General features: G+C 48.0%; 2 protein-coding genes across 6 annotated transcripts; one reads left to right on the top strand and one right to left on the bottom strand.

The window, feature by feature from the left end:
* The first annotated feature begins 42,977 nt into the window (after positions 1-42,977).
* LOC119322758 (transcription factor TGAL9-like) lies at positions 42,978-52,584 on the top strand. 4 transcript variants are annotated; one of them, XM_037596263.1, is made up of 10 exons: positions 42,979-43,170; positions 43,259-43,357; positions 44,066-44,166; positions 44,977-45,146; positions 45,228-45,365; positions 45,635-45,712; positions 48,082-48,127; positions 48,413-48,711; positions 51,695-51,937; positions 52,042-52,584. In XM_037596263.1, the coding sequence occupies exons 2-10, from the start codon at positions 43,308-43,310 to the stop codon at positions 52,231-52,233; spliced, it is 1,317 nt and encodes a 438-aa protein (XP_037452160.1). In that variant the 5' UTR covers positions 42,979-43,170; positions 43,259-43,307; the 3' UTR covers positions 52,234-52,584. The 4 variants fall into 4 exon arrangements, with proteins under 4 accessions (XP_037452159.1, XP_037452160.1, XP_037452158.1 ...); XM_037596262.1 differs by having other exon boundaries at positions 42,978-43,357; positions 44,069-44,166; XM_037596261.1 differs by having other exon boundaries at positions 42,979-43,357.
* Positions 52,585-52,621: 37 nt separating this feature from the next.
* On the bottom strand, positions 52,622-56,191 carry LOC119322759 (protein ABHD18-like). 2 transcript variants are annotated; one of them, XM_037596265.1, is made up of 6 exons: positions 56,045-56,191; positions 54,842-55,290; positions 54,221-54,305; positions 53,966-54,135; positions 53,463-53,770; positions 52,622-53,064 (listed from the first exon to the last, which is right to left on the bottom strand). In XM_037596265.1, the coding sequence occupies exons 2-6, from the start codon at positions 55,215-55,217 to the stop codon at positions 52,909-52,911; spliced, it is 1,095 nt and encodes a 364-aa protein (XP_037452162.1). In that variant the 5' UTR covers positions 55,218-55,290; positions 56,045-56,191; the 3' UTR covers positions 52,622-52,908. The 2 variants fall into 2 exon arrangements, with proteins under 2 accessions (XP_037452162.1, XP_037452163.1); XM_037596266.1 differs by lacking the exon at positions 56,045-56,191 and adding an exon at positions 55,595-55,956.
* Between the last annotated feature and the right edge of the window lie 15,399 nt (positions 56,192-71,590).

The following is a 71,590-nucleotide window of genomic DNA, read 5'->3' as shown; positions in this document are numbered from 1 at the left end:
GCATGGCATAATAGATGAATTGCGCAAATCATGTAAAGGAAGCATGGCAATATCATCACATGAAAAACAAAAGCCAATGACCATCATCTCGTCATCTATGCCATAATTGCAAATGGGATTTATTTTAATGGGGCATGCATAGGTACTATGTTGAGATTGTAATGATGCAATATGGGAGATCTCACTCATAGCATATGACAAGTTCAAAGGATTATCAAACATAATGTGACCAATAGAATTTTCACAAGATATCCTATGGAGCATAGCATCACAACTAGGCAACTCAACATGCTCATCATCATATTCATCATAAATAGGTAAGTCAAGGAATGAAGAAGTTTCACTAGCATGAAGCATGGTAATAGGTGGGTCAACATCATGGGAGCAATCGATGTCAAGAGAGTCCACTAGTGGGATAAGAGAAGCACCATCACCTATGTTACCTTTGTTGCGTCGCTCATGTGTTGTAGGTGAGGTGTTTAAGATCCACTCGTTGTCATCTTCATCTTGATGGCACCATGTGGGGGGTGTATCATCGTCCACCATGGCCATCGGTGTTTCCATTGGAGGGATGGACTCGTCGAGGATAGGCATGTCGTCATGTAGGAGACCTGGCACCAAAGAAGAGAACACACTAGGAGTAGAGGTTAAGTCATTAGAAATCATAGTGGCCTCACATGCCGTGTCAACAACCTCACTCACTACGTGTTGTGGCTCACTCACTCTCTCAAGGATGCTCTCACTCATATGGTTGGTGGAGTCACTCAAATGGCGCTCAACCTCACATAGGATGTGTGGCATGCTCTCATGTGTGGGGCTAGTGGTGGTCACACTCATTGAGGGAGTCCTGGACTAGGAGGTGTCCGGATAGCCGGACTATCATCATCGGCCGGACTCCAAGACTATGAAGATACAAGATTGAAGACTTCGTCCCGTGTCCGGATGGGGCTTTCCTTGGTGTGGAAGGCAAGCTTGGCAATACGGATATGTAGATCTCCTACAATTGTAACCGACTCTATGTAACCCTAGCCCTCTCCGGTGTCTATATAAACCGGAGGGTTTTAGTCCGTAGGACGAACAACCATTACAACAATCATACCATAGGCTAGCTTCTACGGTTTAGCCTCCTTGATCTCGTGGTAGATCCACTCTTGTACTACCCATATCATCAATATTAATCAAGCAGGAGTAGGGTTTTACCTCCATCGAGAGGGCCCGAACCTGGGTAAAAACATCGTGTCCCTTGTCTCCTGTTACCATCCGCCTAGACGCACAGTTCAGGACCCCCTACCCGAGATCCGCCGGTTTTGACACCGACATTGGTGCTTTAATTGAGAGTTCCTCTGTGTCGTCGCGATAAGGAAGGATGCCTCTTCCCGTCTTTACAGACGGTATCATCATCAAAGGAGCCCTGGCCGCCGGCCAAACTATCCGGCTAGGTGGTTTTCTCATGACCGCCTGTTCGGCCACCGCCTCGACGATGACCTCTCGGGTCATCAAAAGCAATCTTCACGTCAACTCGGAATTCGCCGAGCAGCTGGATCCAATAGAGCTCTTGTCCGTAACGAGCTCTTGGATCGCATCGCCGCCCTGGGAGTCGCGACAGACTACAATCAGATTGGGCTTAAAACCGATCTGAGAGAGATTAACTCTCCCCAGGTTACCCACCACGTTGCGGTGGTAGAGGAGCAAAGCGGCAGCTCCTCTTCTGTATTAAAAACTAGTTATGTCCGGACTCCCGAACCCTCCATGCCAGATTTCCGCGGAGGGACGGACATCGATCAAGCACTGAACCTAAAGTCAGACATCGGACCAGACTCATTGGACAACATCCAACAATCCAAGCTTCCAAATTCGGAAACTTTCCGGCCCTTGAGCCTCGAGATGGGTAGGGTTCTGGACTCAATTCCACCCACCCACCCAAACATATGCGATCTATCTCAAATCCCGCAAGAGCCCGCTGAAACAGTACATCATTACTGGGCCAGATTCCTCCTGGTTATGGACATGATAAAAGAATGCCGTGAGGAAAACACAATTTCAATTTTCTGCAATAATTGCACGGACAAGGGAATCTTGAACGTCGTAAGTCGTCGTGAAATTACACGATTCGCCGACTTGGCGTCCATAGTACGCAAGTACTGTGCGACGGAGAGTTTCCGGAAAACCAAAACTAAGTTTTGGGACAATCCGGCTCCAAATACAACCCTAGTCCGAAACAAAAGGGTGCATCATACTCAGGCGCCAGGTACAAAAACCAAAAAGCAAAAACCCCATAAAGGGCACGGAACCGTACTGGAGGGGTGGCTCAGCGGACCCTGTAGAAGTCACAGTACAGAAGGCGCCACTCCAACACATAGCCTTCGAGCATGTTGGATACTGCGACAGGTGGCCAAAAGTGGCGAAGAGCTTCTAACTCCAGAGAACCACTCTAACAGTACCAGTACGGTGTCAACAGTCTTCGAGACTTTTGCATCAAATAATGTGCGGAAACGAACAATCCGCAGCCTCGCCGAAGTCTACCAAGTAGCAACAACAAATCCATGGAGCGACACGGCCATCACCTTCAATGCCAGCGACGAACCTAAATTCCGAACAGCCCGAGCACCAGCCGCATTGGTCCTCAGTCCAGTTGTTGACGACTTTCGTCTTACCAAGGTACTCATGGATGGCGGCAGCGGATTAAACCTCATCTATGAGGAGACTCTTCAAAAAATGGAAATAGACTGGAACCGCATTGAGCGAAGCAGCACAACCTTTAGAGGAATAATCCCTAGCCGGGAAACACGCTGCACAGGAAAAATCACACCTGATGTGGTGTTCGGCTCACCGGACAATTACAGGTCCGAGGAGGTCACGTTCCAAGTGGCCCCATTCAGCAGCGGATATCACGCTATATTAGGACGAGAGGCATTCACAATTTTTCAAGCCATACCCCATTACGGGTACATGAAGATGTGACACTCCAAAATTTTTACTTTGGTTTTCAGCAAAAACTTTGTGGTTTTTGAAAAGAGGCCATTTAAAATTTTCCAGAAAACCTTCCTCTTAAGAGACTTTCTTTTCTTTGGCAAGGTTTTTATTCTGGCTTCAAACTTTGGTGTTTGACCTTTTGAAACTTCTTCTCTGTTGGTTCTCTCTCAAAATTATTTTTGGGAGTTTAATCTTTTTCTTTTAAAAAGAAACTCCATGGAATTTGGGATTTTCATATCTTGGAACCACCATGACTTGGCATTCTTGCCCATGTGGTAAAACTCCTCCAAAACCTCCCCTACAACTTGTGATCAACCTAAATTCTCTGTCCCAACTAATCCAAACTGGTTTTGGATTTTTATTCCAATTATTTTTCCCTCAATTCAATTCTGAAAATTATTTGGAGCCTGAGAGATTTTCAAAGCAAGTGCCCTATTGCATTTGAGTTTTGACCTCAAACCAATTCTCCTGGATTGTCCTTTGAACCCACAACCTAGAACCATCTTGATCCACTCCTCCTCTTTTCAAATTTTTCAAAATTCAGTCTCTGCAAGTTTGGACCAGATTTGCCAAATTTGGTGAAATTCATATCTACACTCCTCCAAAAATTCCACCAAAATTCAGGCAGCCTATTTGAGCAAGGAGAAGCCACTCCACCAAAAATCAGCTCAAGGAAAAATCACCAGAGGCCAATTTCATTCGGTCGAACACCTGGTGGGCACTGTTACTGTTCATAGTTCAGAAAATTCAGTTTTCAGTGTCATCTTCAGTCCGTCAGTTTCAGTCACGCGGCCACAGTGCCCTTGGCACGTTCCTCGCCGCCTCTTCCTCTTGTCCGAAGCTGCACACGCGTGCGTGGAGCCTTCCTGGCGTCGGTAGCGCGCTGGCTCGCCCTCGCCGGCGTCTTCTGCGGCGTCGGGACCTCCCGTGGCGGCCGACAGGAGGCACACCACGGCAGAACGCCGTTCCGCGCCGCCCATCGCTCCCTGGCTCTCCGCGTGGCCTCATGCACGCCAGCGCACGCCCGTAGCACAGCCACCGTGGCCGGCAAGCACGGAACGCGCTCTCCGCCACCGACGGGCCCGCACCATCACCGTTCCGTCGAGCTCGCCCTTAACACCCAAACCCCGGCCAGTTCAACACCAAAACGGACCCGTTGGACCTCCGTGATGATGCTCGACCCCCTAACCACCCCGACCGAGCACTACGCCACCGTAATCGCTCGCCGGTGATCCTCGTTCACGGCAACCGCCTCGGACCGCCTATATAAAGGGGTCCCGAGCTCACTCTCGTGCACGCAGCACCTCCACTACTCACCAACACCCCGCCAGGCCACTAGGGGGACCTCGAGGAGGTCTCCTCCCCCAGCTCCGGCCGCCTCGCCCCGCCTCGGCCTCCAGCTCGATTCACTTCGGTGAGGCCACCTCCGGCGCCCAAACCTCGTCCGTAGCCCTCTCTTGCACCCAGTAGTCTAACCCCCACCTCAATTTAATCCTTGCAGCCCTCTCCGACGAGCTCCATCCACGCCCGAACCACCGTCCGCCGGAGTTGAGACCGCCGTCGACGTGCTGCTCACCGGCGACCAACACCACCACCCACCGTTGCGGAAGGACACGGTGAGCACATTGGTAACCTCTGATCCCCATGCCTCGCCGTGGATCGCCGCCGGCGACCACAGCAGCTCTCGGGCGCCGACGAGCCTCGTCCCTCCCATTTGAAGATTTAAACATGACAAGTGGGACCCGCTGTCAGCCTCTCTGTCCTTTCTAAACGAAGCGTTATCTGAAAACGCTTTCTGCCAAATACGTTTTCTCTTCGGGCTGGCGTAATCGCTATCGAAGCGTTTTCTGCTTTTATAAACTAGCCCCTGGAAATCTTCTGTTTCATTATAGATAAGTCCCTGGACAAAAACCCTTATAGCTTTTAATCAGAAAAGTATTTTTGATTGATTCTTTTTCTGTTCTCTTTAAAATTTTGTCTAGTTTTTTATCAGATTTATTTGAAAAATATTTGGTTTACCTTCTGTGCTCTCCTTGGTATTTACGTTAGCGCATATATCTTCTTTAAACGTAGATACCGAAGGAGGTGACGGAGCCGCGAATTTCACCGAGCTAGGCTCCGACTACTCTGAACCAGGCAAGCATGTTTGAACTTTTGATATGATGAGTGTCTTGGCATGTTTTGCATTTAGTTAGTTTCATGGCATGCCGGTGAGTATACCGATGAACGTTATTTTATGTGATAATGAGGTAAGTGAGTTCAAGGATCCATACGTGGATGAATGTGAATATGAATGGCCATGTGTTGGCATGAGGATGGGTACGACGGCAGTGTTGTAGCATGCCAGTCTTACGCCAGACTATGTGACTTCAGTGTCAAACCATATCGGTCCAGTACCTATCATTTCCTTCCTTGTACTACCACATGTTTTCCGCAAGGAATATGGTTTAGTAAGTTCCAAACCGCTTTCATGGTACACACCAAAGAGGAGAGGCCGTGATGATGGTTCCATGGCCCTGGATTAAAGCCAGTCATCCGGTCAGGGGGCATGGGTGTTTCCGGTTGGGACCGAGAGGGGGGCACCCCTTAGAGCGCGCGTATATAAATTTGATCCCATGCTATTCGAGATTGTGATCTCCCCGTCTCAAAAGTTTTTCTTGGACGATGACCAGGGTGATTCCTAGCATCGAGAGGTAGGATGGGTGTGTACCGGTTAGCTGTGTTTTCTTCTGAAATACCGTAAACGGAACTAGCTCTTCGTGACTACGGAAATCCGTTGACTGTGGGAAAAATTTTGTACAAACTCTGCAGAGTCATATATTCCTCCAAATCATCTCTTCCATGTCAAGTTTCGTTCCTTCTTATCCTAATCAATTGTCAGCTTTGATGACAGAGACTCCGGTGAATCGCATGAGTGCTAAGTCCGGTTAAATGATCACTCCTGTGGATGGACTAACCCGTTTGTTTTCATGAATTGAATGTTTATTATGAGTATTATTTACTTGTGAATAAAAGCCCTTTATGTGATGTCGCTCAGACGTCCGACTGTGGCATTTCTTTTAAAGCCCTTTATGTGATGTCGCTCAAACGTCCGACTGTGGCATTTCTTTTAAAGCCCTTTCTGCGATGTCGCTCAGACGTCCGACTGTGGCATTTCTTTTAAAGCCCTTTATGTGATGTCGCTCAGACGTCCGACTGTGGCATTTCTTTTAAAGCCCTTTATGTGATGTCGCTCAGACGTCCGACTGTGGCATTTCTTTTAAAGCCCTTTATGTGGTGTCGCTAAGATGCCCGACTGTGGCATCATTTTCCTTATTTTTATTTGTTCACCTTTCGAGGCGTCGCTTCAGACACCCGATCGGTCCTTATTTATGTTCTGTGGAATTTCAGGCGGACTACCGCCGTTTTCCCTTTTTACTTACCCGTTATGCCAGTTTTATTTATTGTGCATTAAGGAATTAATCATGTTGCATCCATGCATGCATTTGTTATATCTTACGTCCGAACTGTCTTGCGAGTACTTTCAAAGTACTCACTGGCTTGTTGATTTGGCCAGATGCTGACGAAGGCGATCTCATGGATGAAGAGTTCGATAGCGAGCCCGACACTTAGAGGAGTCCCAGTCAGTCTTGTGCGACACTGGATTTGGCCACTGTTTTATATCCGCTTCCGCTACCAAATAAATTCTTCGAGCCTCTCCTCGACGCTCGATGAAATGACAGACGTAGAGTCTTGTATTTCTCTCCCCACTGTGTTTTTCCACCACCAGCCTATCCTTGAGTCAGTGGTATGTCTCCACACCACTGTGTTCTGTCCGCCATTATGTATGATTATTGGCGTGCTTGTAATAATTTGGTTGAGCAACCGTAGTTCGACCCTGTAATATATCTTATGCTACTGGCTTATTGTATCAAGAATTTGTCTGCCAGTGTGGAGGATTTCTCTCATACTGGACTTAAAAGATTGGCTTTTCAATAAATATTTTTATTGGAAAACCGGTCGTGACAAGCTTGGTACCAGAGCCAGGCTGACTGTAGGAAGCCACTAGGTGCGATCACTAATTGGTTATTAGCCTGATAGAGCTAATTTATAGTTTTGCAATGGTAGTCATTTTCTGTCAGTCAGCATAAATTTATGATCTGACCCTGCAGAATTTTGCCTACTTTTGTAGATGGCCGACGTCAGCTGCGAGTCTCAGACCTTCGCCAACGTACCCGATGGGTTCGTCAAGCTTCTTTCTTCCATCGTTCAGGTCGCGATGGGGCCATCCGTGCGCCCAGTCTTCACACTCTACCAGCACCGAGTCAACGACAGTCTGACCATGCACCAGGCCGTGGTGCAGTTCAGGGGAGGGCGTGGTGAGTTACGCCGCTTCCGGTTCATGGGAAGAGCCATGCCTACGGAGAGGCATGCTATGCAGATGGCAGCCCGCGAGGCGATAGCTCATCTCAGGGATGTCCTTCCCGTGATGAAGACTCGTCGTTACCGTTATCTTCCGTGCCATGTGCCTTACACCTGTCACTACGCATACTCCTGCCCCAGAGGAGAACGAGACGAGGCTTTTGAGATGCTCATTGAGTATCTCCAGGCCCTGGAGGCAGCCTTCGACAACCTGGTGGACGACTTCGTAGCTACCCGCATGGACTCAGTCCATGGCTGTACTGCCAACAGGAGGGAGCTCCTACCCATTGCTCCGCCACCGACTTTTGTCTCGTCATCAGCATCTTTTACGCCTACTCGTCGCCTGCCTTCTACCGAAGAATTTAACCAAGTCATTGCACCCACTCCAGCACGCACTACACCAACCTTCGCGCCCACTCCTGTATGTGTTGCTCCGCCCCTGGCGACCGCTCCGCCCGCTCTGCGCAACACTACACGTATGGAGCCCATTAGCGAGGAGGAGGTCGAGTCCCCAACCTCGCTACGCCTCGCCCTCGGCAGGGCAAGGGAGGTCGTCAACATTTCTGCCTGAGTACGCTTAGCTGCCGTGTATTGTACCGCTTTGTAAGATATGTGCATAGGCTGGGAGTAGTAGCCTGTTTTCGCATCATGTAGGATCTGGAGAAATGCACTAGCCTTAATAACATGTCAGGATTAGGTACGCATATCCTGAGTGATGTACTGTATAATTACCGCCCGCGTGTAAGATGTGTAATCAGCAGTCCTTCTCCGTGCGCAAGTCGTTTTATTTTTCTTAAGTAAGCTGAGTTATTTAATTCTATTTGCCAGCTTTATGCATTTTATGGATTTGTTTTTGCGACTCTTTCTGCTTTTCTTATGGGTTTTACAAAATATATCCCCAGAGTGAAAAATGTCTCGTCCTTGGACTCGCTCCATGCCAATTCCATCAGAGGAAAATTATGATGCACAACCCAGCAACGAGTTCACTCAAGGACAGTCAAGCCAACCGGGAAATGAATCGGCACTTTCACAAATGTGCCGCCTTTATGAACAGAGTCAGCAACAACATCGTGAAATAATGAACCAAGTCATCAACATGGGAAATCACCATGGACAGTATCAACAACATTCCAAGTTATCTGAGCTACAGAAGACACGTCCTCAAACATTTTCTCACACTGACAAGCCTCTCGAAGCCGAGGACTGGCTTCGAGATATGGAGAGGAAATTAATTATTGCAAAGTGTTCAGATCTCGAGAAAGTACTATATGCTCCACACTATCTCACAGGAGCAGCCGCATCGTGGTGGGAGAATTTTCTGCACATGCATCCCAACGAAAATGACATAACCTGGGATGATTTCAAGGAAGGTTTCCGTGGTGCACATATTCCTAAGAGTATTATGAAAATCAAGAAGAGAGAATTTGATGACCTCAAACAAAGGAACATGACAGTGTCAGATTACAATAGTCAATTTTCCCTATTATCCCGCTACGCCAATGAGGAGCGTATGACTGAAATCAAGAAGATGGAGAAATTCCTTGACGGTCTGGCGCCCGCACTTAAATGCCAACTGGTCGTGCACACTTTTCCTGATTTTAAAACGCTGGTGGACAAGGCCATTACTCTGGAAAATGAGAGACGCAGTCTGGAAGATATCCGCAAGCGAAAAAGGGACCAGACTAACCACACTCGCAATCACCGAAGCAAGATAGATTTTAAAAAGGGTGGGACACCCAAATTCTCATCCAATGTCTCACGCCCAATCAAGAATTTTCATGCAAGGGACAAGGAATTCACCTATCGCCCCGGCGTTACTTGTTACGCTTGTGGAGAAGAAGGGCACTATGCCAAACAGTGCCCCAAGCCAAGGAATTCAACCCCAAAGCCGAACAACGACAGCAATAATTCAGCGCCCAAACGAAACAATTTCAATCCCAACAATAACCACAGGAAGGGTCATCTGAACCACGTAACCAAAGAGGAGGCACAAAATGCTTCGGATATCGTACTCGGTACGTTTCCTGTCAACACAATACCTGCAATGGTTTTGTTTGATTCTGGAGCTTCTCACTCTTTCATCTCGAAAAGTTTTGCTATGCAAAATAATTTTTCGATGCTTCCTTTGGAGAAATCCATAATAATCAAGTCCCCCGGGATTCAGCAAGTTTCTCAGAATTACTGTCAGAATGTGGTCATTGAGTTTGAAGGATTGGAGTTTTACGCAAATCTTATTGTATTGGAAAATAAAGGACTGGATGTCATCCTAGGGATGGATTGGCTAACCACCAATAAAGGTTTTATAGATTGTTTCAACAGGACCGTGATTCTCACACACCACCAAGGGAAGACAATAAGAGTATCAGCCAAGGAAGGAAAAAGACCCCGGCAACCGAGATTAAATAAGGTGGACGTTTCTGAGCTAAACAAGGTTCCAGTAGTGTGTGAATTTCCAGATGTATTCCCTGAAGAGCTGCCAGGCATGCCACCAGATCGAGAAATAGAATTCCGCATTGAGCTAGCACCAGGAACCACCCCCATATACAAGAAACCATACAGAATGGCACCATCCGAGTTGATCGAATTGAAGAAACAGATAAAGGAATTACTGGATAAAAGGTACATTCGGGCCAGCTCCTCACCTTGGGGATCACCAATTTTATTTGCCAAGAAGAAGGATGGAACGCTGAGATTGTGTATCGACTATCGAGCACTTAACATGGTTACAGTCAAAAACAAATACCCGATGCCAAGGATAAATGATTTGTTTGATCAACTTGCTCAGGCCAAGGTATTCTCAAAGATTGACTTAAGGTCAGGATACCATCGATTGAAGGTACGAACGGAAGATATCCCCAAAACAGCCTTCACCTCCAGATATGGACTGTACGAGTTCACAGTGATGCCATTTGGATTAACTAACGCCCCGGCGTATTTTGTTCACCTCATGAACAAAGTATTTATGAAGTTTATGGACAAATTCGTCGTAGTATTCATCGACGATATTCTGGTATACTCCAAAACACCAGAAGAGCACGCAGAACATCTCAGGATTGTACTAGGAGAGCTAAGGAAACACCAATTGTATGCCAAGTTCAGCAAGTGTGAATTTTGGCTAAGACAAGTAGGTTATCTAGGCCACGTGCTGACTCAAGACGGTATAGCAGTGGACCCAGAGAAAGTCAAGGCCGTACTTGACTGGAAGTCACCAGCCAGCGTAACAGACATACGAAGTTTCTTGGGAATGGCAGGGTATTACCGCAGATTTATTGAAGGATTTTCCACCATATCCAAGCCTATGACACAGTTACTCAAGAAAGATAAGAAGTTTGAATGGACAGAAGCCTGCGAGAAAAGTTTCCAAGAGCTAAAGCGGAAATTAACAACAGCACCAGTATTAATTGTACCCGATATACACAAGAATTTTGAAGTATTTTATGACGCATCCAGAAAGGGTCTCGGATGCGTGTTGATGCAAGAAGGCAAGGTTGTCGCCTACGCTTCAAGGCAACTTCGCAAACACGAGGAAAATTATCCCACTCATGATTTAGAAATGGCAGCAGTTATTCATGCACTCAAGGAATGGAGGCATTTTCTACTTGGGAATCGATGTGAGATATATACGGATCACAAAAGCCTCAAATACATTTTTACGCAGCCAGAACTAAATTTACGGCAACGCCGCTGGTTAGAATTGGTAAAGGATTATGATGTTGGTATCCATTACCATCCAGGGAAAGCAAACGTAGTGGCCGATGCCCTGAGTCGGAACCCCAGCTCCGACGGGAACTATCTGCACAGCTTGAGGCCCGAATTCCATCAAGAATTTGTCAAGCTCAACTTGATAATGGTAGCAGAAGGCACCATATCAAACTTGGAAATACAACCACACCTTGTGGAGAAAATTAAAGAGGCTCAGTCCGGTCACCCCAGCATTGAAGGAATTAAAAGGAAGTTGAGTATGGGCAAGGCCTCGGAATTCGTCATAGACAATGAAGGAATATTATGGTACGGAGAAAGGCTATGCGTGCCAATCATAGAAGACCTTAAACAGCAAGTTTTAACTGAAGCACACACCACTCCATATTCGATCCACCCCGGAGGAACCAAAATGTATAAGGATATTCAGGAAAGATTTTGGTGGCACGGTATGAAGAGGGACATAGCCGCTTTCATTGCATGCTGCGACTCGTGTCAACGCATAAAAGCTGAACATCAGAGACCAGCCGGACTACTGCAACCTAACAAAATACCTGAGTGGAATTGGGATGAAATAGGGATGGATTTTATTGTTGGATTACCTCGGTCACGACACGGGAATGATGCCATATGGGTCATCACTGACAGGTTGACCAAAGTAGCACACTTTATTCCAGTAAGGACAACCTACACCACTCAGAGGCTTGCCAGGATTTATCTTTCCCGCATAGTCTGTCTGCACGGTGTCTCGAAGACTATAATTTCCGACAGAGGCACTCAGTTCGTCTCAAGATTTTGGGAGCAATTACAACAGGCTCTGGGAACCCAACTAGCCTTCAGTACAGCATACCATCCTCAGACTGATGGACAAACATAACGCGTAAACCAAGTTTTAGAAGACATGCTGAGAGCATGTGTCCTCACCTATGGAACCAGTTGGGAGGACAGCCTGCCATATGCCGAGTTCGCATACAACAACAGTTACCAGGCCAGCCTGCAAATGGCTCCTTTCGAAGCCCTATACGGAAGGAGATGTCGTACCCCGTTAAATTGGTCAGAGACCGGAGACAGCCGCATCTTCGGACCAGATATGCTCAGAGAAGCCGAGGAAAAAGTCAAGCTAATCAGGGACCGACTTAAGACCGCTCAAAGTCGACAGAAAAGTTATTATGATCAGAAACATCGTAGGGTCAGCTTCGAACCCGGTGAATTCGTATACTTGAGAGTATCCCCGATGAGAGGATTGCAACGGTTTAAGATTAAAGGAAAATTAGCACCAAGATTCATTGGACCATTTTGCATAGTGGCACGAAGAGGCACTGTAGCCTACCAGCTAGACTTACCCGAAGACTTGTCCGACATTCACGACGTGTTCCACGTCTCTCAATTAAGGAAGTGCGCAAGCAACCCAGAGAAACAAGTATCTCATGAGAACATTGACATACAGCCAGACCTCACTTATCGAGAACGTCCCATAAGAATATTAGAGGAGTCTGAAAGGAGGACCCGACAGAAAACCATCAAGTTTTTCAAAGTCCAGTGGAGCAATCACACCGACAGTGAAGCAACCTGGGAAAGCGAGGATTTTCTTCGGATAGAGCATCCACACTTATTTAAGGATCAGCTGAAATCTCGGGCACGAGATTTTTCCTAAGGGGGTAGGTGTTGTGACACTCCAAAAATTTTACTTTGGTTTTCAGCAAAAACTTTGTGGTTTTTGAAAAGAGGCCATTTAAAATTTTCCAGAAAACCTTCCTCTTAAGAGACTTTCTTTTCTTTGGCAAGGTTTTTATTCTGGCTTCAAACTTTGGTGTTTGACCTTTTGAAACTTCTTCTCTGTTGGTTCTCTCTCAAAATTATTTTTGGGAGTTTAATCTTTTTCTTTTAAAAAGAAACTCCATGGAATTTGGGATTTTCATATCTTGGAACCACCATGACTTGGCATTCTTGCCCATGTGGTAAAACCCCTCCAAAACCTCCCCTACAACTTGTGATCAACCTAAATTCTCTGTCCCAACTAATCCAAACTGGTTTTGGATTTTTATTCCAATTATTTTTCCCTCAATTCAATTCTAAAAATTATTTGGAGCCTGAGAGATTTTCAAAGCAAGTGCCCTATTGCATTTGAGTTTTGACCTCAAACCAATTCTCCTGGATTGTCCTTTGAACCCACAACCCAGAACCATCTTGATCCACTCCTCCTCTTTTCAAATTTTTCAAAATTCAGTCTCTGCAAGTTTGGACCAGATTTGCCAAATTTGGTGAAATTCATATCTACACTCCTCCAAAAATTCCACCAAAATTCAGGCAGCCTATTTGAGCAAGGAGAAGCCACTCCACCAAAAATCAGCTCAAGGAAAAATCACCAGAGGCCAATTTCATTCGGTCGAACACCTGGTGGGCACTGTTACTGTTCATAGTTCAGAAAATTCAGTTTTCAGTGTCATCTTCAGTCCGTCAGTTTCAGTCACGCGGCCACAGTGCCCTTGGCACGTTCCTGGCCGCCTCTTCCTCTTGTCCGAAGCTGCACACGCGTGCGTGGAGCCTTCCTGGCGTCGGTAGCGCGCTGGCTCGCCCTCGCCGGCGTCTTCTGCGGCGTCGGGACCTCCCGTGGCGGCCGACAGGAGGCACACCACGGCAGAACGCCGTTCCGCGCCGCCCATCGCTCCCTGGCTCTCCGCGTGGCCTCATGCACGCCAGCGCACGCCCGTAGCACAGCCACCGTGGCCGGCAAGCACGGAACGCGCTCTCCGCCGCCGACGGGCCTGCACCATCACCGTTCCGTCGAGCTCGCCCTTAACACCCAAACCCCGGCCAGTTCAACACCAAAACGGACCCGTTGGACCTCCGTGATGATGCTCGACCCCCTAACCACCCCGACCGAGCACTACGCCACCGTAATCGCTCGCCGGTGATCCTCGTTCACGGCAACCGCCTCGGACCGCCTATATAAAGGGGTCCCGAGCTCACTCTCGTGCACGCAGCACCTCCACTACTCACCAACACCCCGCCAGGCCACTAGGGGGACCTCGAGGAGGTCTCCTCCCCCAGCTCCGGCCGCCTCGCCCCGCCTCGGCCTCCAGCTCGATTCACTTCGGTGAGGCCACCTCCGGCGCCCAAACCTCGTCCGTAGCCCTCTCTTGCACCCAGTAGTCTAACCCCCACCTCAATTTAATCCTTGCAGCCCTCTCCGACGAGCTCCATCCACGCCCGAACCACCGTCCGCCGGAGTTGAGACCGCCGTCGACGTGCTGCTCACCGGCGACCAACACCACCACCCACCGTTGCGGAAGGACACGGTGAGCACATTGGTAACCTCTGATCCCCATGCCTCGCCGTGGATCGCCGCCGGCGACCACAGCAGCTCTCGGGCGCCGACGAGCCCCGTCCCTCCCATTTGAAGATTTAAACATGACAAGTGGGACCCGCTGTCAGCCTCTCTGTCCTTTCTAAACGAAGCGTTATCTGAAAACGCTTTCTGCCAAATACGTTTTCTCTTCGGGCTGGCGTAATCGCTACCGAAGCGTTTTCTGCTTTTATAAACTAGCCCCTGGAAATCTTCTGTTTCATTACAGATAAGTCCCTGGACAAAAACCCTTATAGCTTTTAATCAGAAAAGTATTTTTGATTGATTATTTTTCTGTTCTCTTTAAAATTTTGTCTAGTTTTTTATCAGATTTATTTGAAAAATATTTGGTTTACCTTCTGTGCTCTCCTTGGTATTTACGTTAGCGCATATATCTTCTTTAAACGTAGATACCGAAGGAGGTGACGGAGCCGCGAACTTCACCGAGCTAGGCTCCGACTACTCTGAACCAGGCAAGCATGTTTGAACTTTTGATATGATGAGTGTCTTGGCATGTTTTGCATTTAGTTAGTTTCATGGCATGCCGGTGAGTATACCGATGAACGTTATTTTATGTGATAATGAGGTAAGTGAGTTCAAGGATCCATACGTGGATGAATGTGAATATGAATGGCCATGTGTGGGCATGAGGATGGGTACGACGGCAGTGTTGTAGCATGCCAGTCTTACGCCAGACTATGTGACTTCAGTGTCAAACCATATCGGTCCAGTACCTATCATTTCCTTCCTTGTACTACCACATGTTTTCTGCAAGGAATATGGTTTAGTAAGTTCCAAACCGCTTTCATGGTACACACCAAAGAGGAGAGGCCGTGATGATGGTTCCATGGCCCTGGATTAAAGCCAGTCATCCGGTCAGGGGGCATGGGTGTTTCCGGTTGGGACCGAGAGGGGGGCACCCCTTAGAGCGCGCGTATATAAATTTGATCCCATGCTATTCGAGATTGTGATCTCCCCGTCTCAAAAGTTTTTCTTGGACGATGACCAGGGTGATTCCTAGCATCGAGAGGTAGGATGGGTGTGTACCGGTTAGCTGTGTTTTCTTCTGAAATACCGTAAACGGAACTAGTTCTTCGTGACTACGGAAATCCGTTGACTGTGGGAAAAATTTTGTACAAACTCTGCAGAGTCATATATTCCTCCAAATCATCTCTTCCATGTCAAGTTTCGTTCCTTCTTATCCTAATCAATTGTCAGCTTTGATGACAGAGACTCCGGTGAATCGCATGAGTGCTAAGTCCGGTTAAATGATCACTCCTGTGGATGGACTAACCCGTTTGTTTTCATGAATTGAATGTTTATTATGAGTATTATTTACTTGTGAATAAAAGCCCTTTATGTGATGTCGCTCAGACGTCCGACTGTGGCATTTCTTTTAAAGCCCTTTATGTGATGTCGCTCAGACGTCCGACTGTGGCATTTCTTTTAAAGCCCTTTATGTGATGTCGCTCAGACGTCCGACTGTGGCATTTCTTTTAAAGCCCTTTATGTGATGTCGCTCAGACGTCCGACTGTGGCATTTCTTTTAAAGCCCTTTATGTGATGTCGCTCAGACGTCCGACTGTGGCATTTCTTTTAAAGCCCTTTATATGGTGTCGCTAAGATGCCCGACTGTGGCATCATTTTCCTTATTTTTATTTGTTCACCTTTCGAGGCGTCGCTTCAGACACCCGATCGGTCCTTATTTATGTTCTGTGGAATTTCAGGCGGACTACCGCCGTTTTCCCTTTTTACTTACCCGTTATGCCAGTTTTATTTATTGTGCATTAACGAATTAATCATGTTGCATCCATGCATGCATTTGTTATATCTTACGTCCGAACTGTCTTGCGAGTACTTTCAAAGTACTCACTGGCTTGTTGATTTGGCCAGATGCTGACGAAGGCGATCTCATGGATGAAGAGTTCGATAGCGAGCCCGACACTTAGAGGAGTCCCAGTCAGTCTTGTGCGACCCTGGATTTGGCCACTGTTTTATATCCGCTTCCGCTACCAAATAAATTCTTCGAGCCTCTCCTCGACGCTCGATGAGATGACAGACGTAGAGTCTTGTATTTCTCTCCCCGCTGTGTTTTTCCACCACCAGCCTATCCTTGAGTCAGTAGTATGTCTCCACACCACTGTGTTCTGTCCGCCATTATGTATGATTATTGGCGTGCTTGTAATAATTTGGTTGAGCAACCGTAGTTCGACCCTGTAATATATCTTATGCTACTGGCTTATTGTATCAAGAATTTGTCTGCCAGTGTGGAGGATTTCTCTCATACTGGACTTAAAAGATTGGCTTTTCAATAAATATTTTTATTGGAAAACCGGTCGTGACAGAAGATTAAGATGCCCGGGCCTGGCGGAATAATCACTCTCATCAGCGATCCGGACACAACACTCCGCGCCGAAAACAAGACAGCCGCATTAGCCCTGGAGGCACCATCTGAAGCCCTAGCGGCGGAGGAACTCACTGCGCTGCGCTCTACGGTGAATAGGGATGACGTGATACTCGATAAGAGATCCAAGTCCACCTCCTTTAAACCAGCGGACGAAATAGTCAAATTCCAGGTCCATCCAACGGACCCAACAAAGACGGCCTCCATCGGGGCATAGTTGAATCCTGATGTAGACGCCGCACTACGAGAATTCCTTCGGGAAAATTGGGACATCTTTGCCTGGCACCCTTCAGATATGCCAGGAATCCCACGCAGATTGGCAGAACACAGCCTAAACATCCTAAAAGGATTCAAGCCAGTCAAACAGGCTCTTTGGCGATTTTCCGAACCCAAAAGACAAGCAATGGGAGAAGAGCTAGCCAAACTACTGGAAGCCGGATTCATCAGAGACATCAAACATCCGGACTGGCTAGCAAACCTGGTAATGGTACCAAAGAAGGACAAATCCTGGCGCCTATGTGTCGATTTTAAAGACCTCAACAAGGCCTGCCCAAAGGATCCTTTCCCCCTTCCCCGCATCGACCAAATAATCGATGCTACTGCAGGGCACGATTCATTGTGCTTTCTTGACGCATACTCCGGCTACCATCAAATCAAGATGGTGGAGGCGGACCAAGCCGCAACGGCATTCATTACCCCATACGGACCATTCTGCTTCAACACGATGCCCTTCAGACTCAAAAACGCCGGTGCAAAATATCAGCGCATGATTCAGACATGTCTGGCTACCCAGATCGGCAAAACAGTAGAGGCATACGTAGACGACGTCGTCGTCAAAACCAAACACGTCGAAACTCTAGTAGACGATTTGACGCTCACATTCAACAACCTCCGAGCATACGACATTAAGCTGAATCCGGAAAAATGCGTTTTCGGCGTACCAGCCGGAAAGCTCCTAGGCTTCATTGTATCCGGCAGAGGAATTGAAGCAAACCCAGCCAAGATCCGAGCTCTGTCATAGCTGGATATTCCAAAAGACCTCAAACAAATACAAAAATTGACTGGATGCGTGGCGGCTCTAAGCCGCTTCATCTGCCGTTTGGGAGAAAAGGCATTGCCCCTCTATCGCCTCCTCAGGCGCACCGAACACTTCGAGTGGACGGACGCTGCCACTGCCGGACTCGAAGAAATAAAGGCCATATTGGCAACAAATTCGGTCCTGGCTGCGCCTAACCTGGGCGAACCAATGTTGTTATATATCGCGGCAACACATCAAGTTGTAAGCGCGGTGCTCGTCGTCGAACGAGAAACAGAAGGGCATAAATTCCCTCTTCAAAAACCAGTGTACTACGTATCCACTGTCTTAACTCCCTGCAAGTCCCGGTACCCGCATTATCAAAAGATAGCGTACGCGGTGTTCATGGCATCCCGGAAGCTCCGACACTACTTTCAAGAGTGTTCGATAACAGTGGCCTCCGAAGTGCCCCTCAACGACATTATAAACAACCGCGACGCGACGGGCAGGATTGCAAAATGGGCCATTGAGCTCTTACCATTCGATATAACTTATAAACCTCGGCGAGCTATAAAGTCGCAAGTCTTGGCTGACTTCACCGCCGAATGGACCGAAGCCGAACTCCCTAAAGAGTACGGCGCATACTCCAATTGGATTATGCATTTCGACGGCTCCAAAATGTTGGCCGGCTTGGGGGCTGGCGTCGTACTGACGTCCCCAACCGGAGACACAGTCCAATACATACTTCAGATAATGTACACCGACTCCAATAATGCAGCCGAATACGAGGCCCTCCTACATGGTCTCCGGATGGCAATCTCCATGGGTATTCAACGCCTAGAGGTACGCGGGGATTCAAACCTTGCAATATCTCAAGTAAATGGAGACTTTGACGCCAAGGATCCGAAAATGACAGCCTATTGCAACGCTATCCTAAAAATGTTAGCTCGGTTCGAAGGACTCGAATTCCACCATGTAGCCCGGGATAATAACCAAGCAGCAGACGTGTTGGCACGCATCGGCGCGAAACGCGACACTGTCCCTCCAAACATCTTCCTGGAACGGCTCTTTAAGCCATCCGTACTATGGGAAGAGGAGTCCGGAAACAACAACCCGGAAACAACCGCAACACCCAACACAGAATAATCTGACATAATCGGCGGTTCAGCCGATGAAATAACACCTTTAGCCCACGAAATAATGGCGGTAATTGCCCCGTGGACAGAACCATTCCTAGCCTACTTAATTAGGCAGGAACTTCCCGAAGACCAAAATGAGGCCCGTTGCATAGTTCGGCGATCTAAAGCCTACAAGGTCCATGAGGGAGAACTTTACAAGAAAAGCACAACCGGAGTCCTTCAAAGGTGCATCTCCGAAGAGGAAGGGCGAAATCTTCTGGCTGAAATTCACGCCGGACTAGGCGGACACCACGCTGCAGCCCGGGCCCTTGTAGGTAAGGCCTTCCGTACAAGATTTTATTGGCCGACGGCCTGGGCAGATGCTCAGGACTTAGTCCAAAGATGCGTCGGTTGTCAGCTCTTTGCTAATTAGAGCCATATGCCACCCACCGCCCTCAAAACTATACCCATTACCTGGCCGTTCGCGGTCTGGGGGCTTGACATGGTTGGACCCCTTAAAGGGGGAACCCACAAGCAAAAGTACCTATTGGTCATGGTGGACAAATTCACCAAATGGATAGAGGCCAAGCCAGTTAAAACGGCAGAGTCCGGACCAGTGATAGACTTCATATCCGGGGTAGTACACCGTTACGGCGTCCCCTATAGCATCATTACCGATAACGGCACGAACTTCACGGCTGACGAGGTCAAACTCTGGTGCAAAAATATGGGCATTAAGCTCGATTACACTTCAGTCTATCATCCTCAAACCAACGGTCAAGTTGAGCGAGCAAATGGTCTGATAATGAGCGGCATCAAGCCCAGACTAGTGCGGTCCCTTACGGAATCTAACACGCACTGGGTAGAGGAGCTTGACTCCATACTCTGGGGGCTGTGGACCACGCCAAACCGTACTACCGGATTCACACCATTCTTTATGGTATACGGCGCAGAGGCAGTTTTGCCCTGCGACATAATTCATGACTCACCTCGAGTGCGCATGTACGAAGAAAGAGAAGCCGAGCTGGATCGGCAGGACAGCTTGGACGCATTAGAGGAGGAGCACGACGTAGCGAAGGCTCGTTCCGCATTCTATCAGCAGCAGGCTTGAAGATATCAAAGCAGAGAAGTACGGGCTAAAACATACAATGTTGGCGAACTGGTTCTACGCCTGCCGGACAAGAAAAAGGACAAACTCAAGCCCAAATGGGAAGGTCCCTTCATCATCGACCAAGTCCTGACCGGCGGAGCATACCGTCTGCGAAACACATCGGACAACCGACTCGAGCCGAACCCATTGTTAGGGATATTACCACTAGGCATAAACCGGCCTACTTGGGCCGGGTTAATTTCATTAGTGGTATAAGCAGATGAAGGCCCAAGGCCTATAGTCGGTTTAGAATCTGTAGCCGTAAACCGACCTGATGTGTAACTTGTATTGTAAGTTAGGAATAGAAAGATACCAACCGGGATACGAGTATGAACCGGTTGGGACTCTATGGACCGACGGGCGTCACCCGTGTATATAAGGGGACGACCCGGCGGCGGTTCAGGGGGAACCACAACTCGAGCCTAGGCGAAGCTTGTTTGCTCCCTAGCCATCGAGATCATATCAATTCCATCACAACTAGACGTAGGCTTTTACCTTCATCGAAGGGGCCGAACTAGTATAAAACCCTCGTGTCTTTGTGTCTGCTTTAACCCCTTCAAGTAAACCCGTGGCGATGGCTCCACGACTAAGTCCTTTCACTACGACATCTGCCGTGACAAATCCACGACAGTTGGCGCCCACCGTGGGGCTATCGCACGATGGTTTGACGATCTTGGAGGGCAAGCTCAAGGGACTCGAAGGCTATGTTGTGGGCCGGATGACCAAGAGTCGTCGGGGCAGGATCTACATCGACGACGCAGGATGGGGTCCCGAGGCCGATTCGATCGAGTACGGGTACCGGGTCCCCTTTGGTGGCATACACGTTTTCATTGGCAAAATCGGTGAGCCTGGGCCTGAGCCGGACATCTGCACCAACCTCATCGAGATGGCTCAGCGTGCGAGATCTACCTGGGCTAAACCGGCCGTGAAGCGTATCTTCGTTGGAGTCGTCCACGAAGGAGGGCGTGAGGATGAATCAGAACACGGTAGCGAGACCGTCGTCTATTCCGATGACGAGTCCTCGACCGGAGAGACCGAATCGCAGTACCAGTTGCAAGACGACCAGATTAGGGGCTGTTCCGATGGCGACAGTATTCCGGACCCCCCGGGCCAGGTCAACCGGGTTGGAATATTCATGGCCGGCACACAGGCGGCGAATCACTCTTCGACCGCCGCAGCAATGCTCTCCGGATCAGCAGCGGCAGCAGCAGCAGGGTCAGAAGGCCTTATGCACCCGCCGGTTCAAGTTCTATCTGAGCTGTTTGATGCACTAGCCGCGCTTATGGCAGAGGACAATCCGGCTGATCAGGAGGCCCATAATGCAGAAATTGCGAAGGTGAGAGAGCAGATCGTGCAAGCCAAAGCGGATCTGGCAGCAGAAAAAGACCGGATGGCTGCAGAGCGGGCCGCTTTGGATGCCCAGGCCTATAAACTCATGCTTGACCAGAACGCATCACAGGAGGTTTTGAAGCGGAAGCACAGATCACGCCTGCCGTTAGGGTTTGACCCCCGAAATCTCTTTCACACTCCAGGAGCTGGACCCAGTAATCCGCCGCAGTACCCGGAGACAAACCGGATTGAGGCACCAGGGCCAGGGGCGACGGTCCAACCTCGCCTGATGGAACCTCCTCATCAAAACATTGTGGTTCCTCCGCCGGTCCAATACGCCCCCGGGTCATTATTCGAATCCTATGGACAACCTTGTTGCGGCCGCTGCACGGTTAGAGGCCATCCCAGTCGAAGGGGATTCTCCGCAAGCGATAAAGACGCGCCGGGTTAAGGAGCTTCTCCGGACTGCGCTGATTCAGCAGGAAGCATATTCATACAGCCGTGATCGGATCCACTCTACACCCCGTCCAAGCCGGAGTTATAGCAGGCGCTTGAATGAACCCGCCGTATCGAGCAATGCGCGAGGCCGTGAAGCAGCCTGTGGCGATAGCCCGACAGGCGGTGTCCGCGATGCGCAGGATGTGGTGGACCGGGCCCGAGCACAAAGGGAGGCCGAGTTAGCAGCCCAGGATAATGCGGGTCAACTTACGCCGGTTCGCTCTACCACCTTCGTCGGACTAGGAGTCACATCCGCTTTGGGAGTGCCTTGCTTGATCCCTGCTTTACGTAATGTGCGCCTGCCCAAAGATTTCAAGGGTCCACGCAAGGTGCCGAATTACACCGCTGATTTGCCCCCTGAAGCATGGGTAGAGAGTTATGAGATGGCCATGGAAATGCTGGACGTGGATGAGGCCGCATGTGCAAAATACTTCACCATGATGCTTGAGGGCACGGCTCGTACTTGGTTAAAGAGCCTACCATCCAATTCTATCAGCTCATGGGCCCAGTTGCGGGCCCGGTTTATACAGAATTTTAAGGATACATGTAAGCAGCCCAAGTCCATAGTAGACCTGGCGGCTTGTGTCCAGGAGGAAGGAGAATCAACGGCCCGTTGGGTGCGTCGCGTTTCGGAAATTTTGCACTCGTCTGACAGGATTAATGCTGACTCTGCGATCTTAACTCTGGAAGGCAACTGCCGGTTTGAGCCTCTAAAATTGAAGTTGGGACGCATGAAGCGGTTCTGTAATGACATGGGAATCCTCATGGCCGCTTTAGTGAAGTATGCCGATTCGGACAGTACCAAGGATCCCGAGCCTAATGACGATGAAGCAGGGAAGGGAAAGAAGAATAGCAACTCCAAACAGCAGCAGTACAAACTAGCGGGTCATGGAAACGGAGGCAAGCGCAAGGCGGATGGCAGCGTGGACTTTGTGGCCAACACTAATGCACTGGACAGGGGGCAGCGGCGTAGAGGTAAAGCGGCAAATCGTAATGGGGCTCCCAATCCTAACGCAAGCCGTTTGAACTATTTGTTGAATCAGCCTTGCCCGAAGCACGGGACGAAGGAGGCGCCGGCTAACCATCTTTGGAAAGATTGTTATATCATGCAGGAGTTCAAAAACTCTAATGCTTTCCGGTATGATCACGGATCAGGTGGCGGTTCAGGATCCGGTTTCCACGGGCCGGATCACGATGGAGCTTTCGGTTCAGGTCGCAATCAGGGCGGTTACAATCACCAGAATAATCAGAACAGCCAGCAGCAGCAGCAGTCGGGTTATCAGAGCCAGCCGAAACAGTTGAACAATGGGCAGTATCATGTTTTCACAACTAGTTTGGATAAACGCGACCAAAAACTCCACAGGCGAGCGGTGAATTCTGTTGAACCGGCCTTACCACGTTACTTGCGCTGGTCGGAGCAGCCTATCGTGTGGAGCAGAGAGGATCACCCGCCCCGGGTTGATAATCCGGGCCAGCTAGCATTAGTGGTAGACCCTCAGGTGGGGGGTTATAAATTCACCAAGGTACTCATGGATGGAGGAAGCAGTATTAACATATTGTACTATGAGACATTCCGCCGCATGGGTTTAACAGACAAAGATCTCAGACCGTCGAATACGGTGTTCCATGGTGTGGTGCCTGGCAAATCTGCATATCCTGTTGGTAAGATAGCCCTGGATGTGGCCTTTGGGGACGAGCACGACTCCCGGTCAGAAAAACTAACATTTGAGGTGGTGAAGATCCGGAGCCCGTATCACGCCTTGTTTGGCCGCCCGGCTTACGCCAAGTTCATGGCGCGGCCTTGTTATATCTACTTGCAGCTCAAGATGCCGGGTTACAAGGGGACCATAACGGTTCATGGGAGCCGTAGGGTCGCTTTGGAATGTGAGAAAGGTGATGCGGCTTATGCAGAGTCAGTCTGTGCCACGGAGGAGTTGAAGTATTATAAGGACAATGTTGATCCGGCGGATATGACCCCTTTAAAGAAGCCAACTACAGAGCATGATTCAGATCTGAAGTTCAAATCGGCAGCTGAGACCAAGCTTGTTGACTTTGTGCCCGGCGATTCGTCCAAGCAGTTCACTATCAGTGCCAACCTGGATCCCAAATAGGAAAGCGCGCTCATCGAGTTCATCCATGAGAATCGGGACATTTTTGCATGGAAGCCGTCTGACATGCCAGGTGTACCGAGGGAACTTGCTGAGCACACTCTTAATGTGGATCCTAAGTATAAACCGGTGAAACAGTTCCTCCGCCGGTTTAACGAAGAAAGACGCAAAGCCATTGGAGAGGAAGTGGCCAGGCTTTTAGCAGCTGGTTTTATTATTGAGGTGTTCCATCCAGAGTGGCTTGCTAATCCGGTGCTGGTTCTTAAGAAAAACGGCACTTGGCGTATGTGTGTGGATTACACAGATCTTAACAAAGCCTGTTCGGCAGATCCTTTTGCCCTCCCCCGTATTGACCAGATCATTGATGCCACGGCGGGTTGTGAGCGTTTGAGTTTTTTGGATGCATACTCTGGATATCATCAGATCAAGATGGCGGTTAAGGACCAGGAGAAAACAACATTTATTACTCCCTTTGGAGCCTTCTGCTATGTATCTATGCCCTTCGGGCTCAAGAGTGCTCAACCCACCTATCAACGGTGTATACAGAATTGCCTGCATAAACAGATCGGCCGCAATGTGCACGCCTATGTGGATGATATTGTAGTGAAGTCAAGACAGAAGGAGACGCTGGTGGATGATTTGAAGGAGACCTTTGACAACTTGCGAGTTTACAAGATGATGCTTAATCTGGCCAAGTGTATCTTTGGTGTTCCGGCAGACAAATTACTGGGTTTCCTGGTGTCTAACAGAGGAATCAAGGCTAACCCGGAGAAGATTACGGCTATTACATCCCTAGCTAAACCAAAATGTATCAACGATGTTCATCGTTTGGCGGGCCGGATCGCTGCACTAAGCCGGTTTATCAGCCGCCTCGGAGAGAAGGCCATTCCTTTGTACCAAATGCTGAGGAAGACAGACCATTTCATTTGGAGTCCGGCTGCTGATGAAGCATTTGAGGACCTGAAGCGGCAGTTAGCCAATCCGCCTGTTCTTGCAGCTCCGGTCGACAAGGAGCCACTATTATTATACGTAGCGGCCAATGCTCGGGCAGTTAGCGTGGCTATTGTGGTGGAACACAAGGAGGCAGGCAAGGAATATCCGGTTCAGCGGCCAGTTTATTATATCAGCGAGGTGCTTATTGAATCCAAGCAAAGGTATCCGCATTGGCAGAAGCTGGTCTATGGTGTTTTTATGGCCAGTCGGAAGTTGAAGCAGTATTTTCAAGGGCACCCCATCACAGTGGTCAGTTCAGCTCCCTTGGGTGATATTATACAGAACCGGGAGGCGACTGGCCGGATTGCCAAGTGGGCTATAGAGCTTGGGCCACACGGACTAAAGTACGTGCCTCGGATGGCAGTGAAGTCTCAAGCACTTGTTGATTTCATCAATGACTGGACGGAGTTACAAGCACCAGAGGAGAAGCCGGATCACACATATTGGACTATTCATTTTGACGGATCCAGGCAATTGGAAGGCTCGGGGGCTGGAGTCGTATTAACTTCCCCACGAGGTGATAAGTTTTGTTATGTTCTCCGCTTAATGTTCCCTTGTACTAATAATGCAGCTGAGTACGAAGCCTTGCTCCATGGTCTTCGGATGGCTAAAGAGATGAATTTAAGCCGGGTTAAGTGCTTTGGTGACTCGGACCTAGTGGCTCAACAGGTGTCTGGCACTTGGGATTCTAAGGACCCGCTCATGGCTGCATATCGTCGGGAAGTGGATAATATTGCAGGTTGTTTCAAGGGTTATCAAGTGGATCATGTGGACCGTCGGAAGAATGAAGCGGCGGATGCTTTAAGCCGGTTGGGCTCTCAGCGTAAACCGGTCCCGCCTAACGTCTTTTTGGATGTGTTGCACAACCCGTCAGTCAAGCTCCCAGGTGAGGTGGATTTGGCTATCCCTGATCCGGAGGCTCAATTGGTGGCAGCCCTGCATGTTATTCCGGATTGGACAGTTCCTTATCTTGCGTACATGAACCGGGGGGAGTTACCAGAGGATGAGATTCTGGCCAGACAGATAGTCCGGCGATCCAAGTCTATGACGATTGTCAATGGTGAATTACATCATTGCAGTGTATCAGGGGCGTTTCAACGTTGTGTTTCTCCCGAGGAAGGCTGTGAAATCTTAAGAGAAATCCATGAAGGGGATTGTGGACACCACGCCGGTTCAAAGTCTCTGGTGGCAAAGGCGTTTCGTCACGGGTTCTACTGGTTGACAGCGCATGCTGACGCGGAGGACTTGGTTAAACGGTGTGATTGATGTCAGAAATTTTCAAGGCGTGCTCATGTGCCGGCTCAAGAATTGAGGATGATCCCAATAACATGGCCGTTTGCAACTTGGGGGCTGGATATGGTTGGGCCTTTTAAAAGATCCAAGGATAAGAAAACCCACCTTTTGGTGGCAGTTGACGAATTTACCAAGTGGGTTGAAGCGGAGCCTGTCAGCAAGTGTGATGCAGCAACAGCGGTGCAGTTCATCAAGAAGGTGATTTTCCGGTTTGGTTTTCCACACAGTATCATTACTGACAATGGTACCAATTTATCCAAGGGCGCTATGAAGGAGTTCTGTGAACGTGAGCACATCCGACTTGACGTGTCGTCAGTGGCACACCCCCAGTCCAATGGACAGGCAGAACGAGCTAATCAGGAAATCTTGCGAGGCATCAAACCCCGGCTTATGGTCCCATTGCAAAGAACACCAGGATGTTGGGTTGAAGAGCTACCATCTGTATTATGGAGTATCAATACTACGCCAAACCGGTCCACAGGATAAACGCCATTTTTCATGGTCTATGGAGCAGAGGCAGTTCTCCCTAGTGACATCCGGCACGATTCGCCTCGTGTGGCAGCTTATGTTGAAGCAGACAATGAGACAGCACGGCAAGACGCTTTGGACCTATTGAACGAGGAGCGTGATATAGCGGCTGCCCGTTCGGCGATTTACCAGCAAGATCTTCGTCGCTATCACAGTCGCAGGGTTAGAACCAGAACTTTTCAAGAAGGAGATTTGGTGCTTCGACTCATCCAAGATCAAACGGATATGCACAAGTTATCCCCACCTTGGGAGGGACCTTTTGTGGTCAGCAAGAATTTGCACAACGGGTCGTACTATCTGATTGATATTCGAGGGCATCAAGACTCACGTACATCAGAGGAGGAGACCAACAGGCCGTGGAATATAGCTCATCTTCGGCCTTACTATACTTGAGCCATCGGCTCTATCTATGTACATATCATGACAATGTATATATTATCTTTGATATATCAAACCGGAGCCTCAGCTAAAGCGGGGTCTCTGTCTTTCTCATCATGCGAGGTTACACGGAGTGGTTCTGTTTAAAGCGGCCTCCGGTTTACCCCTTGACATTTGTTTTTTATATATCACTGGGGGCCTTGGTCGTGTCCGAACCAACGAACACCCTTTGATAGGCGACAGCCACCAGATCATTTGGGGACATGGTCAAGTCTGAACCAGTCACGCCTCTTGGTCGGCCTAAGGCCACAAAATCACTTGGGGGCATGGTCGAACCCGAACCATTGCCACGCCTCTTGATCTGGCATATATGCCACGAATCATTTGGGGACCTGGCTGACTTGAATCATTGTCACTCCTATTGGGGGCCTTGATCCTGTCCGACCATGGTAATACCATCTGATCAGCTCAGTATAGACTTTTTTTGCAAATGGTTTTTTATAATTGCCTTTGCTTCCATGTTATTTTCATGGTTTGTTTTTTCTTTGTTTTTGTCGGATTTTTTTTATGTCGACAAATACCTTTTTTCCGATTCAGCCGATGGGTTTGATTCCCCTTTAATCCGGAGGAGTATGCCCGGTTTACCTTTTTCCTGTTAACATCATGGAGTCACAAGGGGGCTCGTATTGATTCAGTACGATTTATACGGGAGCTATTTTCTCCCACCTTTTTTCTTTCGACGGTAATGGTTTATAAAACCGCCGCTTCAGGCTTGGCTAAGCCAGCTTCATACCCAAACATGGCAGGTATTTATGTATCATATATTTGTTATATTACTGATACACATATCAAGATCATAAACCGGCTGGCGGTATAACCGCCACCGAAGTTCAAATTTTTCTGATTGCAGGAAATATGAATTGGAGTTCTTCAAACGAAAGCTTCAGTACTTATGCACGAAGGCATATTCTAGTTAGAAGCATTAACTATCCTATTACAGGGCAGCACGGTACCCAAATAAGATCATTGTTCTTTTCGGAAGATGTCACAAACAGCTTTCCAAACCGGTTTCTGGTTCAAGCCTGCTCCTCATCCTCCGCCGCTTCAGCTTCCTCGTCTCTACCCATTGGCTGGAAATCAACAGTGGTCCAGTCGATTCCCATTAAAGCTTGGAAAACAGCCTCTTCATGGATCAGGGAAGACGGTTCAATATCAGGGGCATAAGTGTGCTTACGGATTGGAGGGATCAGATTCTCCGCTTCAACAGTTGGGGCAGGCACTCGCTTGTTTTGCTCGTTATATTGCGCTTGATAATGCGTCAAATCTGCCTCTTCAGCTAGTTGGCAAGCCAGAGGGCGCACTGCACGGTTTATTGCCCTTAAATCCTCTTCGTTAAATTCAGAGCCATCTTCTTTCAGGCTGGGATAGCCTTGAGCTGCTTCCGCAGGATCAAAATCTGGCACCCATGCCTTTGCTCGGATTAAGGCATTGATGGCTCCGGTTCGGGCAGCGGATTTTTTCAGCTCCTCAATCCGGGCTGGAAGCATTGACAACTTGCTAAGAGTGTCCTGGATTAACGAGGGTGCAGGGTTGTTGTGAGAAGCTGTGGTGATGATCCGTTGGGCTCCGGTATACAATTGTTCCACCAAGGTGTAGGCAGCTTTCAATTTCTTCCGCACATCATTTCCTAAGTGCCCAATACGTGTGCCTACAATAATATTGGAATGGTCTCAAACCAGATTTACGCTACAGCGGGTTTAAATTATCACAGAAGTTACAAGGAGCTTACCAAAGATTGCAGCAGTCATGGAGTGTATTTGCCGCTGTACGGCCGTCAGTTCATCCACCACCGGTTTAAGGGCAGCTTCAGCATTTTCCGCTCTTTTGGTTAAACCAGCCTTCTCAGTGGCCCAGTCAGCCCGCTCTTTCTTGAAGCCTTCTTTCAGTCGTTCAGCAGTGCTCAAAGCGCTGGTTAATTCTTGCTTTGCCTTATCTGTTTCAGCCTGCTGGGTTTTCAAGGCCTCCTGTAAATCGGCAACTCGGTCCTCCTTGATTTTCACCTCAGCCTGCACACAGTCAGCGTTTAAGCTTTGCACAGGCGATCCAAGGAGTTGAAGTATCAACCACATAACAAAGTTATATGCCTGACACTTGGGGGCTAATGCACCTTCAATTTTTATATATTACTCAATCACAAAGTCCCAAGCTCAATACAAGTATTCAACTTGGCACTTGGGGGCTAATGGCTATTTGATCAAGTTATGTTCTAAGGACAGTTCTCTATTGGAGCCCCGGTTTACTTATGCTAAGTTAGACCGGTTCTTGCGGGCTATACCGATCAGTTTCAAGAATGTTCAGGATCAAGTCCCGGTTTGACCAACGTTACAAACCGGCCCTTGGGGGCTAGAAGGATGAAGGTAATGGCAGCAAGGAAAGAAGTAAGTTACCTCAAATTTATCCCTCATCATTTTGACCAGGCTAGCTTCACAGTCACGGCTAGTGTAAAGCCGGTTTAAATAGCCGGAGTGAAGGTCTCGGGCACTCAGGGAAGCATATGTCTCTAGTTCAACATCCCATTTTTCTTTGTTCAAAGCGGAAAAATCCTCTTTGATGGTATGCTTGGTAAGGGTGACAGGATTCCCGGGTTCAGAGCGGCCCACACCGGTAATCACAACATCATCATCTTTGGACTCGCCAGTTTGTGTTGGTGCGGCCGTTTGGTCAGCAGGAGTGTGGGATTTCTCAATCTGGATGGAGCTGGCAGGCGGATCGGCAGAGGCTGGAGTATTAACAAGCCCTTCTTCGGGAATAACATCGTCTTGCAAAGGAGGATCATTGGGGATATCTTCAGAAGTAAACATTTCACGATCCGGCGCTTGGTCATGTTCTGGGGCCACATCTTCTTCAGCCGCTTTATCCAGGCGGGCCTTCTTGCTTGGTTTCGGTTTAGCCCTGAAAGAAAAACAAAAAGTCAAGAAAAAGCATAAGCCATTATGCGGTATACTGGAAGCATATGTTCAATTTAACTTACCCAGCAACTGTTTTCAAAGGTGGTAGCTGAGTGGCTAACGATTCACCAGATGATGAATGAGAAGTGACCTGATAATCGGAGTCGGATGTATTAAGAGGTTGACGGAAGAAACCCGCTTTACGATTTAAATCAATAAAAAGGTCGGAGACCTCGGAGCGGCGTTTTCAAGCCGGACTGTTTGGTAAACCGGCAGAGGTAACTACCTGGCCACTGTGCCGGGTTGTGCGGCGAGCTTCGTGTTGCTGGGTCTTCATAAGAAATTGGGAATCCAGATAAGCAAGAGGATGAGAAAATTTAACTTTCCGGTTTGCCCGGCGAAATTTTGGCAAAGGCAAGATTTCTGAATCGGAAGAGAGAATGGTTACCTCAATGAAACCCGCATTGCTGGCTTCAGCGTCATCCTGACAAGCATCATCATCAATAAGGCGTGTAAAAAGCAAGCCAAGTGAATCAAGTTCTACCTCAAGATCCGGATTACCCACATCATCATCAATGGCTGGGTCAGATGAAGCGGTGGTTTTTCTCTTATGAGCTGGTTTCTTGATAGCCTTGGTCTTGGGCCGGGTTGGCCGTCCGGCCTTCTCCGTTTTGTCTTGAGGAAGTTTCTTGCTCCAAAACGGATTATCGCCCTGGATCAGCAGTAATTAAATGTTAAACATATAAAGCAGTAACCGGTTCAACAATAGAGCAATTAAAATATTACCGCTTGCGGTTTGTTGGTGGTGCAGTAAGGAGGCAGACCGGTTTGAGCACAGAGGTGCTCCGGTTCATTCAGCATCTTTTTCACAGATTCTGTGACTTCGTCATCAGGGAGTTGGATTTTAGTGTGTCGGAGTGGGTCATCGACACTATCAGTATACTTGCACATCAAATTGGAGCGCCGGCTCAGAGGCAGTATGCTCCATGATATCCAACAACGTGCAAGATCTATTCCCGTTAAGCCGTTGGCCATAAAAGCTCGGAGCTTGGAGAGTTGCGGAGCGTATTTAATTCTTTCCTTGGCGCTTAGTCTTTGTGGAAAAGGGTGCGTGTTGCTGAGCCGTTCCGGACGGAAACCAGGCAAGGGATTTTCATTGTCAGGGGAGGTATCCTTGCAATAAAACCAAGTTGCATTCCACTCCTTGGGGTGAGTATGGAGTTTGACGTGGGGATAAGTGATTTCCTTCCTCTTCTGAATGGCCATACCGCCCAATTCAGTGTTGGGGCCATCGGTGAATTCAGTGCGACGGTTTAAATGAAAGAGATCTCTAAACAATTCGACTGAAGGCTCCTCTTGAAAGTATACCTCAGAAAGCACTTGAAAGTGGCATAGATTGGTAACAGAGTTGGGGCCAATATCCTGTGGACGGAGCTGAAAATTGGCTAATACATCCCGGTAAAATTTAGAGTCGGGCGGTTTGAAGCCCCGGGCCAAGTGATCTGCGAAGACCACAACTTCTCCTTCCTGGGGGTAGGTGGACATTCATTTCCAGGAACCCTCCAGTGGATCGTATCTTTACTGTCTAAAGCGCCGATCAAGACTAGATCGTCCAACTGTGATTCCGTGATGCGAGAAGGAACCCAATTGCACTCATACACTTGTTTGGCCATGGCGGGATCTACAAGAAATAGATGATCCGGTTCAAGAGCATGATGGGTAAAAGAAGGTGTTGATCTAAACTACGATGAACCGGTCTTCCACAATGCGGCATCATGTGGATTCTGGCGGTTCAACCAGGGGACTAATGGTATACACCGGTTTAGTAACTTTTTTCTATGATAAGTTAAACCGCCTGACCCAAGCATCGGAAGAAATTGAAGCTATGGACAACTAGGTATACAGAAACAGGTTTCACAAAGATCTTATCTTAGCCACGGATCTACAGCGAGCTCACAAAAAAACAGAAAATATTCCGAAGAGTGAGGCAGAACGGAAGTGAACCATTGAGCGGGTATGTGCGTGAGATCTATGGGCTTAGATAAGAAATAACAGGCGGATGCCTAAAGATTACTACTAAACACAGCGGGAGTTTACAGATTCATCCAAGAATCGGAATACAAGTATGAGCAAGTAACGAACACAGCACGAACATGGAACCCTAAGAACAGATCTAGGTCAAGAAGAGGAGAAAACTTACTGGGAACGGAGAAGATGTGGAACGATACCGCAGTGCTCTGGTGCGCTCAGGTTGATGCAGCGGCCCAAGACGAAGCAGAGGTCGACGGTGGCGGCGGAGCTCCAAGGCTGGCGACGCAAGGAAGACGAAGAAGAAGAGATGAGGGGAAAAGAAAGGAGATGACCATTCGGTCTTATTTATAAGGCAACAGAGTTAGGTCAAGCGCGCGGATCCAGGAGCTGCCGTTAAAAGAGGGCGTTATAAATGACAAAATTTATGATGATGTCATGCCGGTTTACAACAACCAGAAATGATGACAACATGGCGGTTTACCAATTTCCAGAAGATGTCCAAGACACAAGATTTTGTGAAGGATTGACATGAACCAGTTCAAATCAATCTGGGGCCTAATGTTGGGGATATTACCACTAGGCATAAACCGGCCTACTTGGGCCGGGTTAATTTCATTAGTGGTATAAGCAGATGAAGGCCCAAGGCCTATAGTCGGTTTAGAATCTGTAGCCGTAAACCGACCTGATGTGTAACTTGTATTGTAAGTTAGGAATAGAAAGATACCAACCGGGATACGAGTATGAACCGGTTGGGACTCTATGGACCGACGGGCGTCACCCGTGTATATAAGGGGACGACCCGGCGGCGGTTCAGGGGGAACCACAACTCGAGCCTAGGCGAAGCTTGTTTGCTCCCTAGCCATCGAGATCATATCAATTCCATCACAACTAGACGTAGGCTTTTACCTTCATCGAAGGGGCCGAACTAGTATAAAACCCTCGTGTCTTTGTGTCCGCTTTAACCCCTTCAAGTAAACCCGTGGCGATGGCTCCACGACTAAGTCCTTTCACTAGGACATCTGCCGTGACAAATCCACGACACCCATGGAACGCAGCCCGCCTCCGAAGATTCTACGCCTAGCGCCGGACTCAGAGTTCGTCTCCTTCCCCCGTCCACATTCTATACTTCAGTTGCCTTTTATTTCTCTTTTTTTCTTCTTTTTCACTTTTTTCACAAAGCCCTTGAGGGCCTATTTGCGCATTGTTCGCACACACTTGATGTGCTACCCGCACTCATTATACCTGGGGGCTTCTTTAACAGAAGCTTACGGGCTTTATGCCCAACACATGCGTCAAACTTCCGCATGTACCTTTTATTCACCATTATATGCATCGATATGACTTAAGATTTGGCCAAGCTGGGTTGCCTGGCTCCTGTGCTTACCCCTACGTTCCCGATTGTTCGGCTAGGAGGTAAAGGGAGCACCTCTGCGATTGTTACTGCCGGGTCAGCCGGATGTGTACTTCAGACTGGGTGAAGCCGAAAGCTAGCGTTCTTAAGGGAATATTCGGTCAGTGACTTGAAAGATGATTTTTTTACACATTTATTTATCTGCCCCCAGATGTTTTCCTGCTCTTTTTGCAGTCCGGACATGCACTTTAGGGCATGCCTCCTAGGGAAAGGAACCCTTAACGGAACTATTCTCCCTGGAAGATGTTTCTTACTAACCATGTAATATAACATAACTAGTTGGGCACTTGTCTGATAAAGCACTAATGACCCCTACGCCTGGTCTCCATGCATGCCCCGGTTTTTTTTCATAACCGAGAAGGTATTCGGACACACTCCGGACGCTAGGGTCTCGAGGTTGAAGCGAAAAGGTCGGCAAAGACAAACGATCTGCAATCCGGCTAGAAGGCATTTCACATGTCATTTTAAATACATCGTCAAATTGACTGACTGTACTCCTCCTCAATCCCGTCTAACAAGCTGTCTAATTTACAGTCCCGTTGGGAATACTTAGCGGCCAACTCTACTTGGCCGTACACTAAGCTCACAGGGATCTCCTTCCCATCGGGCCCCACAGGTCCAACCTCGGCCATGTGGTTTGGATCCGCCTTCTTGTACCGCGTCTTCACCATGGCCCAGGCCTCCCTGGCACCTTGACGGCAGGCCGATATCTTCCATAAACGGAAGCGCTGCCGCACTCCCTGAAGCTTCTTCGCAAGCTCTCCAAGGCCCTCGGGTAGGGAGAGGGATGGCCATAAGGCCTGGACGACGCCACTCATCGCCTGCCGAACACGTTCGAGCAGTTGCACCAGCTCGGGAAGTTGATCACCCATTGAACCGGGCATTTCTTCCGCAGGGCGACCTGTGAGCACACCTACAGACATATTTTTGTCAATTGACTTCCTCGCCGAACTCTTCTTTTCAAAGGAATTCGCTCAAGCACTTACTATAGATGCCGCGACGAAGCCGTTAATTCTCCTTCATGGAGCCAGACAGCTCGGCCCGAACACCCTTCAGCTCTTCTCCAAGCTGGGCGTGGGCATCCTGGAGTTTGTTCCTCTCCTGCTGCACCTTCGTAAGCACCCTCTCGCCGGCCTTCAGCTGGCGTAGTAGCTGTTGCTTGTCCGGATCAAGTCCGGCAACATCTGCAATATCATTGTCAGATTTATACGCACGTCGCACACCGCTTATCTTTTTTGAAATAATGTGTTACCGGAGGGGGTCTCTGTGCCTCCTTCTGCGGCAGCTAGTGCGGCCTCAAGTTGGGCTTTGCACTCTTTTAGCTCCTGGGACAATTGGGCATTCTTCTTCGTAAGATCCTGCATATCAAATGATCCTTAAATCAGTTACTTTAACTACTTTAAGTCTCGGGGGCTACTGGCATATACAGCTATCAAAATCTCTTACCCGTATGTCTTTTACATACTGCTCCGTGGCTCTGGTTAAACCATCTTGAGCGGCACGGAGGTGCACGTCTCCCGCGTTAAAGGCATTCAACTCCTCTGGGGAGAAACACACGTCACGTAGAACTGTCCGGCGACGCCTATGATTCATGGCGCTCTCCACCTCAGACCTGGTGGCGGACAGCCTGTCGGCATCCTCTGCTGGAGGAGTATCCGGCTCGGGCCTTGCGCTCGCCTCCCCCTCCGGACCAGGTGTTGGAGCCTGGCGGGCGGAGGCTTGGTTGGCAACCCCTCCGGGCACAGTCCGGCGAGTGCTCTTTCTCCTGGAAAGGTCACGGGCGTTAATACACCTCCCGGGAATCCTTTTCCTGAATAATGGTTGTGAGCTATACCGTTGCAGTGACGTTTCGATTCGCACCGCACTCCTCTTCCGCCTGCTGGGCCGGACTGACCCTTGTTGGTCAGCCGCCGTGGGTTTGGCTTCCTGCCTTGAAGGCACCTCCTGCGAGACACCATTGTAGACGGTGGTCAGAAATACGCAAGGATGGAGTAATAATGTCAGGACTCCAGTCATAATTACCTGGGAAGCCGGAGTTAGGCTGGGGTAGTCAGCCGTGATGGCAACTAGAGCATTGTCCATGCTGAGTTGGTGGAACACCCCGTCAATTAGCTCCACTTTAATGTCCGGGTCCTCTTCGGAGGCCGGATCAATGGATCTTCCCGGATCCTCGGGTTGTGGAGCCGGACTATGTATGCTCTCCACATTCCGGCGCAGTTCCTGCGTTGAAACCATAAAGTAAGGTACTTAACTTTGAAAGCACGGGTCGGGTAAATAAACGTCCGCTTACCCAGCTCCGAGGGTTATTCATGGAGAACCCATTCAATGGGCTTGTCTGGAGGAAGTCCTCTTTCTCCCCCTTGTACAGGCCGGACAGGATCTTTACCAGATCCGCGGCCGATCCCGGCCCCTTACGGCCATGACGGGTGGCGTCGTTCTCCCCATTGAAATCCCACATGGGGTGGCCCCTATATTGGAGTGGCTGCACCCCTCGCATGATGCATACGGCCATGACTCCAATCATGGTTAATCCGGAATGGGCCATCAACCTAATCCGGCCCATCAAGTAATGGACGCTCCTGTCTTCCTCCTGTTGAGGGCTCCGTGGGCGCCAACTTAGGCGCTTCTTCAGAGGAGCCTTGTTGAACTCCGGGAGGCCGATCCGAACTGGGTCCGGCAGTGGAGCGTCTTCTACATAAAACCATTCCGAAGGCCAGTCTTCGGACGCCTTCTTTTGGGTTCTGGATAGATATCCGGTCCCGGCGATGCGCCATATTTCGGCTCCGCCCACTTGATATATTGACCCCTCGTGAGAACGGGGTACGAGGCAAAATAGTCTCTTCCACAGCGCAAAATGGGGCTCGATGCCCAGTAACAGCTCGCAAAGAGCTACGTAACCCGCGATGTGCAGAATGGAGGCGGGCGTGAGGTGATGAAGCTGGAGTCCGTAGAACTCCAGAAGCCCCCGGAGAAACGGGTGGATGGGAAATCTGAGCCCCCTTATTAGATAAGGGACGAAGCACACCTGCTCCCCTTTGGAGGGACTAGGGGTGGCCTCCACTTGCTTTCCACCTTTGTAAGTGGCCAGCCCGGCTCGGACCGGGACCATAAAGGCCGGAGGAAGGTATCCCTCCGCTTGGAGCGTCACCAGCTCATTGTGCGGAACAGAACATCTCCTCCAATCTCCTGGCGGAGGGCTGGGAGCGCGAGAGGAGGAGCCGCGTCGACTGCCCATGGTGGAATGGATTTTTGGTCAGAAGCGCTCCGATGAGTACTCGCGGAAGGAAGATGGTGTGATTTGGATCTGGATTCTTGCCTCTCTTATAGGCAGGTTATTTGCGCAGCTAGGGAAAAAATATAAAAGATACCCTGGCCTTTCACAATCGTGCGACGCGTGGAAGAGGGACATTATTGGGCGTGGGAGCCAAGGAGCTCAACATATGTAAGGGTGCCGGACACTATTCGGCAGGTACATGGAATTTGAAGGAGAACCCGCCTTGCAACGCCGAAGACAATATATGCGCTGGACTCATCGTCATTGAAGCCTGGTTCGGGGGCTACTGAGGGAGTCCTGGACTAGGGGGTGTCCGGATAGCCGGACTATCATCATCGGCCGGACTCCAAGACTATGAAGATACAAGATTGAAGACTTCGTCCCGTGTCCGGATGGGACTTTCCTTGGCGTGGAAGGCAAGCTTGGCAATACGGATATGTAGATCTCCTACAATTCTAACCGACTCTATGTAACCCTAGCCCTCTCCAGTGTCTATATAAACCGGAGGGTTTTAGTCCGTAGGACGAACAACCATTACAACAATCATACCATAGGCTAGCTTCTAGGGTTTAGCCTCCTTGATCTCGTGGTAGATCCACTCTTGTACTACCCATATCATCAATATTAATCAAGCAGGAGTAGGGTTTTACCTCCATCGAGAGGGCCCGAACCTGGGTAAAAACATCGTGTCCCTTGTCTCCTGTTACCATCCGCCTAGACGCACAGTTCGGGACCCCCTACCCGAGATCCGCCGGTTTTGACACCGACACTCATCCTCTCATAGGAAATGCTCTCAATGTCACGTATGGTGGAGTCACTCATGTCACTCATGTCACTCATGTGGTGGTGGCTCTCCTCACATGGCACTTGGGGCATCTCGGCATATGTGGGTGTCGGAGAGATGTAGGTGCAAATGTCTTCATGCGCAACTCCTATCGCCGTGGTCGAAGGGGATGGCCCTTGCTCGACCTTCTTGTCACCGTCTTGGTGTGGGAGGCCCATATGATGTGGCACCTCGTAGCTCGTCTCCATGACCGAAGGGAGTTTCCCATGCTCGGCCATCTTCCTTGAGGGGCTTCCGAAGATGGAAGTGTCTCCCTCGCTCATAGGTAGTCTCCTTGGACTTGATGAAGTCGTTGTAGGCGTACTCGTGGGAAGTAGGCGAAGATGTCGTACGTCCAATGGCGAAGATGCCTTGATAGCACTTGGCGAAGATGGTGGTGGTGGTAGCCGTAGCGTCGTCTTGGTGGTGGTCATCTCGTGGTCTTCTCTTTGGCTCATGAAGCTTGGACTTGGCGTGAAGTAGGGCTTGTCGGGACTTGTGCATTTGTGCTTGTGGAGCATCTTCATGATGATGATGTCGTTGTCATGCTTGAGCTCGTAGTAGATGTCGTTCGTCGTCGTCGTGCACATGTTCCTTGGAGGTGACTTGCCCTTCATGACGATGTGGATCACGAATGTGATGGTGGTCGCCATGTAGATGTGGACAAGGACGATTTGCACTTGCATCATTTCCGCGCTCCGAAGACTTGTGGCTTGAATGTCGCCGCCTTGAAGATGACAAAGGGGAAGAAGACTTGATCAAGGCTCTAATCTCCTCCATCCTTGCATCTTGTTCCTCTTTATGTGCGGAAAGCTTCTTGTCGATGTAGTCCCTTTTCCTTGCTTCGGAGTGACGAATGTCGATGGAGATGTTCTCGATGCGCTCTCACAATCTTGATTGTGCGCCTTGTATTTGTCATTGTAGATCAAAGATGGACGCTTTGTTGATGTAGTTGTTCACGCCGTCGTTGTTGTCGTAGACCGGAGAGGAAATGCCTTGCCTATCCATCACAAGACTCGAGCAAATATGAGTGGGAGAAAGAGAAGAACTTATACCAATGTACCTTGACCGATGTTGACAATGAATCAAGTTCACTCAAATGCGGACAATGAAATAGCACTATTGGTACCAATCCTTGTCGGTTCTCACACCTACACAAGTAAAGCTTATGGTGGAGCTCGGTGAGGATAGTGACACAAAAAATTAATGCAAAATGTTAGCAAGAGTCAATAATGTTGAAAGAGATTCACAAATTCGCAAGCGAAACAAGTAGACCAATAGCACTATGGATGGCACACGGAAACGCACACATGGATAGATAAATGGGGTCGTGCAACCAAGGAGCACAAAATGTGGAATCCACGGAAAACGCTCGTGTTGCGCAACTCAAGAGAGACGCTAGCACGATTGCTCAATAGGCGGATACGACACTTGTGCACAACCTATAAGATGCAAAATGTATAAACTTCTATTCCAAGTATGCTATGTATGTATGGTTCCCGGTGTTTCTCTCAAGATGATCCAAGATGATCGGATATGACAATCTTATATGCAATGTGGTATGATGCTATGGCACTTGCTTACAAGCTTCTTTGCTCTCTTTCTCTTTTTCTTAAAAGCATATTCTCTTTTCTTTTTTTATGGCCGCTTTGCACAATGCACAAACCAAGATAGTAATTGTGTATATGCGGGAACAAACTTGTGACACAAGATATGATACCAATATATGCACCACGATGATATGGTATGTATGCTATGGGAAGTATGATCACTAATGTGCATAAGTAACGTTGTCGGCAATACTCAAATGGCTAGTCTCGATAGGCAAGTAACGCAAAATGGGCTAGGGGTTAACAATGCAATGGCAAGGGGAATATACAATGGAGGGGTACCACAATACCAAGATGATATGGAGGTTACCGTCCGACGATGATGAGTGGCGGTGTTCTTGATGTAGAAACCAAGATGATGGAGTCTCGTCCCTAAGTAGCCGAAACACCTTAGGAAACGGAAAAACCGCGAACTCAAAATCTCAAACATCAAATGTTAAAATGGTGGTAGCGGAAAGCGGTGGTGGTTTGCACTTGGCAATGCAGAAGTGAAATGATGGGCTATACACGAGTCGAAGTTGAAGTTGTCGTCCCTAAGTAGCCTAAACACCTTAGGAGACACAAGCCATAACTCAAACAAAATTGGGTTAAGTTGGGGTGGAAATGTATGGTGAGCACGTCTATGCGAAAGTGGTGGTGGTGGTTGATGAAGAAGCAACCATCCCTAAGTAGCCGAAACACCTTAGGAGACCCAAGTCACTACTCAAACAACCTCAAATGCTATGGGGAACAAAATGGGTTAGGTTGCGGAAGTCGGTGGTGGCTATGCGGATGATATGGTGGAGGGCCTAGGCAAACTTGCCAAATTTTCAAAAATTTGATGGAGTCAAATGATGTTGGTGGTATTTTTGTGGGAAGGGGGATGTCAAGAGCTTCAAAACGAGCTAAAGAACGTCAAAATCGGACTCCGGATGAATTAGTTATGGGCAAAACAGTGAAACGGGAAAATCTGAAAAGACAGGGGCCGGACATCCGGGGCTCGGGCCGGATTTCCGGGACCTGATGTCCAGAACCGCGCGAAAATGCGCTCCAGGAGCCGGATGTCCGGGCTATTGGCCGGATTTCCGGGATGGACGGATGTCCGGGGCTTCGGCCGGATGTCCGGGCTTCAAATCCGAGGATGAACTCGAGGAACTCGATTTTGGGGCGGAAATTGATGATTTCGGGGGCAAAATTTGAGAGATTTTGTAGATGAAAGATGGGGAAACTTGGGGAGATGCTAGATCCACTTGAAACCAAGCAAATACATGGATCAAAATTAACAAAACATCATCAAACCAACAAATCACAAAAAAAAATTGGGGGCTATTTTTGGTGGGGATTTTCGGATTTAGGACGAAATCAACAAAATCAAGCTAGAAAAAGAGGGGTAGGGGCTCCAAAAACGTGATCAACGTGGCTCATGATACCAAGATGATGTAGGGCGGAACCCTAGGGGCCGATCTTTCACGTTTGGAGTGGATCCTACTGGGAAACACGAAGAACGCGCGGAATCACAAGGGAAAACACGGGGAGAAACGAGAGAATCACTCAACCGACAAGTAATTGATCACACAAGGGCTAGATCACCGAACACATGAGGTGGCACAAGATTCAAAATCAACAAAGGGAAGATACAAGAGTAACCGTTCTTCTCCGAGAGGAGGTCTTGAATCCACGAGGGGATCTTCCCGTAAAGGGGTCTTGAATCCAAGTGGATCTTCTCCGAAGAGGCCGCGGTCTCTCACGAGGAGGAGATCCGATGGATGAGCGAGGCTCTATCTCACAAATGAGCTAAATCAACGCTAACCCTAACTAGGAGGAGGTGGGGGAGTATATATAATGCTAGCCCACGAAGGGGTAAGTGAGAGGGGGATACATGGGCCCTTGGCCCGTTCTCTGCGCACAGGCAGGTGCCGGATGTCCGGGCTGGGGCCGGATGTCCGGGGCTTCGCGACGGGCCGGATGTCCCGGCTGGCAGGCCGGATGTCCGGGCTGGCCTGGGTGCCCTGCGGTTGCTCTCTGGACAGGCGGTGTCCGGATGTCCGAGCTGGGGGCCGGATGTCCGGCGGCTCGGGAAGAGCCGGATGTCCGGGTCTCTGGCCGGATGTCCGAGCTGACGGGGTTCAGCTTCTGGACGCGTTCTGTGATGGGCGCAGGATGTCCGGGCTGTGGCCGGATGTCCGGGCTTGCGGGAAGGGCCGGATGTCCGGGCTGGGGCCAGATGTCCGGGGCCTGTAGCAGCTGGCTCTTCTTCCTTCTCCTCTTCCATGCTTGGCCTTTGTCCTTTGATTCTCCATGGTCATCTCAGTTGTACCTGAGTATAGGCAAGGTCCATGCATGAGGTAGTAGCCATGTCTCACACGTGCAAAGTGATGGTTCGAAGAGTGAATTCACCTTGTGTCCAATGGCGCATAGTCGAGGTCTCATCTTATGTATCCTTGGGGCTTGGAGAGTAGTCGGAGTGTACATGGGGGTGAAAGTGGGATGCTCCGCATCAGGTTTGGTGATACTTTATTGAGGTGGAGCTGCAAAGGGATGGTGACACAATTCCTGACTGTGGAGGGGCTGTCATCCGACCTCAGTCGGATCGTGATACTTTGACATCCCAATGCCCGAGATGACAAAATCATGGCTGGTTTTATGCCCCGGACCTCCTGACGGGGGCTGATGCAGTCGGCATTCCTCCTTTCAAGAGTTCGCTTCCGTAGGAGCTGAAGTCCTGGAGCTGGAGACAAACCTGGTCAAGAAAACTGGACTCCTTGTGCAAGAGATCTACCGACTCCCAGACTCCAGCCTCGGAGGGATGCAGATTCTGAAGACCTGGCTAGAGAGGAAAATCCAGGTCTTCAGGATCTGCTAGATACGCTCACTATAAGGCCGCCATACGTACCCCGTCTACTCATCACTAACCATGTTGCAAAGGCTATCCCTTGTCAGAAGTTGTTTCTATAACAACAACAATTACTAATAATTTCAAAATTTAAACGGTGCATTGACAAAAATACATCGCAATGCCTTACGGTGAACTAGTTAAATTGCTTCTAGTTAGAGAAGTTCGACGTTTTATAAGTTATCCATGTAGTCCTCAACTTTTTCCATTAAACCCTTGATCAATCACACATCACTTGTTATATAGAGATATATAAATATGCTGATAGAGAAAACAAAATAGTCCTTTCATTACATATTTTCCTTTTATTATGGAAGTGAACATTTTACTACCAGCCGAAGAAAAGAAGAGAACATGTTATTGACCTATGTACTAAGAATATGCACACAAACTCAATTAGTACATCTCCATAGCCCAAATATTTATGGTCGGTCCCATCCTATTGCTGATGCACAGAACCTAATTATGCTCCAAAACTCAACTAATCCCAACCTAAATCCTGACAAAATAATAAGTCGAATAAAACGGGTGGATGCATGCAGTTTAGTTTCTTCGTCACTTCCGTAAAAAAACCAATCACCATTTAAATAGTAATCCACTAGTACTCATCTATGAATTCCAAACATTTGACATAGCAAGTGCATAAAAAACAAGTCGTCCTTGCTACCGACTCGGCTCGATCTAATCACACATCGTATTCTTCCCTTTTTATAAAAGTCTAATTATTGTCTACCTTTTTCCAAGGTTTGCAACCACTCCCTTATATTTCTTGTACACGCACTCCACCTCAGGCTATACAAGTCATCTTCTATCCTTTGCCAGCTTCCGGTCAGAAGAAGCTAACGAATCCAGCCATAGCTAGGAACAAGGGGGAAAGTTACGGAAAAAGGATCGGATTGCGGCAGTGTGCGATTATCGGTGATTATCCTGATCTGCTGGATTAATCCGACTTCAGATGTGAAGAACAGGTGCTGGAGCTGCTTCTTGAGCTGATTGAGAAGATATATCAAGCTTATAGAGTTGATTGATACTGGGAGGTGTTTGCATGGGGGATAGGCCATGGCAACAGCCGCATGAGCAGGCTTCTTGTTCAGCCCACGCCGAGATGATCCAAGCTTCTACCGCTGCTACCTCGTCCATCCATGGAAGCATCATGTAAACCCTAACACCATGGAAATGTTCTTGTTTTCTTCGTGACAAGTAATTAGAGCTCTTTTCTTGATGTTTTTCACCTTGATAATATTTTCTTTTCTGTTTTTTCTTAAGCTTTTGGAGTTATTCTCGTGTATTAGTTATGATGCATAAGTTGGTCTTTCACAAACAAGTAAATAACTTATCTGAAGGCTTAAGCATGAAGTTAGCATCTTAGTTTGAAGATGATGTTTCAGAGTCTCTGCACGTGTATATATTGACTTATTTTGATGTTGTTTGGTCCAAATGTAAAGAAGGCGATGGTGCAGCTAATTAGCCCGACTTGCTACCATAATAAACTTTCATCCTCTCTCTCTCTCTCTCTCTCTCTCTCTCTCTCTCTCTCAAGAATTTAAGCATTTCTCTCCAGTTTTCATATTGCCTTTTAAGTTCTAAGAATTACATTCTCGAAAAAAAAAAGTTCTAAGAATTGCGTTGAAAGTATCATTTCTTGTTCATCTTGTAAGAGAACACTTCTCATGGATATGTTCAATAAGAATCTCAAAGTTTAATTTATTCAAGCATTTCCTCTTTTGTTTTATCTTCTTCCTTGAAGTGATGATTCTCTCATTGGGACCTTAAAAAACAGATATGCGAGCCACAATTAATTAGCAATGATAGCCATGATAATCTTTTCGTAATATTCCGCTGTATTAATTTGTGCAAGTGCAGCAGAAAGGACCCTGGCGGATACGAGGACTTGGCAGAACTTGATCAAGCCCTCTTCCTCTACATCAACAGCCAGGACCAACAATCAGTTCAAGAACAACCACGTAAGACATGCTTAATCGATTATTTCTCTGATATAACTTACGAATATTTAATAGGCAGACATACTGAATTAAGGTAGCCTGAATATGTAGCTTTGAGGCACACCAAGCACATATAGCATACCAAATCAAGAATTTTTCCAACAAAGGGTATTAAGATGATACTACCTCTCTACACAAATAAAAGATGTTTTTACAGTTTAATTTAAACTGCCCTACATTTGTTTACAAAGAGAGTATATTATTTACATCCCGCCCTGCAACGGCACAATATAAGAATTAGTCGAGACACTAAGGGTGCACATATAGCTTTGAGGGAGGGGTAGATTGATGCAATACATTTTTTCTGCTATATATAAGTATATACTTTTCCGAACAATAAGTTGCACACATGGAAAAACATGCCATCTACCACGATTTGACATGCTTGGTTGAGTTTTTGCATAGGCTGCACAACAGTGTTGATGAATGCTTATGGTCTTTTTCCTTGTTTTCGCCCAAAAGCTTCTATTTTCTGTAATGAAAACAATTTTTGCCCCAAAAAGATGTTCTCTTTTGTTGGAGAGAAGGACGTGTAACAAACACCTGCTGGCATGCTGTCAAAAAAAAAAAAACTGCTGGTATGTGTGTTCTTGCACAAGATGACCATCTTTCTTTGTTGCCCGAACAGAGACATTTCCACCCTTTCTATTTCTCCTCCTCAACATAAGTGTGAAACCATATATTCCATTTGGAAATTTACCATCGCCGCCGCGTGCACCGTGTTATATTCTGAAATGGTCGCGTTAGACTTCTCTTCACGTGTGCATGCAGAAACTCTCAACATCTTCCCTTCTCGGCCGATGCACGTCGTCGCCGAGCCTTCCCCGAAGGCCGCCACCTCGACGTCGAACATCATCGCCGCGAGTTCTAATTTAAAGCCGCAACGTCCGCCGTCCAAGCAGTCCGCCATGACGGCACCGGGCGGCAAGGCAGCCGTCAAGGTTAGCTCCCTAACAATTCTACACATGCACACTTCTCGGGACATCTCTGTGTCGTGAGTTGTGATGTCGCTACCATTTCAGAGGGAAGGAAGCGGAAGCGGCGGCGCCGGCACGCCGTCGACGTCAGAGCACGAGGGCCCCAGGACGCCGGACGCCAAGACACTGAGGAGGCTCGCGCAGAACAGGGAGGCCGCGAGGAAGAGCAGGCTTAGGAAGAAGGTATGTATGGTTGGTTAACCTGGTTAACCACTGCAATAACCTGACAAGTCCCAAGTTAAAACACGTAGTGGTTTGGCAGTCCGCATTGTTTGGTGTGTAGAATTGGGGTCGACGTTGAAGTTAACCTGCTACTACCACCTAAAAGTTGTGCGTACTGTCAAGCTCGCTAGGGCCCCAAAGGTTTCCACATTTCTGCATGACAAGTACGCTTCTTGTAGACTTGTGATTGGATATGATTGGTTTTCTGTTTGTCTTTTGCGCATGTGTAGGCTTACATTCAAAATTTGGAGACGAGTAGGGTCAGGCTGTCACATATGGAGCAGGAGATGCAAAGATGCAGCGCTCAGGTATGCACATTCTCTATTCCCGGGGGGAAATCGAAAAGGGAAAGGTACAAAGATAATAAATAGATCGTGATATGAATCACTATATGAAAAAAAATTGACCTGAAACCGTAGAACAATTGTTCTACAGTATTATATTAGAAAATAAAAAGTTAAATTACAGAGGTCCAGTACATGTAAAATCAACCAACACCCTCTATAGGGAAATTAAAATACATCATTTACAAGTGTAGTTCAACCCAATCTTTGATCTTGTCTGCTTTATCTGGTTTTGCCATGAGTTGCACTGTCCAAAGGCCCTCTTTCAAATACCGGTTCCATCCTTGATGATGTGGAGGTGCTGACCTAACAATATTGTTATTCCTGGCTGACCAAGAAGCCCAACATTGCCATGATGATGATGTCTAGGGCAATGTCCTTTGGCAATTTAGCACAGGCAATCTGAATCCATCAAAAGTTGAAATACCTCTGTTCTTGAAAGGGGTAATATGCTTCCATCAATGGAGATTGAGATTACAGTTCAAGAAGAGGTGGATTGATGTTTCCTTGGACCTTCAACACAGAGGGCACAATCGTAACTGTCAAGATACATGGTTTTGCGGCATAGCAAATTTCTGGTATTCACTCTATCATGTAGCAGCGGCCAGAAGAAGATTTCTAAAAACTATACCCCAAAACGTCCGACTTTCAACCTTTATATCAATTGCGTTGTCCATGGTGTTGGCCCAGCAGTATAATTTTTCCAAATTTTTTAAATTACAACAATATACAAGTTATAGGGAAATCTCGAGGTGGTTGTGTGCATGTGTTAGGGTCAAATTTCACCAAAGGTACAACTGAGGTTCCACAGAGAGTTGACCTTAGATTTCAGGTGGGGTTGGAGTGGGACGAAAGAATAACCATGAGAGGCGATGGTACTAAATATACTAGTTTGGCATATGAGTATAAGGAGGACACTGCACGAAGTTTGTAAGGACGATGGCTACTATATGGTTTTCAAATCTACGGATATGTACAATGGTGGATATAGCGGCAACAAATGGAGATCAAAGATAAGGTGGTGGCGGCACAAGCAACTCGACATCAACTCAATGATTGTGAACATTCTGAAAATACCTTGATTATTACTAAGACACACGCACGCCAGCTTAGGTACAAATAATATGTGTGGCCATGTCAGATGGGCTTAGGATCGTGGTTTCCGATGGGCAATAGATCAGCAATGCTTTCAGCACCTGACAGACGAAATGCTGGAGTGGGGCTTCACAATTGTTAATGATGGGCTAGGGCCTAGGAGCGCAGCTGCCACCTTGTCGATGGATTATCAACGACAATGGAGAACGGTAGACAATGGAGGGAAGATGCGGTTTTGGGGAGTTGGCTTTAGGCCCTGTTTGTTTGGGCTACAGCTTCAACATATTCAGATGTGGACTTGTTGTGCTGGCAAAGCTATTGTGCTGAGGAAGCTGCTCAAGCGAAGGTCAGTTGTTTGGCAACACAACTATGAAGCACACGGCTAATGAAAACGCATTATTTCAGGAGGAGGGGGCGAAGGGAGAGATATGTCGTGAATGTGGTGGCATTTATGACATAATTACAACCAAATGCCAAGGGCATGGGGATGGGAACAACTGTGGTTGTGAAGTACATCGGGACGTGCTTTGACCTGTTACACTGGAAATAACACGTATCACTTAATTTGTGATTCCATGGCTGTTCTAAAATAGATGTTTGTTTCCAATTTAGCTTCCTAGTCTAAAACTACCTCTCCCAAAGATGAAACAAACAAGGCCTTAGAAGCGTACGCAACAGTTGTGAAGCAAATATGTATAAGAGAGATGCTACACCTACAGACCCAACCTACAACAATAAATCTTCAAGCTGACATGACAAAGTTTGATTGGAAATAGGGGGGCGGGGGAGGGAGGGCAGTCTAGTGAAATTTGGGGGGAGGGCCGGAGGGGAGACTAGTGGGTGGGATCCGTAACCTACATCCGTAAGTTTAGGTTTGTATGCGCAAATAGCCATCACTATGGTGTGAAAGATCTATCCCGTACCTGAAAACTTGAAGACGTCCGAAGGGTGGCAAGAGTACATGAGGTTTAAGACGAAGTGTGTATCCAATCTAAAAGTATCAAAGCCAACTTCCAACCAGGTAAATGAAATTCTAGTATAACCACTAATAGTTCTAACATCTTAACTTAATATACACCAATACTAAAAGTACGGATTTAAACCCTGTAGTCATGCATCCAGTCTAAGATATTGGCTCGAGAATTAAGCTGGTATCTATAATTAAGTTATGTCCTAATTGCACCCTTTTTCTATCACCGCCTAACTATTTTTTTTCATACATCTTCTCTTTGACTAAGGGTGCAATCTTGGGTGGTGGAGCAGGCATTGGAGGACTAAGCCCAGGCATGCATGGAACTAAACCCTAAGCTGTTCGGTTCATATATATAGTACTCCCTCCGTTTCATAATATAAGAACGTTTTTGACACTACACTAGTATCAAAAACGTTGTTATATTATGGGATAGTGTCAAAAACGTTGTTATATTATGGGACGGAGGGAGTATATGCCGTCACACATAAATATATTTCCTTCCGCTCAATACTTCCAGGTTTTTCGTAACAATATGTGATCTCTCTCGTACGTGCATGGCAAACATAAATAATTCCATAAATAAAATGAATTAGCAGAGGCGGCATGGTTCGACGGGGAGTACGCGAGGTGGGTGGACGAGCACGACAGGATGATGCGGCACCTGCGGGCAGCGGTGGACGCGGAGGGGGTGGAGCACGACGCGGCGGCGACGGACGGCGAACAGCTGCTGCGGCAGCTCATCGACGCCGCGGCGGCGCACCACGTGGTGCTGGCGGAGCTCAAGTCCGCCGTGGCCAGGGCCGACGTGTTCCACCTCGTCTCCGGGATGTGGCTGCCCGCCGCCGAGCGCTGCTTCATCTGGATTGGCGGCTCCCGCCCCTCGGACCTCATCAAGGTACGTACATTTTTTTTTTTTTTGCATGGGAATTGAGAGTACAGCTGTAGTGCATGCATGACATATAAGCTGGCCGATCATGATTAAGAGACAGATTAGTTGAGGATATGCAAGTGTTATTAGCTTTTTTTGAAAATAAAGTACTTTTTTATGAAATAAAGGACTTTTTTATTGACTCAAAATATCGCATCAAGCAGATAGAAAGCATGATGAACAAGTGCTACTAGCTAGTATTATTATTTTGATGCTTAAGGTGAAGAGACCGGAGAAGGCATGCAGCTCTTCAAAAGATTAGGTAGAGAGAGACGTATATATGATGGATTAGCTAGCTATCGCCTATCACTAGCTAATCTTAAGTAGGTGAGAGGTCCCAGTTGATGGAACAGTCGGGCCTTCACAAGTCTTTGGGCTTTGGCTAAGGTTGATTAATCAGTAGAGACCGATCGACGCCTATGATTGCTATTTCTGTGCTGGAAGAAAGCGTACTTGGCCGCGAGAGTTGGTAAAGGAGGGAGGTTAGATATGGGAGGTCGACGTGTATTGGGTTGGCTAGCTTCTAGATGGAACGGGATATTAATGCAGCAACATACTCCCTTGATTTTTATTTACTCCCCATATTAGCTTTGGTCAAAGTCAAACTTTATAAACTTTGACAAAGTTTATAAACAAAAATATTAACATGTACAATTACAAATCAATACCATTAGATTCATTATTGAACGTACTTTCGCATCATATAGATTTGCTATCGTAAATATTTATATTCTTTCCTATAAACTTGATCAAACTTTACGAAGTTTGACTTCAGTCAACTTTAATATGCAGAGTAAATAGAAATGGAGGGAGTACTACACAGTACTCCATCCGTTAACGTAGTGCGTACAAATATTTTGAGAAATCAAACTTTTTAAGCATTGACCAAGCTTATAGAAAAAACTATTTATATCTAGTATCTACAATACTAAATATATAAAATATAAAACTACTCCCTCCGTCCCATACTTCATAATATTAAAGCTTTTTTACACTAGTGTAGTGTCTAAACGCTGTTATATTATGGGACGGAGGCAATGGATGAACCCACTTTGGAAAATTTATTTTTAAATGTCAAAAAATCTGAAAAAATCTCACGCATGCATCTTCACATTCTATGTGTACCCAGAAAATTTCACGGAAAAGCAACTTTTTTTTCTTTAGCCTGTGCAAAAAAGGCAAAAAAAGTGTCATGTAACGCTATTTAGAAGCACTAAATTTTGTCTTTTTGCAGAGGCAAAACCAAAAGGGATTTTTCTTACAAAACTTTGTGCCACACACACATATCGCGAAGATGTTTGCGTGGAATTTTCTTTTGAATTCTTTGGAATTTTAAAATGCATTTTTTTAAAAGTGGGTTCATATGCCCATGGGTTCAGCATGTCCACACTCGACGGAGAGAAGTGCATCTTATGATGAATCTAATGATGTGTGTTTGACATTCTAGATGTATATATTTTTTCCTATAAATTTAGTCAAAAATTATGAGGTTTGACTTTAGAAAAATACGCACTACATTATGAAGTAGAGGGAGTATCAAACGTAAACTATATTATTCATCTTTCCCCTATAGTTCAAACTGTCCAAACTAACTAAAGCATAAAAAAACATTTTGACATCAGAGCCTAGAGTCAAGCATTCAATACTCAACAAAAAAATATATTAAATAAAACCAGGCGCAGCCTATGTTGATCACATGTCTAAGACCTAGAGTATCCTATATGTGAGGGATCTCCATCAGTTCAGACTTTTCGATGAACTGCGAGCATGAATTCATACCTCGGATAAATTGCATGGGTGACAAACTCAAGATAATAGGAAGGAAAAATAACTTTGACACAAATGCAAATTTGGATCGTACTATTTAGACATACGTTTGTAGTTGAACTAATGATGCATATCAGACATCCAAGAGGTTGTGACAATGATTTCAGAGACTTCCCTAGACAGGTCCCAATTTGCTTGTAGGGTTCATGAGATTTGAGATAATTTTGTAGAATGAGATATCAAGATTAGAGGATTATTAGTCCGAAAAAACATTATTAGCATTACTTTCTCAATTAAGGTGTTATCATAGCTGCACCGTTGTTTGGCTTAGCAATTATCCCTCGCCGAGGCATGGCGGGGAATGTAATTCTCTCCGTAGTTAATGATATTTCCTTTTCCCTGCAAAAATAATAATATTCCCTCAACTTTTTGAACTTCACGCATATTAAGTTATTTTCAAGTTTAGTTGTTTGAAGTTTGACCAACTTTACAGAAAAAAAGTACCAACATTCACAATACCAAATCAATATCTTTAGAACCATCATGGAATATACTTTTATATTGCAGATATTTGGCATTGTGGATGTTAATATTTTTAATATATATAAATTTAGCCAAAAAATTGACTTAAGACAAACCTAATATGGAGTAGAAAGAAATAGAGGAGGGAGGGGGGTACTTCTCCAATTTTGGCACGTTAGTGTACAAAAAGTTGAACAGATCAATGCAGTTGTCGGTGAACCTTGTCGTAATATCTCTACTTCTATAAAATGCTCAATTGGTGATGATGGTGCGTCTGCCATCCGTCATTTCTGACCATTAGATCTGCATCTAACGGTTGGGAGGTAAGTTGTGGCATTTTTGCAACAATAGCCAACTTCTCTGCTCCCATTTGCAGAACACCCCTTATTATCTTATAAGCAACCACATCCCTCTCTCACCTCATCAAAACAGCCAGAGAAATATATTTTAAGTGAAAAGTAATATATTTTTAGTGATATATATGTATATGAAAACAAGAGTGTTTTCTTTCATGTTTGTGAACATTGTAACGCACGGGCATATTGCTAGTAATTTTATCAGACCAACACATCTACTGCCTCCGTTCCTAAATATTTAAACTGCGAAAACGTCATATATTTAGGAATGGAGGTCGTAGATTATAATGGGAAATAAAATGCAGGTTATGGCGCGGCATATGGAGCCACTGACGGAGCAACAGGCGGCGGGCATGTACGACGTGCAGCGATGGGCGCAGGAGCGCGAGGAGGCTCTGGACCGTGAGCTCCAGGCCACGTACCGCTCCCTCTCCGACACCGTCTCCTCCGACGCGCTCATCTCCCCCTACCCCGACACGGCCGCCTACATGGCCCACATGTCGCTCGCCATCTCCAACCTCTCCTCCCTCGAAGCCTTCGTCAGACAGGTGATGATTAGACCGCGCCTACACGAGTGATTTACGCGCGCTCAGTCAGTGCAGCTGATAACTGTTTCGTTTCGTTTGTTATGTGATGTGATGTGATGATGCAGGCAGACGCGTTGAGGCTGCAGACGCTGCACAGGCTGCCGCAGGTGCTGACGGCGCGGCAGGCGGCGCGGTGCTTCCTCGCCGTCGCCGACTACTCCCAGCGCCTCCGCGCGCTCAGCTCCCTCTGGCTGGCGCGGCCGCGGCAGGACCAGCCCAACCCGCCCGGCGCGGGTGCCCGGTTGTTCCATCCATAAAATCATGCCTACATCGTCACCTAGCCGGCTAGCTAGCTAGGCATATACTGCAACATACTCCCTCCATCCGAAAATACTTATCATCAAAATGGATGTATTTAGAACTAAAATACATTTAGATACATCTATTTCAATGACAAGTATTTCCGGACGGAGGGAGTACGTATTAGAAAAGACAATTAGGTTTTCACGTAGAGGTCATCAGATGATGGATGATCCATTTCTTGCTCCTTCGACAAGTGGTTGGTGGTTACTTCTGGTAATTGTGTATATACGTATATAAAGAGTAAGTGTTAACGTGCAGCTGACAATTCGGCAGTATAAAAATAAGAACTGACATTCATACTGTAATGTGTGTGCTTGCTATGCTAGACTGACTCTGCTTCTCAGCATTGTGAATCATCTTATTGCCAGTTAAAAAATCAACAAGTCACTGTATTTGTGTTACAAATGTGATCTACAGCCAATGGGCCAACATCTCCACTAATTTTGATACTCACTGCCCCTCATTCTCCCACTTGTTTAATCCAAACTCTTAATTAAGTTACAACAACTAATGTGCCATATCACGGCTCTTCTTATAAAAGAAAATACAACAAGAGATGCAATCCGTCATGAGCTTGCAGAGTTCAATTGGTGTGTATCCCTGACCATGGGTACACAAGAATCGCCCTGTTATAATCTGTCAAGGGCATCCACGATGGCCTTGCGAAACGAGTCGTTGTGGAGTAAAAAAGAGGACACATGGCCTCCCGTCACCCACCGGACTTCTGAGCCCGGCCATGCCTTCTGGAGCTCCATCACCGAGTGTCTAGGAATATAACCGTCATCCTGAAACAAGAACATACATGGCTTTAGACTGGAACCAAGCTTCAATAGTACACATTCTGATATTAACTAAAGGTTTCACCCAACACTACAGAACACAGATTACAGAATCAAGCTAATGAACAGAGGTGTGGATGATCACTGAATGTATCAGCTCGGATAACCCTCATGCTACAACACAACTGATGCAGAAAACATATATATTATCACTTTTTAGGCGCTGTAAATAATGCAAGCTGATTGTGAGATGGTACTCTGTAAGAAATCTACCTAGCAGGTTGAAAGAAGATGACCCAGGTGGCGTTATATATATATATATATATATATATATATATATATATATATATATATATATATATATATATATATAATATGGTACAAAACAGGTGAGTGGCACTAACCGTCGCACCAACAAAAATGACAGCCTGTGGATTCTTTGGTAGGGGAAATCGAGTGACGTCCGTCAGAGACAGCACTGACCGTAATCTGTCTTTTACTTGCTCAATGGTGATTCCGGATGCCGCATCTTCGGTCAAAGAAGTTGCATCTTTAGCTAATGCTGCTGCATCTTCTCTCAGAGCTTCCCAAGCTGTGGCATGTCTGTAAAGTCCTTCACAGAAAGGTACCACAGCAGAATGTGGAGCAAGAAATGGTAGTGTGGCAATTGGCGTAGGATGCAAGGATCCAACCATTGCAGCATGTACACCGCCTGTTATTAACAAATAATGCTTATGAAAACAACTGGCAAAATATTTCATAAATAAGGAATTCCTATATGGTCTCAGAATAAAGTTCTTGAAATAAACACAATACTAATATTTTCATATGACATTTTTTCTAATGAAACTAAGACAAAATAATGGAGACAAGCAAGGACTCCTTTTTTAATGAGAGAAGTACATACCCATGCTGAGCCCACATATGCCCATCTTGCCATAACCAGCCTCAGCCTGCAACCAGTATAAGAGGCTGCGAGCTTCATCAATAGTGGCTTTTCCTAAGAGTAGCAAGTCACTCACACATTGAAGCTTGGCCCCATGCTGCATGCTAGGACGTCGTTGTCCATAATAGGGGCTGCATTTCATTTGAGATATCAGTTCTTGCCAGGAAGATTGAGAATCGACAAAAATGCAAGGTACCCCTATTGTACAAACCTCACCTCTCAAGAACCATGGTTGCAATATTGGCCTTCAAAAGAGGTCCACCAAGCCGGAGCCTTCTCTCAAATGAGTGATCACCGGTGCCTAAAATATTGAAGAAAGTCTTAACTCGATTCACTAAATGTGGGTCCCTGGTTAAAAGGGGGGAGAACTGGAGATCATCTCAGGTAATAAGAAAACAATCGTAGTGAGAACTTTCAAGAAAAACATAGCATCAACACAATCATGCTTGTTAGTGGAAAACACGTTACATTATGAAACCAGAAATTCTAAAACTCTCACCATTTTATTCAAATAGTAGATGGAAAGTTGAATTGCTGCATTTTAGAAGCCTACTGATTCTGGTCTGAAATGAGGCGACAAAGCTAAATGAATCAACACGCAAAGCTCTCACGTTTTCCGGATATTTTTTTTTACAAAGCTAAATGTCACCAAACTACATAGGCATAAAATACCATTGATCCGTTCAACCAGTAATATCTAAATGTCAAAGGCCTATAGGAATATATACACCGGTTTATAGATCCCGCCAAACATTAATTCAAAGATGAAGAAGATTTATCTAACTAGATGATAATGGCACACCATGATAGAGTAAGATCGAGTTACAAAGTTTGTACCTGCCAGATGGACCACGCAAGCCATCTTCTCTGGTGAGACATCCTTGGGTGTAAGAAAAGCGACTCTTGCATTGTGGCTCTCAGGAGGCAATGCATCAATGAGTCTCTCATCACATGTTGTCCGGAAAACACCCTCTCGAAGACAAGAGTTCTTTGTCTCCCAAACTGTTTTCCATTTAGGCTGCACAGCAGTTGGTGGCCAGTTCTGGCAAGGTGCTTCGGGGAAAAGCTGCTTCACCATCCTCTCTAACAAATCAAGTTTGGTACCTCCCCATCCCTTTGAGAAAAATGGTGTTCCTAATTTCGTGCGATGAAGGAGAGTTCCATATATATGGTCCAATACATAATGTACTAACCCAACATTCACTGATACCATATTCAAGAATGTCTGATTAAAGTTGATTACTCAGACTTTACCACAAATTACAACCACAAACACTGGCAAATGCCTGCACCAACAAAATTCAAAAAATTGTCCACGTCAGCATATTCCGAGAAGTACGACATAACAGGAACTTAACAATTAAAGCAGGAGAATGGTTTCCAGCATTAACTGAAAGCAAGAATAAAATGAAGCAAGACCACTAGTTTAAATTTTTGGATACAATGCATAGCCCACTAGAAACACAACTATGGAAGGAATCCCCCAGAGCAATGCAGCATCATGCCATTAGACATTGAGATTCAAGGACCACAACCACATTACACAAACCCAAATCAACTAAAAGCAGCATGTCCGCCAAAGGAACGGACCTAATCGAGGCAGATCTGTAAGATAATTACTCGAGGCCTTCGACAGGGCAGACACCTGACAACGCCCAATGCAGCCAAATCCAGGCGCGCTCTACGGCGTCACATCTAATAAGTATCCAAGCCAGGAATCCAGCTGGCTGTCAACGCCGCAATGCCCGAACCGACCAGGCAGACGCCGAGTCTCTTAAGAAGCACGACGGGCGGTTCGGACAGCGCACCTGCCTAATCCGTGGCGGACGGGAGCCAGCGACGACGGCGGCGGGACGCCAAGAGACCACGGGAGGGCCGCTCGTGCGCGGGAGGGATCGGCACAATCCGGACCGAGATCCACGGGAGGGGGAGAGAGAGAGAGAGAGGTGGAGGCCGCGAGAGAAGCGGTCGCGAGGAAGGGGGGCAGATGGAGGAGGAGGAGGAGGCGAGGCCCGCGCGCGGTGACGCGCCGTGAATTACCTCGTTGGATCCGCGGCGCCGCGGGGAAGGCGGCGCGGGGATCGCTGGCGTGGGGATTCTCGCCGGGTGTGGGTTGTGGGACGGAGGCCGGAGATTTGGAACGAGTTCTTTTTGGTTGCGTTGTCGGGCGCGCGCGAGCGGGGAGAAAGGTATCGTACACGGTGGGCGACGGCCGCGGGGACCCGCACGCGGTTTTGGATCAGGACATCGAGGCGGATAAGGTACGCGGAGCGGATGATGTGCGTATACAACACGAGTTCTTGTTTTTTTCTTTGAGTAAAATTCATTAGCGGTACTTCAACTTGCGCCCGCCGTCATTTTGATCACTGTACACAGAAACTCACGCAATATGATCACTGTGTACGATGTGACGTGAAAATATGGTTACTGTGCACCATAGACTGCTCGTACGCCGCATATTTGACCATTCCACGAGCTCCACGTAGGTGGGCAGAGGATTTATGTTATTGCGGGAGGGCGTATTTGCAAAAAAAAAAACGGCCAGCTATAAATCTCCAATTCTCCCCCTTCAAATCCCTATTCGCCGCACGCCCCATCCTGTCATCGACGTCGCGTGCCCATCATCCTCGCCCCCGACGACGACTTCACCATGTCTTCCGCTAGTTCTGTTCGGTCAGGTCTCCGCGGCCGGACAGCGGTGGTGCCGCTCATCCCATGTCCTCATCGCCCGTTGTCGGTGTCAAAACCGGCGGATCTCGGGTAGGGGGTCCCGACTGTGAGTCTAGGCGGATGGTAACAGGAGACAAGGGACACGATGTTGTTACCCAGGTTCGGGCCCTCTCGATGAAGGTAAAACCCTACTCCTGCTTGATTGATATTGATGATATGGGTAGTACAAGAGTGGATCTACCACGAGATCAAGGAGGCTAAACCCTAGAAGCTAGCCTATGGTATGATTGTTGTAATGGTTGTTTGTCCTATGGACTAAAACCCTCCGGTTTATATAGACACCGGAGAGGGCTAGGGTTACACAGAGTCGGTTACAATGGTAGGAGATCTACATATCCGTATCGCCAAGCTTGCCTTCCACGCCAAGGAAAGTCCCATCCGGACACGGGACGAAGTCTTCAATCTTGTATCTTCATAGTCTTGGAGTCCGGCCGATGATGATAGTCCGGCTATCCGGACACCCCCTAGTCCAGGACTCCCTCAGTAGCCACTGAACCAGGCTTCAATGACGATGAGTCCGGCGCGCATATTGTTCGGCATTGCAAGGCGGGTTCCTCCTCCGAATAATTCATAGAAGATTGCGAACACCAGGATAGTGTCCGGCTCTGCAAAATAGATTCCACATTCCACCGTAGAGAGAATAATATGTACACAAGTTCAATCTACTGACGTATTTTGTGGCATGATGTCACACCACCACCAAGCCTTTACTTGAATCGTTTTTTATTATAGCACCTCAGCGCGTTTAGCGAAGCGGTTTCCTTGGCACGTCTTGTCGAAGCAGAGATCGTGTTCCCCTTATTCCGGGATTCCCATCAATACGGACGTGGGTAACCCAACCGTGCTCGTTGCCACGCCTCCTCTATCGAAGGTGAGTCCCAAACGGTCACGGGGACGGCTCTTGGTATTCTCCCTCTTTATAATGAGACCAAGGCTCGTTTCTTTTCTTCAATCCTCAATCGAATCTACCCCTCGCCCCGAGTTCCAACACCCAGAGCCCCAGATTCGAGCGCTTCGGACCTTCAACAATGTCCGGCTCCGACCTTCAGGGCCGGTGGATGCCCTCCTCCGTCACGGAGGAGGACGTGCTAAAGCTGCGAGAAGCCAGGTACCTGACCTGCGAGATTTCGCATAGGTTGCCCGCCAAAGGGCAAGTCATTCCTACTCCCGAGCCCGGCGAGAGCGTCGTGTTCGTGTCCCACCTCCGCCGGGGTTTAGACTTCCCGACGGATCCTTTTGTGAGAGGGCTCATGTTTTACTATGGGCTGGAATTCCATGACCTGACTCCGGAGTCTATCCTCCACATCTCATCATTCATCGTCGTCTGCGAAGCCTTCCTCCGCACTACTCCCCACTTCGGTTTGTGGCTCAAGACCTTCAACGTGGAGCCGAAGATGATCGAGGGGCGTCAAGCTGAGTGCGGCGGGGCGGTTGTAAGGAGAAGGGCCGATGCTCCATGGCCCAAGGGCTCCTTCCAGGAGGAGCTCGGCTTGTGGCAACAGGAGTGGTTCTATATTACCGCTCCTAGGGGCAGCAAGCAGAAGCCGATGCCCATCTTTCGCTCGGGCCCTCCACAGCGACTGATGTCGTGGGTCAACGAAGGGCTCAACTGGGGGCCGTCAAAGGACGTACCCCTATTGCAGGGCCGGATTCGAGACCTCCAAGAGAGGGAGATCAATCTGGTCATGGTGATGCAGGTTATGCTGATTCGGCGTCTTCTGCCCTGCAAGCGTCGCCCCCTCCGCCTGTGGGAATTCAATCTAGAGGGGCCATGAGCTCTCCAACACTTCATGGGTACAACACCCGTGGAGATGTATAAATTGTTCTTCGGATCACAAGATATGTGTCCGGAATTGACCGAGGATTCCGGCCTAAGCTGCAATCGCGCCCGGATGCTCAGGTAAGTGGCCCTTCGTCCGGACACACCGTTTGTTTGCGCCTTCTTGAATTTGCCTTTTAACCCATCGTCTCTTGAATAGGAGTGGATAGCGCAAGCGAAACTGATACGGTGTCCGGCCCCCCTCCCGGAGACCGCGCCGGATCCCATGCTGGTCAGAATGCTGAAGGTTGTGCCTTCAGAGGAAGGCGAAGGGGAGAACAGGGACACTACCACCTCTACCAAGGAGGCTTTTGAGAAAGGGGGAATCGAGAATCCCTCCTTCCAAGGGGAGAAGAGGACACCTTCCGAAAACCCGGAGGCCAAGGCCTCGAAGCGGGGGAAGAGATCTTCACCAGAGGGTCCTGCGTCCGGGGAGGCCCCGGCCGCATTATCTCCCCTAAGGAATCAGCCCTCCAGCGAGACGTAAGTAGAAAAAAGGGGGGTTCTGTAATAAGAGACATCCCTATTTTTGCTTCTGAGGATAACCGAAGTTTTTACCTTGTAGTTCGGATCTCCGTCCTTCTCAGATGAGCTCGTCTTCGGGGGACCTTCGTTCGGAGATGATGGAGAGCGAGACGCCTCCATCTGCCGCACCATCGGATAGGGCGGACGAACCTGAGGTGTCATCACGGAGGGTATCCCCGAGTCCGGCAGGGCCGGAGAGTTCTGCACCAACTGGTGTGCGGCCGGGGGAGCTGAAGGATCTGCTTGAGAGGGCGTCTATCTCAGAAGGTCACCGTACATTGATGAGTACGGTGATTGGAAGAATTTTGTTCGCCGAAGGCGGGTTGCATGATGCCGTCAGAAGCTTGCTGGCGGGGTTTGAGGTACGTAAAAATAACATACCTTTTGACAGTTTTACACATAAAGTGCGCCCTATATAGATAGTAGCCCCTGAGACTCGGTAGGTTGTCGAGAGCGACAGCGTGCCGAGGATCAAAATCGCAGGTATTGATTTTCGCCTTTCCTATGCAGGTGGCGGATAGTCCGGTGGCCAGCCGGACTGATGGAGTTGCCGAACTAAAGCGGCAACTCGACGTTGCGGATGCGGACATCGCGCTGGTCAATAAGCGACTTGACGAGTCACAAGGTAGGTTTTTTCTTCGTGGTCACCTAGTAAGGGAGCCGAAGCCCACTCCTTACAACATGTGTGCTCAATGCAGATGGTGCCACTGCTGTGGAGAGCCTTCGGGCAGAACTTGCTCGAGCCAAGGAGCAGGCCAGAAGGAGTGATGCGGCTGCCTCGAGGGCGGTCGAAGAGCTAGAAGCCGAAAGGGCTGTTCACTGCTGAAGCAGGGAGGAGATGGCCGAAAGGGCCGTGAAGTTGAAAGATGTTACCGACCGCTATGAGGTTCTTGAAAAAGAACGCCGAGCGGAGCAAGAAGACCTGAGGAAGGCCACCGCTGAAGCCAAGGATGCCCGTTCTGCAATGAGGGCTATAAAGGAGGAGCTGCGCCAGGCCGGAGATATTGTGGCTGGCAAGCCCTTTCTGCTGCGCAGGAGGTTTACAGATCCGAAGTATGCTCAGCTTGGCCAGCTGTGGGGTCCGGAGGATCCTTATATGGACTTAGCGGCGAGTGTGGCAGATGCTGTTGTGCACTTCCGAAGTCAAAAGGATCACGAGACGAAAGAGCTTTTTTGGTCTCAGTTCCATAGTCCGGAGCGTTCACTTCCGCTGACCGATCGGTTGGCTAAGTGGGCTGAGCTAAATAGATTGTCCGGACTTGCCATGACGGATATCGTGGCTCATGTCTGGCCGGATAGGCCCAAGCCGAAGAGTTATTTCTGCTTATTGCAGCAATTCCTTAGGGCGGTGCCGCATATAAAGGCGATGAAGCGGTCGGCCTGCATAGAGGGTGCACAGATGGCCCTCGCCCGTGTGAAGACACACTGGACGGAAATGGATGCCACCGATGTTGCAACCCGGGGTTCGGACGAGAGCCGGTTACCCGCCGAGCACTATTTCGGGGAAGTTCTGCGTGGGTGCTCGTGTAATAGAGTCGCAGTGCTCAAAAAATGTCATGTTCAAATGAACTTTATGGTTTGTAAAATGATGTTTATAATATAGGCGCTTTTTGTACTTGTGCGTTCAAGTATTGAAATATCTCCTGTGCGGCCGTTAATGTATACTTATGTATAACCTGAAAGATGGCAGTCTTCGGCTTCAGCCCCCATGCACATGGTGCGGGGGTGTTTGCGAAATAGCGCATTTCACACTTAATCCAACGTCTTGGTCCTGTGAAGGAGGTGGTAGCGTAGCAAATGAGGCAACCGGACTATAATGCTTTATCACTTTCACTTAGCCATAGGAGTTCGAAGGTGGGGCTACGATATAGCCCCTAGGGGCACCGCGCTCTCCAGATTTGGGGCGCGTGTGTGCCTGACCGGGAAGCGGTCCTTCGTCAAAGCGGAGGAATTCTAAACATTCCAGAGGTCGATCGAGTGATTGACCAGTCTCTCGCTACATCATGACAGTCAGTTTTCGGCTTTCTCTACTGAGGTGCTCACCCGGCCGAACCGGGGCACAATCGCAGTAGTTCTCCTGGTGCTGCGTTAGCCGATGATACGGAACGTAAGGCAGCAAAACACAGGAGCCGGGCAAACCCAACATTTGACCAAAGACATGATTTGGAGCTGATGCATATAAGGCCTAACTCGAGACGCCGAACACTCCCTGAGGTGTTCGGTCTTTATGATGACGGGCAGATCAATGCCCTAAGCCCCTAGTGTCCAGGTACACGCAAGATCCTCTGACGCGGCCGATGCCAAAACGTCAGCCTCCTCTCTGGTTATGATGAGAAACCAGGGGATGTATAGCAACAAGAGATAGTAAAAAAAGTTTACGCAGGGTCTTAATCTAAAAAGAATCCTTGCAACGGGTCCCTACTGCACGTCTGCGCCTGTGTCTCCGTTGTGCTGTATCCTGGATGGGTGTAACACGCTGTTCATCTGTAAAAGAGAGGAACTTAGTTTGAAAAGAAATCGTGTCAAAAATGTATTTAAAACAGAGTATGAATAAATGAATAAAGTTGAGCTTTTGTTGGCTCTTTATTGCTCATACGCACAGCCCCTTGTGAAGGGGTGTGCGGCTATGGAGCCCCTGGTTTATTTATGCCGGACTCGCCTAGCCGTGTCCGGGGGTCTTGAATGACCTTTTAATGAGATGATGCCGCGTGGACCGGGCATTTTAAGTGTAAGAGACGCGTAGTGCGGTATTGCGTTAAAGCGGACAAAAGCTTCACGTCCCAATAGTGCTTGATGGCTACTTTTGAATGGGGCGACATGAAAGATTAGCTTTTCGCGTTGGAAGTTGTCGGGTGACCCGAACACAACTTCTAGTAGTAAGGAGCCCGTGCACTTGGCGTAAGGGCCTGGCGTCACTCCTTTAAAGGAAGTGCGGCTATGTCGAATATTAGTAAGGTCTACCCCCAACTTGCGGATTGTGTCCGGATATAGCAGGTTTAAATCGCTGCCGCCATCCATTAGGACTTGTGTAAATTGTAGTCCGTCGATTATAGGATCCAATATCAGAGCAGTCCATCCTGCATTTCGAATACTTCTAGAATAGTCTAGGTGGTCGAAAGTAATTGGTTTTGACATCCAATCTTGAGGTTCCGCTGGGGTGGACCGTGCGACACCTACTTTGGCGGGTGCCGCACTGTTGTTCTGTATTATCACATGAAGTGAGTTTACAGTTTTGACTTCTTGTGGGAAAGTCTTTTGTTTTCCGGCGCTCTGCTGGTGGGGTTCGTCGTCATCCTCGCTTGGCGCGTCGAGCCCCTTGTGTTCGGCGTTGAGTCGGCCGGACTGTTTGAAAACCCAACAATCTCGGTGGGTGTGGTTTGCAGGCTTCCCGGAAGTACTGTGGATTTGACATATCCGATCCAAAATTTTGTTTAGGTTGGATAGCTCGTCACTGTTGTCCTTAAGAGGCAGTGTTTCATTGTTCAGCCGCGAGCTTTTGAAACCGGCGTTGACCGCCGTGTTCTTTGGGCTTTTTTCTTTATTTCGGCGCTGGTCCTTTCTGCGCCGTGATTTTCCGTTTCTATCTCTGATCTCGGATGTACTCGGGTCGCTGGTGCTGCATCTTGCTAGCCAGCTGTCTTCCCCCGCGCAGAAGCGGGTCATGAGGCTTGTTAGCACGGCCATTGTTCTCGGCTTCTCTTGGCCGAGGTGTCTGGCGAGCCATTCGTCTCAGACATTATGTTTGAAAGCTGCTAAGGCTTCGGCGTCCGGACAGTCGACTATTTGGTTCTTTTTTGTGAGGAACCTGTTCCAGAATTTGCGCGCTGACTCTCCGGGCTGTTGAGTTATGTGACTTAAATCGTCTGCATCCGGAGGGCGGACATAAGTCCCCTGAAAGTTTGCTCTAAACGCGTCCTCGAGCTCTTCCCAACTTCCAATGGTATTTTCTGGGAGGCTTTTGAGCCAATGCCGAGCTGGCCCCTTGAGCTTGAGGGGTAGATATTTTATGGCGTGGAGATCATCTCCTCTAGCCATATGTATGTGCAGGATGTAATCCTCAATCCAGACTCCGGGGTCTGTTGTTCCGTCGTATGCCTCTATGTTTACGGGCTTGAACCCCGCTGGAAATTCATGATCCAGCACCTCATCGGTGAAACATAGTGGGTGTGCGGCGCCCCTGTATTTAGGTGTGCCGTTATCTTCGAACACTCGGCGTGTTGTGTTACTTCCTGGGGCCCTCTTCTTTGGCCCATAAATGGACCTGACCGAGCCGTCCGTTTTGCGAGGATCTTTATTTGTGCCATGTGCCAGCTTATGTGTGGCGCCGCTTGCCGCTCTTGGCCTATCATCTGGTCGTCTATCCAGCCAGGCGGCCTCTTTGCTTTTTGCTTGTGGGGGCTCTACGGCCTCCTCGTCGAATTCGGGCAGCAGCTTGCGCTTCGGGTAGCTCTTTATTTGGTGGCTATTGCCATATTTGTCCGCGGTCTTGAGTACTTTGCTCCACCTCATTCTGAGTATGTCTTCCACTGTTTTGAGCTTCCGTTTCTCCTTCTTCAAACTTCTTGTAGTGGCGACAAGCCTTTTTTGGAGGTTCTTATGCTCCGGTGGTGTGTCCGGTGTGAGATCGTCTGGACTGTTGTTTTCGCCGAGGATGAGTTGATTATCCGATTCATCCTGTTCGGATGGCTGCTTGGTTGCATGTTCGTCGACCACTGGTTTGCCCTGCGCTATGGCTGGGTCATTATGAGTGCTGCTGTTATCGAGGCGGGACTTGGGGCGGCGCTTGCGTCGCCGTTTTGGTTGTTTTTTGGGGGAATTATCCTTCACCGCGTCCCGTTGTTCCTCGTTATCGCTCCCCTTTGGGGTGTCCACCATGTATATATCATGAATTGAGGTGGCTTTCTGGTGCCTGGTAGGTGCTGGTTCTTGGTCGTCTCCGGCGTCGTCGTCCATACCGTCGATGTCTTCGGAGTCGTGGTCTAGCATGTCGGTTAGATCGTCGACAGTGGCTACAAAGTGGGTGGTGGGTGGGCTTTGAATTTCTTCGTCGTCCGCATCCCAACCATCCTGACCACAGTCCGCCCAGGGCTCTCCTGATAACGAGAGATACTTTAGCGAATTCAGGATGTCGCCAAAGGGTGAGTGCTGAAAGATGTCCGTAGCGGTGAACTCCATGATCGGCGCCCAATCGAATTCGATTGGCAGGGGCGCAGGAGGTTCGAAGTCCGGCAAGGAGTCCGACACCTCGGAGTCATGAGCTTTGCAAGGGACAAGGTCAGTATTCGGCTCCATCGCCGTAGAAGTTGCAGCCCCCGAGGCGGTGTCCAGCCACATGTCCTCTATCTGCGAGGTCGGCTCCGAACTATGGGTCAGAGCGGACTCGTGTGCGGCCTCCAGGCTACTGTCCGGCGGCAGAGCTAAATCATGCCCATCGTGACAGTGCGGCGCGCTCGGCTGTGGCTCGAATCCATCGAAGATCAAGTTTCCGCGGATGTCAGCCGTGAAGTTTAGGCTTCCAAATCTGACCTGATGGCCAGGGGCGCAGCTTCCGATCTGCTCCAGATGGCCAAGTGAATTGGCCCGCAGTGCAAAGCCGCCGAACACGAAGATCTGTCCGGGAGAAAAGTCTCACCCTGGACTGCGTTGTTGTTGATTGAAGAAGCCATCAAGCCTATCGGTGACGACACAGAGGAACTCTCAATGAAAGCACCAATGTCGGTGTCAAAACCGGCGGATCTCGGGTAGGGGGTCCCGAACTGTGCGTCTAGGCGGATGGTAACAGGAGACAAGGGACACGATGTTTTTACCCAGGTTCGGGCCCTCTCGATGGAGGTAAAACCCTACTCCTGCTTGATTGATATTGATGATATGGGTAGTACAAGAGTGGATCTACGACGAGATCAAGGAGGCTAAACCCTAGAAGCTAGCCTATGGTATGATTGTTGTAATGGTTGTTTGTCCTACGGACTAAAACCCTCCGGTTTATATAGACACCGGAGAGGGCTAGGGTTACATAGAGTCGGTTACAATGGTAGGAGATCTACATATCCGTATCGCCAAGCTTGCCTTCCACGCCAAGGAAAGTCCCATCCGGACACGGGACGAAGTCTTCAATCTTGTATCTTCATAATCTTGGAGTCCGGCCGATGATGATAGTCCGGCTATCCGAACACCCCCTAGTCCAGGACTCCCTCACCCGTCGACGGTGAGGTGCCACATTTCGAACACAGAGGATCACAAGGGTTGGGTGTTCTACAAATGTCCCAATCACTCCGTAAGTAACTTGAGTTGATTTCGTTCTTGGCAACAGTTTTCCCCTCTCGGTGGACAAAGTTGCATTTTTCACATTTTGCTCTTGGTTTGCAGACTACTAGGTGTGATTTCTGGTTTTGGGAGATGGAATATGTTGTGTACCTAGTGGATGCTCATTTCTTGGTTGGGAACCAAGCTGTTGATGTCGTTGGAGCAACAAAGGAGAGGAGGGAAGAACTCATTAGGGCTAGGAATGAAAGGAGAAGGATTGCAGGTCGAGTGGCAACTGATAGAGCTGCTATGGCAAGGCCTGGCTCTCTGCAGCAGAACATGAGCAGGCAGCAAGATAGTGCATTGATTGGATTAGGTGCAGAGATCTTGGTGCTGCTGAAGCTTCTCTTAGGTAGTGTGATGCTGTTGTGTGCCCTCTGTGTTCTTATGTTGATGAAGAAGTGAGGACAAGTGCTCTCTGCAATAGAAGAAGAAGAAGAAGAAGAACAAGAATAACAAGAAGAAGAAGAAGAAGAAGCGCTCGTATGAAAGGCCGTCATTCGCCCTGATGGCTTACCCGCGTTTGTGCATACCTCATACGACAGCTGAAACGGGTGGCAATGGAACGTCGTCGAATGCTCTAGTTGTTTTCTTCTTCTGGTCGAGGATGTCATACGATCGCTCATATGAGCGTGTGCGCTCGCATGGAACACCGTCATTCATCATGTCGCCTCTTGTTGCTTTCTGCTGGAACTGCCAGGAGGTCGTGCGACCGCCGAAACGAGATGGTCACCCCTTTTGATCTGTTTCTTCCGAAACTTCTATTTTTCCTCTACTTCTTCCATGTTTGGAAATACCTTTTATGTGTGTGTTTCCTCACCTGCTCCTTTTTGTTGCAAGGGCTTGTCTCTCTGCTTTTTTCTCTGCAGCAAGGGCTTGTTTCTCTTCGTGCTTCTTTGCTAGAAGTGCTTGTCTGTGTGCTTCGTTCCGTGCCGCACTGGCTTTCTTCTCTTCTAGTTTCTTTGCAGCAGCAGCCTCCTTTTGAGCCTTCTTCTTAGCAGCTAGTTTCTCCTTCCTGTCAGCAGATAATCTCTCTTTGTGTCTCCACTAATATCTGTCTTGTTTCTGCTCTTGCCTGCCTCAGGATTGCCATTGCTTCCCTCTTTTGTGCAGCTGCCTCTCTCTTCTTCTTAGCTTCTCTAGCCTTCTTTTCTGATTTGTCATGCCTTCTTTCCAGCATCCTCTTCTGCTTTCTTCAACTCTACTTCTATCCTTGCCCCTAGTATAACCTTCCTGTCTTCAAGTTCCTTCTCTCTTTGCTGCTTCATGGCCAACATCTTCTTAGCTAGGTCTCCCTGCCTGATTGTGTTAGTGCTTGCTTGGGGTTGGTTCAACATTGCCTGTGCATTTGTTAAGAAAGTTGATTCTGGGATTGGTGTCTGTTGTAGTTGTGTCAAATATTGTGTACAAGGTAGGTTACAGTTGGAAGCCGGCGGCATGTGCCGGTGTCCAGGGTGACCGGGTGCGGTATTGTAGCGGTGCTGGATTGAGGGGCTACAGTGTAAGGATCTAGGGAATCGAAGCCTATTTAGCAAGGGGGAAAAGCGAGTGACATGCAGTTTGGAATGGAGCCCAGTGGTCTGATGGAAGCGTGAAACTCGTCACCGGTCGGTGATGATCGGTGGTACTCTGCAGTGGGGGTTGAGTGGTGTTGTTTCGCGACCCTTGAGACTGGACCAGGACAGCGGAGGCTTGACACGGTAATAGCGGCGAGGCGTGCGGTACACACGGGGCATGGAGACTGGCTAGGGCTCTGGTGGTCATACATGTGATGAGACAACTGCGAATTTTGACTCATCACATGTATGACCTCCAGAGCCCTGGCCAGTCTCCATGCCCCGTGCGTACCGCACGCCTCGCCGCTATTACCTTGTCGAGCCTCCGCTGTCCTGGTCGAGTCTCAAGGGTCGCGAAACAACACCACTCAACCCCCACTACAGAGTACCACCGATCATCACCGACCGATGACGAGTTTCACGCTTCCATCAGACCACTGGGCTCCAGTCTGAACTGCATGTCACTCACTTTTTCCCCTTGCTGAATAGGCTTCGATTCCCTGGATCCTTACACCGTAGCCCCTCAATCTAGCACCGCGTGAAGTCTTCCAGAATCCAGCTCCACCTTCAACATGACTCCATGGTAGATGATCAGTCCACCCTTGCGTCCCGTTGACTTCAAGGTGGTTCACCATTGCTTGACGCGGTAATAGCAGCGAGGCATGCGGTACGCACGGGTCATGGAGACTGGCCAGGGCTCTGGTGGTCATACATGTGATGAGACAACTGCGAATTTTGACTCGGGATGACTACAAGCAATGGTGAAATTTCTTTAAGTTTCATACAGACTGTCAAGAATGGAGTGGTGATTGCTCGAGCATTGACTGTGGTCAAGAAAAGGAGGGACTACAAGTTGTAGGTGGAGTCACATGGAGTCTTTAGAGTAGCAGCGGTACTCATGGGATAAGCTCAAGTCCAATGTACATGGAAGTTTGACGCATTGACGAATTCAAGGTGGTGGAGAATATTCTCCAAGGTGGAGTTTGTTGTAGTTGTGTCGAATATTGTGTACAAGGTAGGTTACAGTTGGACTCTGAGTAGTATTGTGTTTAGATAGGATATGGAGTCGTATCCAAGTAGGACACTTGTATCCTAGGCCTCTCTTATATAGCGGGGGTAGACACACGTTGTAACCTATGACGACTAGATAGCGACAAGCTCGCAAGGGGGTGCTAGCGGCTTGTGCCGGCGCCCGGGTGGCCGGTGTTGTGGCATCTCGGGGAGGAGAGCCTGTAGTCATTGCCCCGGGGAGTAGGCGAGTTCGCCGAACCTCATTAACAAATCTCGCTGTCGTCATTGTCTGTGATTGCTTGTTCCTTGGTGGATCAACCGTGTACCTCAGATTTATTCTAACAGTGTCTGCTCAAGCACTCTAGGCAATGGCCTCTGTATATACACATGTCAAGTGACAACAAATGGAAAGTAAGTATGTCACTAAAGCATGACTGAATCAGAGCAAGTAATGTAACAAGTACAATGTCTAAATTACCTGCTGAAGCATGTGATCCACCATAAGATCTTCAACTAATGTACTGGTGTCTGCACTTGTGTTGGCCTGCTGCTCATCAAACAAATAGCTTCTTAGAGTCTAGGATACAACTTCTAGAGGTTGTGTAGAAGACAAGATAGTTACCTGGGCTTGTTCTGGAGGTGGCTGCTGCTCCATAGTAGCTTGTGAAGCTTCCAAAATGTCATCAGATTGGGGTGGAGGAGCTTGTGCATTGGGAGGTGGTAGACCAGCTTCCAAACTATCCATGGGGATGTGTTGATAAAGATCCCTCTTCATCCTCTCAAGAAACCAAACCCAGTTAGGCTTGTCCTCCACTTCCACAACACCTATTTCTACGGGGAATATGCAATTATTTGCATCTATTCCTACTACAACCAGCAACCGACTTCTGTATCTTGTCTTAATATGGCAGCCATCTATGAAGATCATGGGCCTGCAACCTTGAAGGTAGCCTCTCTTGCATGCATCAAGGCACGTGTAGGCTTTGTTGAACCTAGCTTCATCATCATAGACTGCTTTGACACTCTTCCTGTCATTCACTAGTAACTTTACATCAACTCTGTTCTTGCAGTTGTATTCCTTAATTGCTTTCCTAAGCAAATCAACATTTTCAAACACTTGTCCGACATGAAATTTTGGACAAGTCAAATCCTTCTTTCTAAAAGCTCTAAATTTGGTTTGTACTTCATCATCTGAATCAGGTGCCCAAAGATCTTCACCTTCAGATTCATAATCTAACATATTTTCTTCCTTTGCTTGCCCTACAACTCCTTTATATTTTGCAATAGCTGATGTTTTCTACTTTACCTTATCCTTGCTCTAAACTGGTTCATCCTCATCCACATTGAAAGAACATGCGGTGCCCCCATGTTTGGTTTTGGTAATTGATGACAATCTCTATGGACTAATGATTGTCTTGAGTTATATTTGAAGGATTTGTCCATAGGCTTTTCTTGAAGTCCATGTGTTGGTTTCAAGGAGTATATGAGTTGACCAAGGTGCTATGAAGGAATTATCCAAAGATTGATCATGTGAGTATTGAGATTATTGCAAGCATGTCTTGAAGAAGAAGATTGTGTGATCATTCATGTTTACCTTCAAGACATCATCCAAATGAAGAGAATTGGAAATATTCAAGGTTGATCAAGACTAAGTCAAGAGTGAATCAAGTTGATCAACTCACAAAGCATAGAAGATGTACCGAGAGGGATCAAGTGATCCCATGATATGGTAAGCATTTTCCATTATGCTTTGTGTACTAACCCATGGTCTATCTGAGTGTTCTATGTGGGGTTAGGTACGTGTTCATGGGCTTGGGTCAAGAGGAAGATATCACTCAACCCATGGATAGGATGACATCAAGTGGTGATCGTCATCAAGATTGTCATGTGCAAGTTCAAGTGGAGCATGACGAAGAGATCAAGTGCTTGAAGCTTGCCGTCCATTGAGGTGTCAATGGACTTGTGAAGATGTGCCGAAGAGTGGCTCACCCATAGTGGAGTATGGGGGAGCAATCATCTAGTCTTCATCGACCCAACGCAATCAAGAAAGGTGGTCCATATTGAGGAGGACAAGATCGTTATCATCTATCTCAAGTGGATCATGCGCAAGGCAAAGGTTTGCCCTTGATAGGTTTTCTATTTTTCCGGTCTCATGGTGGTAGTTTGGAGACCGGGTTATAGGATCGATAGCCGTACTATCAAGGGGGGCTCTCAAGTGAGTAGCTTGATCGTATCATTCGTCGAGAGCTCAAACCATTGCATCCTTGCATCATCTTTCTTGATTCTTATTTGTATTTTCTTTTGAGGTTTTAGAGCTTGCGGTTATCTTTGTGACAAGCTCTAGTTCATTGAAAACGGATTTCATATGCTTCTTCTTTTGCGTTTTTAGTGTTGGAGGTTTTACCAGTCTTATTCGAGGAAGGGTTCTCACCATTTTCTCATGGGCCTTTTCTACTTGTTTTTTTAGTTCTAACAAGATTGTGTTAGCCCTTGTCTCTGGCTTTCCAACAAACTTGGTTTCGTTGAATTCGAAGTCCGTTTGCAGAAGTTGTGGCAGTTTTGGTGTTCTGAAAAGGCTGCAGCGGTACTACCGCGGACAGGAGTGGATGCAATTTTTTTACTACCGCTCCAGAGCGGTACTACCGTGGCTTCTACAGCGGTACTACCGCTCCTGACCAAAAACTCATCACAAGTCCAGCGGTGGTAGGCACAGATGTATTTTTTTAGTACCGCTCGCAAGCAGTAGTACCGCTACCCCTAGCGGTAGTACCGTGAGGTCGAGCGGTAGTACCGCTCTGTGCGGGCTGTGAGCATAACAGTTGGATTTGTCCCCACCTATAAAAGGGGGTCTTCTTCCCCAATGGACCTCATCTCTTTAGCTCGTGTTCTTCCCCATTGTTGACCTTCTTCGAGCTTGCTAGCTCTCAGTCCCTCCAATGATTCTTGCTAGTTCTTGAGGGAAAAGAGAGAGGAGATCTAGATCCACGTTTCCACCAATCACTTTCTCCTCTAAGTGAGGGGAACCTTTTGGATCTATATCTTGGAGTTCTTCATGTTCTTCTTTCGTGCTTCCTCTCATTTTCCTCCCTAGCATTAGTTGCTTTGGTAGGATATGGGAGAGAAGGACTTGGGCACTCCGTGTGCCCTTGTCATTGCATTTGGTGCATCGGTTTGAGTTCTCCATGGTGATACGTGGAAGTTACAAGTTGAGAAGCTTATTACTCTTGGGTGCTTGGTACCCTTGAGCTTGTTCCTCTTTGGTGCTTGGGCGCCCTAGACGGTTGGTGGTGTTCGGAGCTCAATCATTGTGGTGTAAAGCTCCGGGCAAGCGTCGGGGTCTCCAATTAGGTTGTGGAGATCGCCCCGAGCAATTTTATGGGTACCGGTGACCGTCCCCAAGGGTTGCCAAAGTGTACGGGTTTGGTGACTGCCCCCAAGGGTTGCCATTTGTACGGGTTCGGTGACCGCCCTCAAGGGTCCCTTAGTGGAATCACAACATCTTGCATTGTGCGAGGGCGTGAGGAGATTACGGTGGCCCTAGTGGCTTCTTGGGGAGCATTGTGCCTCCACACCGCTCCAAACGGAGATTAGCATCCGCAAGGGTGTGAACTTCGGGATACATCGTCGTCTCCGCGTGCCCCA

Source organism: Triticum dicoccoides, chromosome 6B (assembly GCF_002162155.2).
Source record: "Triticum dicoccoides isolate Atlit2015 ecotype Zavitan chromosome 6B, WEW_v2.0, whole genome shotgun sequence".
Classification (NCBI taxonomy): domain Eukaryota; kingdom Viridiplantae; phylum Streptophyta; class Magnoliopsida; order Poales; family Poaceae; genus Triticum; species Triticum dicoccoides.
This window is presented reverse-complemented; position numbering and strand designations above follow the sequence as displayed.

Excerpts from the sequence above, each read along its gene's own strand:
- LOC119322758 (XM_037596261.1), top strand. The coding sequence starts at position 43,248 with ATGGGGGATAGGCCATGGCAACAGCCGCATGAGCAGGCTTCTTGTTCA. Across the intron at positions 45,366-45,634 it reads AGAGCAGGCTTAGGAAGAAG|GCTTACATTCAAAATTTGGA; the intron begins GTATGTATGGTT and ends GCGCATGTGTAG. Across the intron at positions 51,938-52,041 it reads TCGAAGCCTTCGTCAGACAG|GCAGACGCGTTGAGGCTGCA; the intron begins GTGATGATTAGA and ends GTGATGATGCAG.
- LOC119322759 (XM_037596265.1), bottom strand. The coding sequence starts at position 55,217 with ATGGTATCAGTGAATGTTGGGTTAGTACATTATGTATTGGACCATATA. Across the intron at positions 54,136-54,220 it reads GCAACCATGGTTCTTGAGAG|CCCCTATTATGGACAACGAC; the intron begins GTGAGGTTTGTA and ends AATGAAATGCAG. Across the intron at positions 53,771-53,965 it reads CATATGTGGGCTCAGCATGG|GCGGTGTACATGCTGCAATG; the intron begins GTATGTACTTCT and ends TGTTAATAACAG.